We start from the raw sequence: 72,089 nt of genomic DNA, 5'->3' as shown, positions 1-72,089 counted from the left end.
TGGGAAAAAGCCTCTGACTATCCACAAGATCAATGCCTCTCATTATCTTGTACACTTCTATCAGCTCACCTCTCATCCTCCATCGCTCCAAGGAGAAAAAGCCAAGTTCACTCAGCCTATTCTCATAAGGCATGATCACCAATCCAGGCAACATCCTTGTAAATCTCCTCTGCACCCTTTCTATGGTTTCCACATCCTCCCTGCAGTGAGGCGACCAGAATTGAGCACAGTACTCCAAGTGGGGTCTGACCAGGGTCCTACATAGCTGCAACATTACCTCTCGACTCTTAAACTCAGTCCCATGATTGATGAAGACCAATGCACTGTTTGTCTTCTTAACCACAGAGTCAGCAGCTTTGAGTGCCCTATGGACTCAGACCCCAAGATCCCTCTGATCCTCCACACTGCCAAGAGTCTTGCCATTAATGCTATATTCTGACATCATATTTGACCTACCAAAATGAGGTAGGTCTCGGCCTGACTGTAACTCAACTGTACCTCTTCCTAGAGATGCTGCCTGGCCTGCTGCATTCACCAGCAACTTTTATGTGTGTCACCTCACACTTATCTGGGTTGAACTCCATCTGCCAGTTCTCAGAACAGTTTTGCATCCTATCAATGTCCCGCTGTAATCTCTGACAGCCCTCCACACTATCCACAACACCCCCAACCTTTGTGTTATCAGCAAATTTACTAACCCATCCCTCCACTTCCTCATTCAGGTCATTTATAAAAATCATAATGAGTAGGGGTCCTAGAACAGATCCCTGAGGCATACCACTGGTCACCAGCCTCCATGCAGAATATGACCTGTCTACAACCACTCTTTGCCTTCTGTGGGTAAGCCAGTTCTGGATCCACAAAGCAATGTCCTCTTGGATCCCATGCCTCCTCAGTTTCTCAAGAAGCCTTGCATGGGGTACCTTAACAAATGCCTTGCTAAAATCCATATACACTACATCTATGGCTCTACCTTCATCAATATGTTTAGTCACATCCTCAAAAATTCAATCAGGCTCGTAAGGCATGACCTGCCTTTGACAAAGCCATGCTGACTGTTCGTAATCATATTATGCCTCTCCAAATGTTCATAAATCCTGCCTCTCAGGATCTTCTCCATCAACTTACCAACCACTGAAGTAAGACTCACCGGTCTTTAATTTCCTGGGCTATCCCTACCCCCTTTCTTGAATAACGGAACAACATCTGCAACCCTCCAATCCTCTGGAACCCCTCCCATCCTCATTGATGATACAAAGACCATCGCCAGAGGCTCAGCAATCTTCTTCCTCGCTTCCCACGGTAACCTGGCGTACATCCTGTCGGGTCCTGGCATCCATCATTAAGGACCCCCATCACCCAGAACATGCCCTCTTCTCATTGCTACCATCAGGAAGGAGGTGCAGGAGCTTGAAGGCACACATGCAGTAATTCAGGACTAGCCTCTTCCTCTTTGTCATCAGATTTCTGAATCAAAATTGAACCTATGAATGCTACCACCCTACTTTATATTCTGTTTAGCATCACTTATTTAATTTAACCTTATAAACATACATATGGTATATACTTTTTGCTGTAATTTACTGTTTTTATTATTATGTATTGCAATGAACTGCAGCCGCATATCAATAAAATTCACAACATATGCCCGATTCTGATTCTAATTGATAGATGTGTGATATGTGTCTCTTGTAGGAAGCTGGCTTAATAGGGAAAAGCACCTGCTATTGTATAATAAGTGGGTGATATGTTCAATACACTGAATGGAAGGACTCATTTTCCCACTGTTGTTTATGGAGTGGGTATCTCTTTTTGATAAAAAAAATGTTATAATTTATACCTGAGATCCAACTTGTTTAAAGTCAGTTATAGTTCAAAGCCAAATATCATATGTGTCAAAGTTGAAGAGATAATTTCTTCAGTTTCCTCAAACATAAATCTTGATGCACAAACAGAGATTCTGGTTTTCCATCATCACCAATATTATCAGTTAAGGTCTTGGATGGGGACACAGTGGCCCTGATATGATTTAATGACATCCTCATTTATGTAGAAAAGCTTTAAAAGCTGTTCTGTTATCAAGTCTCTGGTACTTTGTTAGACAGAGAAGGTTTCTTTCTGATGGTACCAATGTTGCTGCCTCTGCAGCCACAGAATATTCCTTCATCATCAAAATAGAATCGTAAATTCCTGTCTTTACTGCACAAATTTTCGTCCATTCTTTTTATATACAGTCCTGTGCAAAAACCTTGGGCACTCTAGATTTTTTATCTGGTTTCGCATGGTATGGCATCCACAGAGCCCTGATCTCAACATCACTCAGGCTGAGTGGATTACCTGGAAAGACAGAAGCAAGTGAGACTGTCGAAGTCTGAAGAAGAATCATCAGTCGATTTTCTTATAAAACTGCATGACAGTGTAACTAAAAGAATTGATGCAGTTTTAACGGCAAAAGGTGGTCACAACAAATATTGATTTGATTTTGCTTTTTACTGTTTACTGCTCTTTATAGTACATTTTTTTGATATTTAGCAACATTTCATTATTTTGAAAGCATCTTCACTTTACAGAATTTCTTATACGTGTCTAAGACTTTTGCACAGTTCTGTATGTAGGCCCAGACTTTACTGAAGAAATCTGTGATTAACTTACATCGGAGACAGGATGATTACATAAGTTGACATTGTAAAGATAGACAAGGCCGTCATAAACACAGATTAATATTTAATATTGAAACAGATCAAAGACCTCACGATAATAAAAGTAAACCTAGAAAATAAGAACAAGAGATTAAATAGGTAAAAATATGCAGAGGAAAATTAAGTTTTAAGCAAAAAGCAAAGAAAATACAGAAACAATGCAAAACATAGAGAGGATAGTAATGGAAAGATAGCAATCTTCTAAATTTTTTGAGTATAGTCCAATTTTATATAATCTACCCTTATAATTTATCTTTTTAAATTTAGTATTATTCAAATAGAACTCTCCTCCAAACAACAAAGAAAGTAAACAGACCAAGAAGGAGAAGGAAGGAAATGGACAGTCAACATTTTGAGTCATCAGGACTGCAAGGGTCTGATAGGGGGTCTGAACTCAAAACATCTAACAGAGATCTGCTGATGTTCAAGCCACAGTAGACAATAATCAACTTTTCCCTGCCAGGTGGTTGCCAGGAAGGTATCTGAACTTGGTCAGTCTTTGAGTGCTGCATTTTGGAAAAACCTACAGGGGCACCAAATATCCGTGGCTGACTTGACTGTTCCTGTGGGTTAGTGAAAAAATAGGTAAAGCCTGATCTTGTGGAGTAAAAGATTTCATTGACACCACTCTCTCCACTCACCTCCTTTGTCCTCAATGCAGCAGTGAGCAGCAAATTGTGAAATATGCTTATGTTGTGAAATACACAAAGCTCCCAAGGCTACCAATGTTGACTTTGACTGTGAGGCCAGTGGGGCAGCTTGGCGTTTTCTGAACCATAGATTCTGCAGGCATTGTCCTCTAAGATGTGTAGATAAGTAGAAGCCAGAGTGAGTGGGCTTCCTTGTGAGTGAGTAAGTTGTTAGTGCTGAATCCATAAAACCTCCCATGAAATACCTGTGGTAATTGAGAGCCATCCTGTTCTACTCAGAAAAAAGAATATTAGATTTTGTACGTCAGTCTTGATGTCAACAAAGCGCTTGGAGGTGTGAGGGTGAGTTGTGTTTCAGTGTGTAGGGTGGTGAGCAGCAGGTTGGGTATGAGACGCTGGTTAAGTGCTATTAACTCTTTAAATAACATTTTCCACCATCCAGAGACCTGATAATTCTTCCTCATTAGACAGAAATTCACTCGCATTTCTTCCATTTAGTCACTGTACTTAGTGTTTGTAGCGCATGTCCCTTCTACATTGGAGAAACCAAATGAAGACTAGAGTGATTGCTTTATAGAGCACCTACATATATTCTGTCCACAAGGACAACTCTGAGCTCCCTATTACACGCTACATTAAATTGACAGCCCACCCCCATTCTGATCTGCCTGTCTATGGCCTCTCACAATGTTAGAAACAGGCCCTATGCAGACTTGAAGATGTGAGCCTCTTTTTTTTTGTCTGGGTACAGGGCCGCTTTCTGGCTTCAACAGGTAGTTCTTCAATTTATGTAATTCTTTCTTTCTCTGTATCAGAACTGGCTAATCCTGTCATAAATAATCTATCTGTGATACTTACTCAGTTTTTGTCTTTTCCATTAGTATCGCCCAAATTGCTCAGTATGTCCCAGAGCCCTGCTGTTAAAAAAACATTACCTTCCAATTGCCCTATTAATCCATTTGACCTGGTCTCACCTTTTCAGAGATATTCCCTTTGTCCTATCCATCCGTCCTCCCAGCTTCTCGACAACTTAAAAGTCCCATTTTTATCTCGCATTCTGCTTCCAATAAAGAGCCTCAGACTTCAGAGCTTTGCTTCCATTTCAACGCATGCTACCTAATCTACTGAGTCATAGTCATGGAAAGGTAAAGGCCCTTCTCCCCATCTAGTCCATGTCAAACCATTTAAAATGCCTACTCCCACCTGAACTGTAAGCAAAGCCCTCCATACCCCTACTATCAATGTACCTATCTAAACTTCTTTTAAGCATTGAAATCGAGCTTGCATGTACCATTTGCACTGGTAGCTCGATCCACACTCTCATAACCCTCTGATTGAGGAAGTATCCCCTCATGTTCCCCTCAATCTTTTCACCTTCCACTCTTAACCCATAACCTCTGGTTGAAGTCCCACCCAACTTCAGTGCAAAAAGTCTGCTTGCATTTACCCTACCTCTCCCCTTCATAATATTGTGTACCTCTATCAAATCACCTCTCAATCTTCCATGTTCCATGGAATAAAGTCCTAATCTATTCAGTATTTCCTTATAACTCAGTTAATCCAGTCCTGGCATCCTCCTTGTAACTTTTTTCTGTACTCTTTCAACCTTATTTACATTTGTACATCTTTCCTGACCAAAACTGCACACAATACTCCAAATCAGGCCTCACCAATGTCTTACATAACTTCAACATAGCATGCCATTTCTTGCACTCAGTACTTTGATTTATGAAGGCCAATGTGCCAAAAGCTTTCTTTATGACCCTATCTACCTGTGATGCCACTTTAAATGAGCTATGCACCTGTGTTCTCAGAGTTGCAGTAATTTCAGATTTTATTCTTAATACCACCTTTTATTTCCCTTGTATCTCCATATCACCATCCATTCCATCATCTAGTCTCACCTGTTTCTCATCCTATCCTTGGCCATCCGATTTATGCTTTTCTACCCATGCCCCAATCCTACCAACTATCCACCCCCTGACCTACACAGACACACACTTTTCTTGGCACCTTTCCAGTGCTTTCATTCTCATATATGCAGATTACAAAAGGGTTAAAAGACAAACTTCAGAATACATGATTTATTAAAATCTAATATATAATTGATTCAAGAGTCATGAATTTAGGTCATTAAGTTAATTCAATTTACGTATATCATAATTAAGATGATCTTAATTAATTAGAATGAAAGGGATAGGTTTAAAGATAAATTCTTCTGAATATCATAAAAATTACATATCCCATATTTAAATAATATAGAGAATGTGGGAAGTAATGCTAATAAATTAATAATTTCTAGTTCAGATTCAAAATCGTTTATTGTCATTGCAACCGTATACATGTATACCGCCAAACAAAACAGCGTTCTTGCAGGCCAAGGTGCACAAGACAGTATAAGTAACTCACGCACAACACGTAAAGTAGTATTTCCACAAACAAATTAACAAATAATATGGTGCATTTATGTCACAAGTTAAAAAGTAAACAGGATAATGCTACTGGTACTTCATATGTGGTGAGACCTAGGTGGTGGCAGGAAGTTCAGTAGATTCTCGGCGTGAGGGAAGATGTTGTTTCCTAGCCTAACGTACCTTGTATTCCTTGTCCTAATGCTACTGTACCTCATGCCCGATGGTTTGGGGGGGGGTTGGTCAAAGAGATTGTTGGACGGACGTGTATGCAAGTCTCCAGGTAAATATCTCAGATGGGTAGAAGGGAGACCCCGATGATCCTCTCAGAAGACCTCACAATCCCTTGTATGGTCTTGCAGTCAGATATCTTGCAGTTCCTGTACCAGATGGTGATGCAGCTGGCCAGGACACTCTCAACGGTGCCCCTGTAAAAATGAGTTATACTGAGTGTTAGGGGTGGTCCTTACTTGCCTCAATTTCCTCAGGAAGTGGAGACACTGCTGTGCTTTCTTGACTAAAGAGGTGGTGTTGAGGGACTAGGTGAGATTGTCCGTTCTGTGCACTCACAGCAACTGGGTGCTCCTAGCTCTCTCTACAGATGAGGAAATGGTCAACCTTCACTTTCCTGAGGTCTACAATCATCTCTTTAGTCTTGTCCACATTGAGACTTAAGTTGTTCTGCTCGTAACTAGATCTCAGCAAAAGGCTCCACCTTCTCTCTTCATGCTGTCTCGTCATGTTTATTGATGAGGCCAACCACTGCTGTGTCATCAGCGAACTTGATGATTCAGTTGGAACGGGATCTAGCAGTGCAGTCATGTGTCGACAGCAGGCTGTGCATGCAGCCTGGAGAGCCATCAGTAATCAGCATGATGTAGCTAGAGATGTTGCTGCCAACACGGACTGACTGTGGCCTTTCTGACAAGATCCAATTACAGAGGGAAATGTTGTGACTCCATGAGGGCAGTTCTTCCCCCTGCTTCTGATGGATGATCATATTAAACACCAAACTGAAGTCAATAAACTGCATCTTGGCGAATGAGGCACTCTCCAGGAAGCGGGAAGCGCAGAATCAAATATCGCTGTGATGATTGTACGTTCTAGTATCAATTGTTCGGCGACAATAAAGTATTTCCCAGGTGAGTCAGGCTGGAGTGGAGAGCAGAGGCTATGGTATCATCAGCGGACCAATTTGAGCAATAAGCAAACTGGAAAAGGTCAAACGCAGCAGGAAGATGGGAATGATTGTGAGCCATCATAAGGCACTCAAAGCACTCCATTGTTGTCAGAGCTCCTTCCTCTGGATGGCAGTCATTAAGGTAGATTACTCCAACTCTCTTGGGCACCAGGATGCTGGTGGCTGCCTTGAGGCCTGTGAGGACAGTGGACTGCTCCAGAGAGATATTAAAGATGTCTGTGAGAACCTCTGATTACTAGGCTGCACAGCCCCTTAGCACCCAACAAGGTATGTTATCAGCCTTATGTGAGTTGACCCCAGCTATGGTCTTCCTTACATCAGCTGTGGCCGGATAGAGTGCCCGCTCCTCAGGGGAGGGCACCCGTTCTCACTGGCACATCATTCTGTGCCTTAAACCCCGTGCAAAAGGCATTTGACCTATCAAGAAGAGAGGTGTCACTGTCGTTGACGTGCAGGGTGAAATTTTGTCCCTTATGTTCTGAATGCTCTGCGCCTCGTGTCTCTGGTGTCACAGATATGTCTGTATATTCTCAATGAATAATACCATTTTGCCTTCCTGGTGACGTGGAAAAGCACAGCTCTTGCTGACCTGAAAGTCACCTTAACCCCTGATCTGAAGGCAGCATCCCAATCTATCAGAAGTGTCCAGATCTCTGTTGTCAACCATGGTTTCTGATTTGCCCTTGCAGAGATGTGTTTAATAACGATAATATCCTCTATGCACTTCTCTATGCAGCCAGTTACAGATCCCACATATTTATCAATGTTAATGTGATATTCATAGGTAGGCACAACCCTGAACATGCTTTCTAAACAGTCCTGCAATGCTGAGGTTCCTTCTTCTGGCCAGGGTCTGATCTTCCTTTGAACAGATAAGTTGTCAGAGTATTTGAGGTGAGGGTGCGGAGCTGCTTTGTAAGTATATGGATGTTGGTATAAACCAGTGGTTCCCGAACTTTCTCTTGGCTTCCAGACCACATCCTCAGTGTCTCCCCCTTTTATTCCAACCATTATGTAAAAACTATAAGAATTTTGATTTACGAAGCACAGTGAAAGAAAGTAAGAACTGCAAATTGAAAGCCATACAAATAATTTTGCAAAAAAAATTCAAATCTATTTAAAGCAACAAATAATTTCTTTATTTAATTACAGTAAAACAATTTTCATCAACAATTTTAAAGTATACATTAGTAGTCCAACTTCATTGCTTTTTCACTTTTCTGGCTCTACCTGGAAATCTGTTGTTCCTCTGCACCTGGGTTCAATCGTTTGTCAGCTCACACCATGCCACTAGAAGGCCACGACGTAAATGGACCCAGCTTCAACAGCAGCTTGGACATCAGTTAGCTGGAGGCACGGGTGCCTTCTATTCTCAGTGCTTGTCTAGAGGCTATGTTCCAAGTTTCCCGAGGCTACCTTCTGAGTTCCACGTTCTGAGCTTCAAGGTTATCCAGGTTTCCTGGTTCTCCCATAGCCCTCCCGGTTTCTGAGGACTATTCCAGGCTTTCAGGGACTATTCTATGTTCCCAAGTTTGATTCTATCTTCCTGAGTTTTATTCTAAGTTTCTGAGTTATTTGCAATGTTCCTGAGATTACCAGCCCTGTCTCGAGAGCATCATGCTTGTCTCAAGTTTACCAACCCTGCCTCGAGAGCATCAGATTTGTCTTGAATTTACTAGCTCAGTCTCAAGAGCATCAGATCTGTCTCAAATTTACCAGCCCTGTCTCAAGTTCCCCAAGCTCCCTGGGCCGTCAGGTTCCAGCCTTAGGGGGGGAAGTACTGTCATGAACCCTACTGCCTGTGCGCCTGCATTTGTTCATTTTTGTCTCATCTAGAGACTCTAAGCCCTTGTGCTTTCTGTATAATCTTGCCATTTATTTTGACTGGCTCAAGTTGTTTGCATACTGTGATTATCTGAAGTGGACTCCCAATTAGCGTTTACAGTGCGGTCTTTGTGTTTCTAGTGTGATTCGCCTCACAATGTCACTCAGTTGAGCCATCGATGTTCCTTTGGAATTCTTATGAAGAAACTCCTGCTTCTGTCTCTACAAGGGAGTCTGTATTTTCTCTTCCCCTGGGTTCTGTCATTTGTTAGTGAACACCGTGACACGTGACTCTGCCTGAAGAAACACAAAGTGGGACAGCAATATCTTGGTAAGGTTGTGGGCCAAAGAAATGCAGTAAAAACCATTCAAAACAGCAGATTCCAAATGTTACCCCATTGAATACCATACCCTAATCCACAGAAAACGGTGTCACCGTGTGATTAGAATAGGGGAATCATACTAGCTAACACTGTACTACAGTAGTGAAAGGGAATGTTATGAGGGCCGGGCCTGGAAATAATACAATTTCTTCTATCCAGATTTTTCATGATATTCTCGTAAGTATCACATTGCTTTTCAACAGCTGTAACACGTTTCGAGCGAAGTCTAAGAGAACGGTGGGTTAACAAGAACTGAGCTGTTTACGTGATCATTGTAATTAGTTATTAGGCACTGTGTATCAAATACATACAACATGCAATCAGTTTCTTAAAGTAAGCCTGTAATCCCTCAGCTGCCCCCTTGCTACTAAATGCCCTCCCCCCACTGCCACTCCATCTCTATCACCATCAAAGTTTGAAAGCGGAATCCATGGGAGAGTTGTCCTGCCACGTTTCACCTTTAGTCTCCCACGGACACCGGCATGCTTCCCATGTTTCTGTTTCCATGTGCACCGCTTCTGGTGCCTTCTATCCTGGGTAGCTACAGCAGGCGACAGCACAGCACACAACGAACTGACACTACACAGCATCTTCACTATCAGCAACTTGTTGGTGAGGTAGACTTACAGTACTTGTGTTCTTAATATCCAGCTGCATCTTGGGTTCATAAGAAAGAATTAAAGGGTGAAGAATTAAACCATTAATTGGAACTTGGGTGGCCACAGCAACTAGTGGTGCTGCCATCTTGGAGAAAAATAAGGTCAACAAACTACAAATAAGTTAGAATTTAAGCTAAATGTGCCAGTTAAATAAAATCCAGATCTTAAGTTTTTGCTCAAAAACTGAAGCTAGTTAATTAATTGACTAACTAGGTACTAGGGGGTGGGGAGGGGCTGCACGGTAGTGTAGCAGTTTCCGTAACAAGATTACAGTGACAACGGCACAGGTTCATTTCTGCTGTAGACTGTGCATTCTCCCTGTGACTGCATGGGTTTCCTTTGTGTGCTCAGATTTCCTCACACATTCCAAAGACAAACTAGTTAGTAGGCTAATTGGTCACATGGGCATAATTGGATAGCGTGGGCTCATCGGCCAGCAAGGCCTGTTACAGTGCTGTATCTCCAAACAAAAATTTTTAAAAATATATTTACAAACTAGCCACTATTGTATGATTTGGAAGTCTGTGGACAAGAGTCTAGTTGCACTTTTTGGTAGTTATAGCTTTAATGCATTTGAATTTCAGTATGTTTTTCATATACCATTTATAAATTTGTAGAAGACCCTACTGTTGTTCTTTAATCTCAGATGACAATGAGGAGACATATAGGGGAGAGACAGATTGGCTGGTTGAGCAACAACCTCGCACTTAGCATCAGCAAGACCAAGGAATTGATCGCGGACTTCAGGAAGGAGAAGTCAGTAGGACACACAACAGTCCTCATTGAGAGGTTGGTGGTGGGGAGGGCGACTATCTTGAAGTTCTTTGATGCCAATGTCTCAAAGGATCTGTCCTTTGCCCAATATATGCACACGATCAAGAAGACACACCAGTAGCTGTACTTCACTCAGACATTAAGGTATCTCACAAAAGACTCCTGCAAATTTTCAGAAGTGTAACTACATCTTCAAGAAGCAGTGCCTCAAGAAGGCGGCATTCATCATTAAGATCCATCACCAACCAGGGTATGCCCTTGTCTCATTATTATTGTCAGGGAGGCGGTCCAGGAGCCTGAAGACCCACACTCAATGACTCAGAAACATTGCCTGCGTTTATGGGTTCAAGGACCATTCAGAAGTCCAATGACTAAGGAGCTATCACATTTCTGAATGGTCCATGAACTCACGAACAATACTGTGTTGATGTTTTAATGTACTGTTTATCTATTTTGTAATTTATAGTAACTTTACGCTTCTGCACTGTGCTGCTGTCACAAAACAACAAATTTCACATCATATAAAACAGTGATAATAAACCTGATTCTGACTTATGTCAAAATATAAGTTGAATGTATAAATCTTTGAAAATAAATGTGGAAGACTGGAGTAACTGAGTGATAGATGGTACAGATATTTCAAAAGAAGTCTATTAGATTAATAAGGCTATTCAATGTGAATAAAATACTGAGATTCCTCTTGAACTGATAGAATCTGAATAAAATTCTTTGGAACTGCAATTAGATTATACTTGGTGCATTTAAGGTACAAAAGAATTAGCATAATATCAGAACTAAAGGATTATACCTACCTGGAAGGATTGAAAAGGGTAGGACCTTATTTCCAGAAAAGATTGAAAGATGACATGACAGTGCTCTTTAAGATTATCAGACAGAGAAGACATTTGCATTGAGAGCAAAAATGTGCCTTGTCAGTTTGATATTCTACAAAGAATTCACGTTACACAACTTTACCCAGGGAGTAATAATGATTACTCGCTAGCACAAGAACTAAAGGTTGAGAAAATCGGTATAGGTGCATTTTCAGATCATTCACATGGTTCTATTTTAATATCAGAGAACGTATACAGTATGCAACCTGAAATTCTTACTCTTCAGAGACATCCACGAAAACAGAGAGAACCCAAAGCAGTGAATGACAGAAAAACATTAGAGTCTCAAAGCCCCCTCTCCCCCCTCCCACGCACAAGCAGCAGCAAAGCATCAACCTCCCCCGACCCCACACCCATTCAGCAGAAAATGTCAGTGCCCACCACCCACAAAGCAGGCACTAGCAAAGCCCCCAAAGAGAGACCAAGTTCAGCGTTCAACAAAAACTATAATTTAACAAACAGTTTGACACACCACAGGCTCTCTCTCTCACTAACAAGGGAGAGAAACGTATCATGCATTTCACAGCAACAGGGGAGAGTAAGGAACAGTAAGGGAATCACTAACCATCGATGGGGAGGAAGCAATAGAAGAATCCATTAATGCGGTCAGATGAAGAAGGATGAGAGTCTGGGATTCTGAAGAAAACCTGGCATGAACTACTGATTTGAAAGGACAGTCACAGTGCTGAAAGTACATGATGGTGAAACACTGCTTAGTAGAACTTACCATTGACTTCCACACCCGCACACAGAAGTGTGTGAAAAAGAAGCCCAGTATTGAAGCTGAAGTAATACTTTTTACATTCTGTTTTTCAACACCATTATGTTGCTCTACTCTAGTAAGTGTACTTATTACTATGTATACTGTTTAGACTGAAAGTTTCATCATGCGAGCTAAGAGTTTATTTGCACCCTAGTTTAAATGACAATGAACTAACCTGAATCTGAATCTGACTCTAATATTGGTCAGCAGTTTGTGCCCAGTACTTCAGCAGTGGCTTGAATGGGATCATCTAGCCTCAGTAAAATGGCTGAGTAATGTACTATCACAAAAAAACACGACAATGCCTCTATTTTCTTAGAGGTTTACGTAGGTTTGGCACATCACCTAAAACTTTGACAAACTTCTGTAGATGCACAGAAGAGAGTATCATAACTGGTTGCATCATGGCTTAGCATGGAAACACCAATGGCCAGGAGTGGAAACGTCTACACATAATGGTGTATACAGCCCAGACCATCACAGGAAAAACCCTCCTCTGTCATTGAGCACATTTACATGGAGCACTGCCACAAGAAATCAGCATCCATTTTCAAACCCCCCACCATCTACACGATGTTTTCTTCTTGCCACTACACTGGGGAGGAGGTCCCACTTCACCAGCATCAGGAACACTTATTATCCTATAACCAAAAGACTCCTGCACAAACGGGAGTAACTTCACTCACCTCAACTCTGAACTGATTCCACAAACTACAGACTAACATTCAAACACTCTCCAACTCATGTTCTCAGTATTATTTATATTTTATTTGTACTACTTGTTTTCGTTTGCACATTGGTTGCTTGTCAATCTTTGTATTTATCTTTTTCATAAATGTTATTCTATTTCTTTATTGTCTTGTAAATACCTGCAAGAAAATGAATCTCAATGAACGATCTAAGATTTGGCCAATTTAAGCGCTGGGCCAGACCGAAAAGGTCAAGGTTTGGGGGCCAGAAGTGAGGCACAGACCAGTGTTCAGCTCACTGCTCCATTAGGTTTACTCATTTCTGCGCTGAAGCTAGTTGTGCCTTGAAATTAACTGGCTCCTGGATCGGCTGTGACTGGATTCATGGCTGTGGACTCACTTTTGTGAACTCCAGTTTTTAATATTATTTGTTTACTATTTTTGTTTGCGCGATTTGGTTTTTTTCTGCACACTGGGTGTTTGATGGTCTTTTATTTTTAAAGTATTCTATTGGGTTTCTTTGTTTCGTGACTGCCTGTAAGAAGAAGAATCTCACGGTTGTATATAGTGTACATACTTTGATAATAAACGTACTTTGAACTTTATATGGTAACAATATACGTACTTTGATAACAAAATTACTTTGAGTGCAGGGGAGTACCATTTATATTTCTTTAATTCTTATTTTTACTTCATGTTAATGTTTAAGATTAATTTCGGGTATATAATTTTTTAAAGTTACTTTTATTCCTTCATTACAAAATGCTATTTGAATTATTTTAAAATGTTTTTGATTAGTAGAGACATTTAACAAAAGCTATTGACAGCAGCAGACTGTCTGAAGACTATTACAACAAGGCCTCAAGATTCCCCATCGCAGTCCATTCTGCATTATACATTCAAATCACGTTGGTGCATATTTAACCTGAATCAGGTTAGTGCAAGCACTATGATTGTGAGTCAGAGCTAAATCCAGTTCACGTATCAATGCAAGGAGCATTCGTAATAAGGTGGATGAATTGAAAGTGCAGATTGTTATTAATGATTATGATATAGTTGGGATCACAGAGACATGGCTCCAGGGTGACCAGGGATGGGAGCTCAACGTTCAGGGATATTCAATATTCAGGAGGGATAGACATGAAGGAAGGGGAGGTGGGGTGGCATTGCTGGTTAAAGAAGAGATTAACGCAGTAGAAAGGAAGGACATAAGCCGGGAAGATGTGGAATCGATATGGGTAGAGCTGCGTAACACTAAGGGGCAGAAGACGCCGGAGGGAGTTGTGTACAGGCCACCTAACAGTAGTAGTGAGGTCGCAGATGGTACTAAACAGGAAATTAGAAATGTGTGCAATAAAAGAACAGCAGTTATAATGGGTGACTTCAATCTACATGTAGATTGGGTGAACCAAATTGGTAAAGGTGCTGAGGAAGAGGATTTCTTGGAATGTATGCGGGATGGTTTTTTGAACCAACATGTCGAGGAACCAACTAGAGAGCAGGCTATTCTGGACTGGGTTTTGAGCAATGAGGAAGGGTTAATTAGCAATCTTGTCGTGAGAGGCCCCTTGGGTAAGAGTGACCATAATATGGTGGAATTCTTCATTAAGATGGAGAGTGACATAGTTAATTCAGAAACAAAGTTTCTGAACTTAAAGAGGGGTAACTTTGAAGGTATGAGACGTGAATTAGCTAAGATAGACTGGCAAATGACACTTAAAGGATTGACGGTGGATATGCAATGGCAAGCATTTAAAGATTGCATGGATGAACTACAATAATTGTTCAACCCAGTTTGGCAAAAGAATAAATCAAGGAAGGTAGTGCACCCGTGGCTGACAAGAGAAATTAGGGATAGTATCAATTCCAAAGAAGCAGCATACAAATTAGCCAGAGAAAGTGGCTCACCTGAGGACTGGGAGAAATTCAGAGTTCAGCAGAGGAGGACAAAGGGCTTAATTAGGAAGGGGAAAAAAGATTATGAGAGAAAACTGGCAGGGAACATAAAAACTGACTGTAAAAGCTTTTATAGATATGTAAAAAGGAAAAGACTGGTAAAGACAAATGTAGGTCCCCTGCGGACAGAAACAGGTGAATTGATTATGGGGAGCAAGGACATGGCAGACCAATTGAATAATTACTTTGGTTCTGTCTTCACTAAGGAGGACATAAATAATCTTCCAGAAATAGTAGGGGACAGAGGGTCCAGTGAGATGGAGGAACTGAGCGAAATACATGTTAGTAGGGAAGTGGCGTTAGGTAAATTGAAGGGATTGAAGGCAGATAAATCCCCAGGGCCAGATGGTCTGCATCCCAGAGTGCCTAAGGAAATAGCCCAAGAAATAGTGGATGCATTAGTGATAATTTTTCAAAACTCGTTAGATTCTGGACTAGTTCCTGAGGATTGGAGGGTGGCTAATGTAACTCCACTTTTTAAAAAAGGAGGGAGAGAGAAACCGGGGAATTATAGACCGGTTAGCCTAACGTCGGTGGTGGGGAAACTGCTGGAGTCAGTTATCAAGGATGTGATAACAGCACATTTGGAAAGCGGTGAAATGATCGGACAAAGTCAGCATGGATTTGTGAAAGGAAAATCATGTCTGACGAATCTCATAGAATTTTTTGAGGATGTAACTAGTAGAGTGGATAGGGGAAAACCAGTGGATGTGGTATATTTGGATTTTCAGAAGGCTTTTGACAAGGTCCCACACAGGAGATTAGTGTGCAAACTTAAAGCACACGGTATTGGGGGTAAGGTATTGGTGTGGATGGAGAGTTGGTTAGCAGACAGGAAGCAAAGAGTGGGAATAAACGGGACCTTTTCAGAATGGCAGGCAGTGACTAGTGGGGTACCTCAAGGCTCAGTGCTGGGACCCCAGTTGTTTACAATATATATTAATGACTTGGATGAGGGAATTAAATGCAGTATCTCCAAGTTTGCGGATGACACGAAGCTGGGTGGCAGTGTTAGCTGTGAGGAGGATGCTAAGGGGATGCAGGGTGACTTGGATAGGTTGGGTGAGTGGGCAAATTCATAGCAGATGCAATTTAATGTGGATAAATGTGAAGTTATCCACTTTGGTGGCAAAAATAGGAAAACAGATTATTATCTGAATGGTGACCGATTAGGAAAAGGGGAGGTGCAACGAGACCCAGGTGTCATTATACACCAGTCATTGAAAGTGGGCATGCAGGTACAGCAGGCGGTGAAAAGGCGAATGGTATGCTGGCATTTATAGCGAGAGGTTTCGAGTACAGGAGCAGGGAGGTACTACTGCAGTTGTACAAGGCCTTGGTGAGACCACACCTGGAGTATTGTGTGCAGTTTTGGTCCCCTAATCTGAGGAAAGACATCCTTGCCATAGAGGGAGTACAAAGAAGGTTCACCAGATTGATTCCTGGGATGGCAGGACTTTCATATGAAGAAAGACTGGATGAACTGGGCTTGTACTCGTTGGAATTTAGAAGATTGAGGGGGGATCTGATTGAAGCGTATAAGATCCTAAAGGGATTGGACAGGCTAGATGCAGGAAGATTGCTCCCGATGTTGGGGAAGTCCAGAACGAGGGGCCACAGTTTGAGGATAGAGGGTAAGCCTTTTAGGACCGAGATTAGGAAAAACTTCTTCACACACAGAGTGCTGAATCTGTGGAATTCTCTGCCACAGGAAACAGTTGAGGCCAGTTCATTGGCTATATTTAAGAGGGAGTTAGATATGGCCCTTGTGGCTACGGGGGTCAGGGGGTATGGAGGGAAGGCTGGGGCGGGGTTCTGAGTTGGATGATCAGCCATGATCATAATAAATGGCGGTGCAGGCTCGAAGGGCCGAATGGCCTACTCCTGCACCTATTTTCTATGTTTCTATGTTTCTATAAAATGAATGTTGCCTTGTAATAAATAAATAAAACTGAATGTATTAAAACAGGCAAGCTGGGAGAAAGATGTTCACATCTCACAAAGGCTTGAATTTACGTAACAGGGAGGGAGAAATGTTTTAATGAAATACAGTGGAGGTGGCTTAATACTCTCCAGTAGGCTAATCATGATGCTCATTAACGTCTTTGAGTAACAGCCATCAGGGATAATATGGAATACATGTTTTGCTTTGTTACGAGATTAACACAAAAAAAACTGTATCTTTGATCCAACCCAATTATACTAACCATTATCTGTCCCTATCCCTCCTGAGTTTCTCCAGCATTTATGTGCTGCTCCAGATTTCCAGTATCTGCAGAATCTCTTGTGGCTCCTCCAAGGTCAGTTTACCTTTCCTGATATCTGATGCTAAAATTGAATGCCATGATCCAAATACAGTTGAACCAGCTTTACCCCTAAATAATCCAAGTTCATGAGGTAAATAATATTCCATCTAAAGTCACAGAGGTGTAGCATAGGGAAACAGAGTAATTAGTTCTAACATGCACTGTAAGAGATGCCCTGCATTTAAATAGAAAACCGTCTACGCTTAGGAAAGTTCAATACTCTGTGAAGATTTCTTCACATCCATGTAGGAAATTTCTTGGTGTTACGTATGCCAACAAATATCCCAAACAAATTTAAGGAAGAACTGCTAGCTAATTTGGGCAAAATTATCTGAAATGTAAGATTGTACAAACTGGGAACACTAGAAGAAAATGATCCCTTTTTTTTCAATATCAATGTTGTTAATCTTAATCAACATGCCCTATTTCCCCACCCTCTCCAAAGACAGGACCTCAGCCCCCATGAAGGTGCCACAGTCCACTACCTCGTTACTGTTGCAGTCATGAAATAGCAGTCCACAATGGCCAGTGGAGTGCAGGTATTGTCGTATATGTGCCTCATGCTCCTCTCCGCCCAACAATACATACCAATCTGCTGTATTTAAAGGAGGCAGCAAAAGACCAGGCATTTATTCCCCTGGAATTGTATCTGAAGGAGTCATGGGTAGGAGAAGGTTTAACGAGTGAATTGATGTGCCATGGAGTGAGCAGACCCTTTGTAAAGTAGAAATGGGAGAAAAAAGGGAACGATTTTGATTTATTCCTTCATTACATACGTAATGCAATTTGAATTATTTTTAAATGTCTTTGATTAATCGAGACATTTTAAAAAAGCTATTGACAGCGGCAAATTGTCTGAAGACTATAACAACAAGGCCTCAAGATTCATCACCGCAGCCCATTCTGCATTATACATTCAAATCACGTTGGTGCAAATGGTACCTGAATCAGGTTAGTGCAAGCACTATGATTGGTGAGTCAGAGCTGAATCCAGTTCATAAAATGAATGTTGCCTTGTAATAAATAAATAAAACTGGATGTTTTAAGTACCTTAAATGGCAACAAAGTACCCTTTGAATATGAAAGCTGGTAGGATAGGTCGACCTCTGTCTGTTGAAGGGCAAAAGTGTCGAGCAGAATTGTAGCAGTTGTAAAATACGTGGTCACAAGACAAGCCTTCTTTATTTTTCCCCTAACCATTAAATTATTAGAGTGATAGAGAGTGGATACAGGTCCTTAAGTCCACTGAGTACCGGGCTGAGCACTGAGTAGCCCCATCATCCAGGACGTGCCTTCTTCTCATTGCTACCATCTGGAAGGAGATACAGAAGTCTGAAGGCACACACTTAGTGATTAAGGAACAGCTTCTTCCCCTCTGCCATCAGATTCCTGAATGGACAATAAACCCATACACACTATCTCAGTATTATTTTTAAAATTTTTGCGCTACTTATTTAATTTAACTCTTTAATATACATATACTGACAGTAATTTCATTTTTTCTCTATTATTATCTATTGCATTGTACTGCTACTGCAAAGACAAGTTTCATGACATGTGCCGGTGATATTAAACCTTTTCTGATTCAGATTCTGAGTCTGACTGCTCTGTCAGCACTCGTCGATACCGTTAGACAAAGGAGCAGAATTAGGCCATTCAGTCCAATAGTCTAATCTACCATTTGATCAAGTTATTTTCCTTTACACCCTCATTCTCCAGCTTTGCCCCATAACATTTGACATCTTTACTAATCAAGAACCTATCAAACTATGCTTTAAATATACCCAATCCCTTGGCCTCCACAACCATCAGTGCCAATGAAGTCCATAGATTTGCCATCCTATGGTTGAAGGAAATTCTCCTCATCTCTGTTCCAAAGGGACACCCTTTCATTCTAAGACTGTGCTCTCTGGTCCTAACCTCTTCCATGACTGGAATCATTCTCCCTTTATCCTCACTATCTAGACCATTCAAAATCTAGTAGCTTTCATTTGGTATCCCCTTTATTCTTCTAAACTCCAGTGAGTACAGTCCAGAGCCATCAAACTGTCCTCATAGCTTAGTCCTTTAATTCTTGGGATCATCATCATAACCTCCCTCTGGACCCTTTCCAACGACAGTGCATCCTTTCTTAGGTATGGGGCCTAGAACTGTTCACAATATTCCAAATATACAGACTTTACAGTACCAGTGATCCGGGTTCAATTCCCACCACTGTCTGTACATTCTCCCCGTGACCGCATAGGTCTCCTCAGAGTGTTCCTGTTTTCTCCCACATTCAAAAGATGCACAGTTTAGGATTAGTAAGTTGTGGCTCATCCTATGTTGGCACCAGATGCCTAGTGAGACTTGTGGGTTGTCCCCAGCTCATCTTTGTCTCTGTGTTGGTTGTTGATGCAAATGAAGTACGTTTTGATGTTTTGATGTGTGTGTGACAAGCAAAACTAATCTTTAATCTTATATTTAAAATGGGTTCTGACCAATACGTTATAACATGTTAGCATAACAATCTAGCTTTTATATTCTAGTCCTTTACTATTAACTCAATCTGCAAGTTAACCTTTAGGAAGCCCTGCACTAAGACTCCCAAGACCTTTTGTCCAATTTCAGAATTTGCTGCCCATTTAGAAATTGGTCTATGTTTTGATTCCTTCTGTCAAAGACCATACACTTCTTTACACTATATTCCATCTCCCATAATTTTGCCAATTCTCCTAATCTGTCTAAGTATTTCAGAAGGCTCCCTGCTTCCTCAACACTACCAGCCCTTCCATCTATCTTGGTATCATCCACAAATTTAGCCACAAAGCCATCAGTTGCATCATCCAGATTATTAATCCAACGTGAATAGTAGTGAACTGAACACTGACCCTTTAGGAACACCACTAGTCACTGGAAGCCACCAAGAATAGGCCCCCATTATTCCCACACTTGTCTTCTGCCAAATCTCTATCCATGCCAGAATTTTTCCTGTAGTATCATGGACTCTTATCTTCTTTAACAGCTTCTTGTGCGGCACCTTGATAAAGGCCTTCTGAAAATCCAAGTAAACAGCATCTACTGACTCTTCTTTATCTATCCTACCTGTTACTCCCTTAAAGAATCCCAACAGTTTCATCAAGCAAGATTTCCCTTAAGAAAACTTCATCATTAATGGACTTTTACAACTTGCCAATCACTGAATGCAGGCTAACGTACCATATAAATTCCCGTTTTTTTTCTCCTTCTGTGATGGTATTGGTTTCAGTCTCCGTGAAGCTCCAAACTCAAAACATTTTAGGCCCCATCTGATACAGGTATCTATGGGTACCTTCATGGTAGGGAGGTTATTCTATATTCATCTACTCTTCAACAATTAACTGTCTAATCTACAAAGGGAAGCTGCCAATACCCACTATTTGAGTGGAGGGTCCTCTGTCACTACCAAAGAGGATATGCTTCCAGCAAACAAAGTAGTTTAAACACAATTTATTTTATTTTTAATGATATAAGCTGAAGTTTAGACAAGTACTGTAGTTCTTAATACACATTTAAAACTCATAGAGAGCTTCTGATTTATAGAAGATTTCCAAATTTCAAAGGATTTATAAACTACTACAAGGGATTTTCAAACACTGGTATAGTTCTTGCAAACCAAAAGTACATACTAATGAGTTGCAGACGAACGGGTCATCCATTATAGATACTGAAGATTAAGAAATAAGTTTGTTTTCTCCTTTCTGTCACCACATCACTGTGTCAATTAAATTGTCATTCCTAACAATCCCCCTCCCCCTCCCCCTGCCACACGAAGTGCAACAAGAACATCAGGTCGCCAAATCCCCTTGCCTTGCACAAAAAACTAACAGAAACACAAGAACAGCAGTCTCCAAATCCCCCTCCCCCCACACAAAATACCACAAGAACATGGACCCTGCACCAATTATATGTATTACCAAGCACATTCCAAGTGCTTCCATCTCCCTCCTACTGCCTCCCCACTGTGTTCTGAAGTAGCCACTACTTTCATGGTTTTACAGATCTCTCTTCCAGTTACAGTCTCAGTTTCCACAACACTGTCCCATGCCATTCCAGGTGTAACACCTGCCAGTTTTATTTTAGACTTGGTTCACACAATACAAAGCTCTAATTGTTTTTTTTCATGTAAAACATGATGCACTTGTGTTTTGTTTAATTTTATATACATTTGCTACTCGTGACTCCTTCTGGCAACTCTTGACTAGAAGCAGCACACAAAATGCTAGAGGAACTCAGCAGGTCAGGCAGTATCTACAGAAATATATAAATCGCCAACGTTTCAGGCCGAGACCATTCTTCAGTACTGAAAAGGAAGTGGGAAGATAGCAGAATAAAGAAGTGGGGGGGAAGGAGAAGGAGGTTAGCTGGAAGATGTTAGGTGAAGTCGGGTGGGTGGGAAAGGTCAAGGGATGAAGAAGGAGGAACCTGATAGTAGAGGAGAAAGGGAAGGAGGAGGGGACCCAGGAAAAAGTATTGGGCAGGTGAAAGGAGGTAAAAGGTCAGAGTGGGGAATAGAAGAAGTGGGTGGGGGTAAATTTATTTACCAGAAGGGGAAATCAATTTTCATGTCACCCAGGCGCAATATAAAGTGTCTTGACTAGAAATGGGATTTCACCCTTTTTTGTTGCAGTGGCTCTCAATCAAGAGATGTACTTGGGGAAAACTTACTCTTAAAAATTCATTTGTGTGTGTTTCCACTTTGATGTTTGAAAACATAACCCTGTGCTTCCGGATGGCTGCATAGATCACAACAACCATGTCCGTGTTGCTAGAAGTCACAGAACCCAGGTGAACCTGAGTCATTATGAAGCACTATCGTAATCCTGACAGAAATCAGAGCAGTGTTCTTTGCAATGAAAAGCCAGTGCTGGGACTCAAACAGAGAAATGAACTCCTACATGCAAAGATTAGTGATCTGACAGAAGAAACAAAATGCTAATGGTCTAGTGGAGACTGCATCACTTATAACTTGGTACAAGCTTATTTTTTACGCTTTGACAGTGAGTGAAAAATGCAGGTCATAGGTTGCACAATTTGCATTGTTCTCACCCATTAACGAAGACTTGAGCATTATCACATTGATGGCATGTTATGTTGTGTGTACAAGTGTCAGCCACCCTGAGGTGAACAGTGCTCTGAGCTGCCCGATCCAGTTTCTTGATGGAGAGAACATCAACCTGACACTAGCAAAATCACATTAATGTATGCGCAAATGACTTTATATGTATTTAAAATATAAAATCGTAATTAATTATTTCAGTTCCAAGGTGGTTATATTCATTTTTGAGTGACCACTTTGCAGAAAACATCCACTGAGTCCACAAGTAAAAATATGATCTTCCAGTTGCTAATCATATAACTCTCAGTCCAAACTTCTATCCCACGATCTTCTGGATAGTTTCAATAAACTCAACATTGGCTAGAGGTAAAGCATACTAATGTGGGTATATTGTAATTATATAGACTTATAATTTCAGCATTTCAGATATTGATCATCCCTCACACTTCTCCTGACCTCCTGATCCATCTTTTGCTTCGTTCTAGAACCATTATGAACATCTTTTGTATTGATATTGTCCCCCTGATCATTTAATACCTTCTTCCCTTCACCCCAGTTCCTATTTCCAGTTTAAGATGGCAACTACTTAGTGACGGGAAACAAAACAAAGAAAACTATGAAATACTTTACTCAAACAACAGGAATTCTGCAGATGCTGGAAATTCAAGCAACACACATCAAAGTTGCTGGTGAACGCAGCAGGCCAGGCAGCATCTCTAGGAAGAGGTACAGTTGACATTTCAGGCCGAGACCCTTCATCAGGACTAACTGAAGAAAGAGTAGTAAGAGATTGAACATCGACTTCTCTAACTTCCACTAATGCCCCACCTCCCCCTCGTACCCCATCTGTTATTTATTTTTATACACATTCTTTCTCTCACTCTCCTTTTTCTCCCTCTGTCCCTCTGACTATACCCCTTGCCCATCCTCTGCGTTCCCCGCCCACCTTGTCTTTCTTCCCGGACCTCCTGTCCCATGATCCTCTTGTATCCCCTTTGCCTATCACCTGTCCAGCTCTTCGCTCCATCCCTCCCCCTCCTGTCTTCTCCTATCATTTTGGATCTCCCCCTCCCCCTCCCACTTTCAAATCTCTTAATAAATCTTCCTTCAGTTAGTCCTGATGAATGGTCTGGGCCTGAAACGCCGACTGTACCTCTTCCTAGAGATGCTGCCTGGCCTGCTGTGTTCACCAGCAACTTTGAAATACTTTACTCATAACACTTTATTTGTAACGATCACCGCTTACAACAAAGAGGCAGGCAAAGGAGTAGACTCGAAACTAGCAAATCTGAGGTAGAGTCAAGGTGGGGTTGAAGCAGAGTTGAGGCATCCCTGAGAAGGAGGAAAGACCTGATGTTTGATTAATGTATACGCTGGCCTAAATTGGAAAGGTCAGGGGTGGGCTGAATCATGGTGGTAGGGTCTAGACCCCAGAGCAGTCCAAGAGCGAGGAGCAACCCAACATTTGGACCATTTAAGTGCTGGGCCAGATTGAAAAGGTCAGAGGTCAGGACTGGAGGTGAGGGATGGGCCGGTTCTGCCCACTGCTTCATGACATTTACTTGGCTCTGTGCTGAACTGAGGCTGCGACCTTCTCTGGCTGCAGAGGTGCCTGGCTTCGTGTCTGTGGTCTTGCAATGTTTACTTGGCTCTACGCTGAGCTAAAGCCTGCTCCATCTACAGTGATGCCTGCCTTCATAAAACTTCAGTTCTGCATTCTATTTTCTTACTTTTATTGTTTGCACCATTTGTTTTTATTCCTCTCCGCACATTAGGTGTTTGACAGCTTCCTTTATTTTAATGGATTCATTTGGGTTTATTAAGACATCACTAAGAGGAAAAAGCTGATTGTGGACTTCAGGAAGGGTAAGACAAAGGAACACATATCAATCCTCATAGAGAGCTCAGAAGTGGAGACAGTGAGCAGTTTCAAGTTCCTGAGTGTCAAGATCTCTGAGGACCTAACCTATAAGGAAGGCATGACAGTTCATTGGGGGTTTGAAGAGATTTGGTATGTCAACAAATACACTCAAAAACTTCTATAGATGTACTGTGGAGAGCATTCTGACAGGCTGCATCACTGTCTGATATGGGAGGGCGGGGGAGGGTTTACTGCACAGAAAGAAACTGCATAAGGTTGTAAATCTAGTCAGCTCCACCTTGGACACTAGCCTACAAAGTACCCAGGACATCTTCAGGGAGCGGCGTCTCAGAAAGCCAGCATCTGTTATTAAGGACCTCCAGCACCCAGGGCATGCCCTTTTCTCACAGTTACCATCAGGTAGGAGGTACAGAAGCCTGAAGGCTCACACTCAGCGATTCAGTAACAGCTTCTTCCTCTCTGCCATCTGATTCCTGAATGGAGTTTGAACCCTTGGACACTACCTCACTTCTTTTTTAAAATATACAGTATTTCTGTTTTTTGCATGTTCTTAATCTATTCAATATATGTATACTGTAATTGATTTACTTATTTATTTATTATTTTTTTTATTTTCTCTCTCCCTGCTAGATTATGTGTTGCATTGAACTGCTGCTGCTAAGTTAACACATTTCACGTCACATGTCAGCGATAATAAACCTAATTCTGATTCGGGTAGTTGCTTTGTGGCTGGTTGTAAGGAGACAGATCTCAAGATTGTATAATGTATACATACTTTGGAAATAAATGTACTTTGAACTTTAAATAATCCAAAAATGAAATATTGTTGATGTTGACAATCTGAAACATAAAAGAGTTGCTGGAAATAATGAAGCAGCATCTGAGTGCAAGGCATAGTTTAAGTTTTAGCTCAATATCCTATAATAAACCTTCAATTTTATTCATTCCTCCTATCCTAACTTTTTTGCAGTCATATATTTAGCCCTTAACTTTTTCCATTTTGATTGAATTGAATCACTGAAATTCTCTTCACAGATGGTATCTGATTTCTGTGTATTTTCAGCTATTTGCTTTCCTATGTTGTAGTTTACTTTAATGATTCAATGCTCTGCTTTCCATCCTTTCACAGTATTATTTTTCTGTCTCATATCTTTCTTTGTCCATGGTAATTCCTGGTATTTTCTCCGTTACCTTCTTGAGGGCGGCATGGTAGCATAGTTGTCTACAGTGCCAGCTGTAAGATTGGTATTTGTTTCCTCTCACTGTCTATAGGGAGTCTGTACATTCTCCCTGAGACTGCACGGGACCCCGGTTTCCCCTCACATTCCAGACGTGCAGATTAGGTTTACTGTGATGTGGACATGCTATGTTGGCATTGGAAGGGTAACAACACTTGCAATTCCCACTGCTTTGATTTAATTTGATGCATGTTTCAATGTACATGTGACAAATGAAGCTAATCTTTAAAGAACATTTAATCTTTGAACTCAGTCATTCTTCCAACTGTCTGATCTCTCGCCTGGAGAAGCTACATCTGCCCTTGCAGGTAATGACTGCAATTTGTTCACATGTGCTCATCATTTTTTTCTGAATGTGACTTCTTAGAAAATGCTTACATTGCAGTTTTTTAGGTTTAATATGTGTGAGTGGGTGATAAATTTATCCACAGTCACTTGTGATAAGTACATATGGGACTATTAGCCACTGTTTGTATTCCAAAGCACATTCGACCAAAGTCAATGGAAGCAAATGTTGGTTAGCTCCAATAAATAAGCGACTATCCTCTTCAGTGACTAATACTGAGCTGGTCTATAAAATGACCAATCGTTTTCCACTTAACACATATCTTCATATTTTAAACTTAATCAGCATTGTGCTTGATCTTCATGTGTTTGTGAAGTAGAAGGTATTCTTTTTTCCCCTAACCTGTTCTGCATGTATTTGTTTGCAAAGTGTAGATTGAGGCTTAATTTGTTTTGAACTAATGCAATTTGAAGATCAAATGGCAGAGGGACATATAGCACCTCGGACAGGAAGGTTTTTGGCTGTTTCATGACGTGATTTATGGCTCTTCTATGATTGAACTGTTTACTTATGATATCACCTCATGTCAATAGGAGTTTGGTGACATCACAGTCTGGAACGGAGGAGTCAATGCATAAGATCAGAAAAAGCTCTATCATGGGAACTAGCCTCTTCACCATCGAGGACATTTTCAAAAGATGATGCCTCAAAAAGGCAGCATCCATCATGCAAGATATGCTCTCTTTTTATTACTACCATCAGTGAGAAGGTACAGGAGCCTGAAGATACACGCTAAACACTTTAGGAGCAGTTTCTTCCCCTCCACCATCAGATTTCAAAACAGATAATGAACCCCTGCTTGAAAACTACCATTATTTTTTCCTATCTTTTTGCACTACTTATTTATTGTTATATGCATACTCCTTATTATAATTTATAGTTTTAACATAATGCTGCTGAAAAACAACACATTTCAGAACTTTATTTATTTAGAGATATGTTGGGATTGAGTTTTATTTGAGCCAATAAAGACGTATAAGCAGAGTGGCCATTTTTGGAGTGGGGCTGTGTTAGATTGGTCCGGCTTTGGCTCAGGAGGCTTAGGCAAGAACAGGTTTAAGCAAGCATAAATGCAGACTCTAAGTAAGTTTCCAGTAAGTGTTTTTTCTCTCTGTTAGTACAGAGCTGGTGTGCTAAGAATGGGTCCGGAGTTAATGGTATGTTCCTTGTGTAAGATACAGGAACTTTAGGAGACCTGCAGTCTCCCTGATAACTACGACTGCCTGCTCCTTAGAAATTGTGTTAAGGAACTGGAGCTGCAGCTCAATGACCTTCAGCTCATATGGGAGAAGGAGGAAGTGATAGATAGAATCTACAGTCACCACTAAACTAACTGCAGGAGACTGGTACCTGTGTGACTGTCAGGATAGGGAAAGGGAATAGCCCGCCAGAGCAGAGTACCCCTGTGGCTGTTCCAATCAATAATAAGTATAGTGCTGGTGACAACAACGGTTTAACATGTGGCTAAGGGGTTGCTGCAGGAGAGAGGGCTTCAGACTTTTGGATCATTGGGCTCTTTTCCAGGGAAAGTAAGAACTGTACAGAAGGGATGATTTGCATCTGAACTGGAGGGGGACTAATAACCTAGTGGAAAGGTTTGGTAATGCTGCATGGGCAGTTAGGTTGGGCACCAGCACAAATAATGGTGTATGGTGCAGAAACGTAAGAGGATTCTCACTCTGAAATGTCTAAAGTTTAGATTAGATTAGATTATGAGGACACGCAGTCCTCTTTTATTGTCATTTAGTAATGCATGCATTAAGAAATGATGCAATGTTCCTCCAGAAAGATATCACAGAAACACACGACAAACCAAGACTAAAAAAACTGACAAAAAACACATTATTAAAAAATATAGTTACAACAGTGCAAAGCAATACCACAATTTGATAAGAACAGACCACGGGCACGGTAAAAAAAGTCTCAAAGTCTCTTGAAAGTCCCATCATCTCACACAGACGGTAGAAGGAAGAGAAACTCTCTTCCTGCCATGAGCTTCCAGCGCCGCAAACTTGCTGATGCAGCACCCTGGAAACACCCGACCACAGCTGACTCTTGAGTCCGTCCAAAAACTTCGAGCCTCCGACCAGCCGCCCGACACTGAGCACCGAGCACCACCTCTGCCGAGTGCTTCAACCCCGGCCCCGGCAACAGGCAATAGGCAAAGCCGAGGATTTGGGGCCTTCCCCTCCGGAGATTCTCGATCGCACAGTAACAGCGGCAGCAAAGCAGGCATTTCAGAAGTTTCTCCAGATATTCCTCTGTGCTTTTCATGTCCGTCTCCATCAAATCAGGATTGTGCACGCTACCTATTTAACAAATACAATATCATTTCAGAGTGGCCGCCCAGGCTGCGTCGCGCCGCCATCTTCTCCTCCCCTCCCAACATAATGTTCTGAGGTGCATATATTTTAATGCAAGGAGTATTCTAGGAAAGGTGGATGCGTTTAGGGCATGGAGCAGCACGTGGAAATATGACATTGTAGCCATTATGACTTAGTTGCAGGAGGGGCAGGACTGGCAGCTCAATGTTCCAGGGTTCCACACATGATCAAGCAGGAGGGATTAAAAGGGGAGGGATGATTACTAGTTAGGAAAAATGTCATGGCCGTGCTCAGTCAGGACGGACTGGAGAGCTTGTCTAGTGAAGCTTTATGGGTATAAATGAAGAACAAAAAAGGTACGATCATGTTAATGGAGTTATATTATAGATCACCCAACAGGCTGGGGAAGTTAGAGGAGCAAATTTGCAGAGAGATCACAGAGTGTTGAGGTAGTGGTGATTTTAACTTTCCGCATATTGACAAAAATTCTATTTAGAATCATCATGCTCAGAATAAGAAAAAAAATTAAATCAGAGATCAGTGAAGAACAGTGAGGCTTTGTCGAAGGCAAGAAAACATCAGACGCCACTAATATTCTCAGGAATATTATCGAAAGGTCAATAGAAGTAGAACAAGACGCATACTTCTGTTTCATTGACTACACAAAAGCCTTTGCCACAGTGAAACACCAAGTCATCATGAAAATGCTTAAAGATTTTAATATCGACGGAAAAGATCTAAGAATAATCAGGAATCTCTACTGGCAAAAAAGTGCAGCCATACGGATAGACAACAAGATTGGGTGAATATCAGTCAATAAAGTGAGGAGTCAGACAGGATTGTGTTCTATCACCAGACCTGTTCTCCCTGTACAGTGAAAACATCATTAAAACCATACAAGACCTACTTGGAATAAGTATAGGAGGATGCAATATCAACAATCTCCACTATGCGGATGATACAGTACCGATAGCAAACAGTGAAGTAAATTTACAGAAACTAGTATCTACCATCAACACAGAGAGCAAAAGACTTGGCTTAACCTAAAATAAAAAGAAAACTGAAGTAATGGTAATATCAATGAAACCTGATATCCCAAACTATAGGATCGTATTGGGAAATGAAATCCTGAAACAAGTTCACATCTTCAAGTACCTTGGATCATGGGTAACATCTGATGGCAAATACAAAACAGACATAAAAGCAAGAATAGCAATGGCAAGAACAGCATTTGCAGAAATAAGAAACATCCTAACTGAACAAGAAAATAGCAATTGACATCCGCGTTAGAACTCTCAGCAGCTACATTCTTCCTATATTGATGTATGGCTGCGAGTCATGGACCATCACAAATGCAATGGAAAAAAGAATCAATGCAGCAGAGGTGTGGTTTCTCAGAAGAATGCTATGCATACCGTATATAGACAGGATAACCATTGAAGAAGTTCTACAGAGGATGAAAACAAAACATACATTACTTTAAAAAATCAGAAAGCAGCAATCAAATTCTTTGGGCACATCATGTGAAAAGAGACATTAGAACATTTAGTTACAACTGGAAGGCTGGAAGGAAAAAGAAGCAGAGGCAGACAGAGAATGAAAATGACAGATGGAATAACATCATGGTTAGAAACAGGGGAGGCAACAACTACAATTCAAAGGGTCAGGGACTGTGATAGATGGAGAGACATGATCGCCCACGCCGAACAGCAAGGCACCTGAATGAATGAATGACGTATTGACTGAGACTCAATACTGTAAAAGGGCTGGATGGGAGAGTTTGCCAAACATGTTCAGGGAAGTTTCCTTACTCAGTACATTGAAATCCCAATGAGAGAGAATGCAATACTAGATCTCCAATTTGCAAATGAAACAAGACAGGTGACAGAAGTTTGTGTAGAGGAACACTTTATATCCAGTGATCACAATACCATTAGTTTCAATGTAATTATGGAAAAGGGACAGGTCTGGTTCATGGGGTGAGATTCTAAATTGGAGAAAGGTCAACTTTGATGGTATTAGAAAAGTTCTGGCAGGTGTGAAATTTTGAGAGTACATAGTTTGTATGTTCCTGTCAACATAAAAGGCAAGAAAAACATATTTATAGAACTTCCTTATTTTTTGTGTGCTAGAAGAGGGGATGTGGGGGTCGATGTGCCTGTTCTGTGTTCATTCATTTTTTTTTGTGCAGAGCGAAGGGATTGGAGGTTGATGATAGTGCTGCCGTTCTTTTCTTTCTTGGTTCTATGGCTACCTGGAAAAGAAGAATTTCGAGTTGTATACTTTGATAATAAATGAACCTTTGAACACTTGATACATCAACGATATTAAACCTGATTCTGACTTGGAGACAAATTAAAATAATTAAACATCTTAAGTGAAAGTTAGCCGGGGATTGAAGCAAGATCTCAGACCAGTTTCTATAAAAGAAAGCAAAGAATAATTTAAAATACAAATAACTAAAAACACCATACAACACTAGAACATCAGTAACCTGCGGGGCCAGATTTATAGGAGATGAATTTGCAGTGTGATTGCTTGATTTCTTTTCCTGTACCTTTCAGCTGAAAGCTAATCTGCTCAATTTCTTGCTTGGAGTGCAAACTAATCATGATAAAGTGAGAGCTACCCAGCATCGGGGACATTGGTGAATGATGGGTCCAATATTGCATCTGCTTAACCTCAAAGACTGAGGGGCTGACAAATAAACTCTGCCATGGCTGAGAAAAAGGTAAACCAGGGAGTAAATTCAGTATCAGGTGAAACACAATGATAATGATTAGATTAAGATGCCAAAAAATGTAGCAATTAAATGCAAACAAAAGCAGAGTTTGACATTTTTTTAAATCCCCAATACCAGTTTTCCTAAAGGATGGGCCTCCACTTTCTACTACTCTCCAGGGAGAGGAACTGATTAATGGTCATTGATAATTTGCATAACAGTAAAATTTTTCATATTTGAACTGTTGTAAGTTCCTTTCCATGCTGTAATGGGGATATAAATAGGGTAGATGAAAGTGTGTCTGAGGAGATGGAACAGAAGGGAGAGATTTGATTTCCTGGACTATTGGGAACTCTTCTGGGGCAAAAGGGACCTGGACATGAAGGACAAGTTGCATCTGATTTGGAGGGAGACCAATACAGGTTTAGGGAAAAGGTGGGGGGGGGGTAGTTAAACTAGTCAAGGGGGTTTAAACTAGTGTGGCAAGGGACGAGGCCCAAAGTAAGCACGTGGCACATGAGAAAGTTAAAGCAAATCTAAAACCAAAAGGCACAGCCTCAGAATAGAAGGAATATCTCATTAGAACAGATGTTCCCAACCTGCAATCCACAGACCTCTTGGTTAATGGTCAGGGTCCATGGCATAAAAAAAAGGTTGGGAACCTCTACTTTAGAAAGAGATGAGGAGGAACTTCTTTAGTAAGAGGTTGTAAACCTGAGGAGTTCATTGCCAGACAGCTATGGTGGCAAGTTATTGGGTATACTTAAAGCAGAAGTTGATAGCTTATGAAAGGTTACAGGAAGAAGGCTGAAGTACGAGGTTGAGAGAGATAATTTATCAGCCATGATGGAAAGGAGGAGTAGACTAAATGGGCTCAATGGACAAATTCTGCTCCTATGTCTTAATGCTTTAGGGTCAAATAAAGAAATTAAAGTGAGCAAGTTCAGTAGTCAGGACCAGGCAGGGTCAGGACAGGGAGCAAGGAAGGGTTGATAGGCTAACCTGCATTTACTTTAAAGTAAGAAGTCTGACAGGTGAGGCAGGTGAGGGTAGGGCACAACGATGCATGTGATTTTGATATCATAACTATTATGGAAACATGTGGAAGGATGAGTAAGACTGGCAGCTCAGGTTTCTGGAGTACATTTTGATTAGGGAGAACAGCACAGTAGTAGTCAGAGAAAATATTCCTGGGAGAAATGGCTGGTGAGGTCATACAAGTTGTGTTGTGACTGTGATCTAAGTCACCAGAGGGATATGAACCTGGTGATATTGAAGTCTAATTCATCATGACAACCAATGTTCTTCTGGAGACATTCTCTGTAGAGTCTATAAAGTCTCTCAAACACAAATTGTATCACATTTTTATACCCTTAAGATCAAAGGTAACAGTAGGTGAAACAATACACTTTCGATAGTTACAATGATGCAGGGGAAATGGATGAAGTAACTGTAGGGAAACACCTTGGGACATAAACTCCATTATTTTTAGAATAGTTACAGAAAAATAAGGACAAGTCGACAAGCTGGAGTCCTAACTTGAGGCAAAGATAATTTTGATGGTGATAGGAATATGCACATGTTAATTAGAGGAATCTATTAGCAGTTAAAGGGATGCCCGATGAGTGGGAGATAGGGGAAGTTTGGTGCTAACATGTTCCTATTACAGTGAAGGGGAAGACTTCCAGGATGAGAGAACCCTTGGCTAACAAAGGATTTTGAGGCTCTTGTCAAGAAAAAGAAACAGGCATATGTAAGGACAGCTGGGAACTAGCAAAAGGGCAACTGGAGAGAGAATAGGACCTCTTTAAGAATCAGAGTGGATATTTATGTGTTGAGCAAAAGGAAGTGGCTTTAAATGAGTATGTCTCAACTGTATTTACTGTGGAGAATGTCAAGCAAGGTAGGGAAGAGAAAAATAAAGCCCTGAAACATACAATATCAATATTATAACAGAAGAGGTGCTGGCACTGTTGAGGCACTTAAAGGTGGACAAATCCTAGACAGGTTCATAGGTAGCAAGGATTCAGAGGGGTATGGGCTCAGTGCATTCAAATGGGATTAGCTCAGGATGGGATTATCTTGGGTGGCATAGATTAGTTAGCTGATGAGTCTGTTCCATGCATAAAAGTATAATCACTGATCCATTACTTTTTTTCACAGCAAATACATTTTAATCCTCTCGAATTGTAGAAAATACCATGGTAATATCCAACATATTGCCGGAACGTCAACTCGAGCTCAAATTGTCACTTCGTATACTTCTTGACTACTTTGAAAAGGACAAAAATAACGCACTTGACATAATCACACATGAAACATCTACAAGGCCCATTGTGCTTCATTGATTCAGAGACACTAAACTGATTGCCCAAGTGGGTTCACAAAGAGGTTTGACAATGCTTTCAAATGGTTGGTATTATACAGCATGTTCGTACATTGTAGGCAGACTGACATACTTATCTGATGTTCTGATAAAGGTGACATCATTAGAAATGCAAGTAAATAGGTAAAAGTATTTCCTGAAAAATTACTACATTAAATAAAGATGATTCCAAGCATCTTTTTTACATTTAAGGCCAACTTAATTTATAAGCATTCAACTTTCACCACTAGAGTACTCAATTATGCTCTGAGTTAGAAATATTAGGTATGTAGAGATTTTACATCGGACATTAAACATTAGGAGTTTCCAGATTTAGTTTACATATTTATGATTAAATTGCATCTTTGTTTTATACTATTGTGCATAATATATTTCAATTAAAAATTGCATAGTGATTTAAATAATCATATTTTGCATTTCCAGTAGACAACAGAAATGTTAATCAAATGCAACATTAATTAAGTTATTTCAGTCTAAATATTAATGTAGTTACGGGAAAAAAGAAAAATATGTTTTATTTATTTTGCCTCTTCAAGTTATGATTATAGGGCTGAGTATTCCTTTGAACTGCTGTCATTTTCAATTTCCAGAGACAAAGGTGAGGAACTAGGAAATTAAGTCTAGGTGGTGGGATGGGCTGTTTATAATGTAATCCAATCTGAAAAAGTGTCCATTACTGTTCTGCTCTCTGATGTAGCCACTTAGAATTAATATGTGCCTTAAATTCATCCTTCTAGAGGTGATTGTTGGATGGATAGATCTGATCACCTGTTTCTCCTCAAAATGTCTTGTGTCATGAGGCAATGACAGTGAAGTGACAAGGCAGTGAACACATTGTGGAATATTCAAGATTCAAATTTACTTATCACTTGTGCATTGAAACATACTGTGAGATGCACTAATGCCCAACATACCTGAGGGTATTCTGGGGGCAGACCACAAGTGCCATTACACATTCCTGCACCAACATAGTGTGCCCACAATGCTCGGCAAATTCATTTCTCTGAAGAGAAGACAAATGCCTTCATTAATCAGTTTTAATACTAGTGGGGGTATTCGGCAAAACAGCATAGAATACAACAAAACAGAACACAAAATAACAACAGCAAAACAAGCCTAGTTCCTCCCACACACCCATCCGTGCACGTGCTGTTACACAGTTCTTCATCTCCAGGGTACGCCATCTTTGATCTCCAGCCTCCAGTGGATTCAAACTCAGACTCACAGACATTGGCCTTCAACATGAATTCAGACTCAGACTCACAGACTTTGGACTTCGGCTTTCCAAAAGACTTACACAGATTTGCAGATTAAGGGCTCTGGTTAATGTACTTTTGATTGACCCTCGGGCCTCAATCCTTGGCATCAATATACACCTTGTTTTCTGCATCAAAGAACTAATTGTCAATGTGTGCCTTAAATCCAATAAAATATTTCACCTGGCATCAAAACAGATTGATGAAGGCATTTGTCTTCTTGACAATGAAATGGATTTCTCAGTGGGAACTTTCACTTCCTGATTTATATAAAAGACAGGAGAAGAAAGAGAGTAATAAGTCAGTAAGATTTCAATGCTCACTCCATGGCATTTATAAAAAATTAGGGCTTTACCATAAAGTAATGAATTACAAAACCATAATATAGAAATTATTGTAGACTTGAGTTTGGTGCTGCCTAACAGCCTCTTGCTTGCTGCTGGTGGAGGAAGATATCTGTGTGTGACAATCTCTCTCTCCATCTCTCTCCCTGCTCTCAAAGGATGGTTCCAGCATTTGAATGGTCTCTCTCTCTCCTAATGCTGAAGTTCTGGGTCTGCGGTTTGCGGGTTGGACTCTGTGGGAGAGGTTCTGGGTCTGCGGTTTGCGGGTTGGACTCTGTGGGAGAGGTTCTGAGTCTGCGGTTTGTGGGTTGGACTCTGTAGTTCCCACTATGTTTTCTGGTCACTCCTTTTTTTTGTTGCTATTTTGGGGGATTTTGAATCGGGGCGGCCTACAGATAATGAACATTGAGCTGAACTCAATATGCCAGGACACTTTTTATTTAATGTTTTACGTTCTGTATTTTTCACTCGTTTCTCTTTTGTTGTCACTTGCACAATTTGTTTTTTTTCCATGTGGCAGGGGGTTGATGTTTTACTTTGACTGAGGCTGTGCATGTGGTGTTTCTTTGCTTCGTGGCTGTCTGTGAAGAAGACAAATCTCAGGGAAGTATACTACACACACACCTCGGTAATAAATTTACTTTGAATCCAGAATCTTTTCTCTGTGTTTAATGATTAGGTACCCACTTTAATGAGGTAACCATTGGGATAAGAATTGTTTTGCCCAAGGCTCTTTTTCATGCATTATGATAACCTAGCATGGAAATTAGTGCAAAACTTTACAGCGTTAACTGTAAGATCGGATTCAATCCTGTCTATCAGGAGTTCAATCGGTCAGCCCATGACTGTGTGGGTTTCCTCTGGGTGCTCTGGTTTCCTCCCGTATTCCAAAGACACGTGGGTTAGGGTTAGTGAATAGTGTGCTTGCTATAATGGCACCGGAAGTATGGCTCATCTCTACGTTAGACCGAGGCTGTGACCTACAGCTGGTGGACTTCTGGATCAGCTGCAGTGACTGGCTTTGAACTTCAGCTCTGAATGCTGTTTGCTTGCTTTTAGTATTTGCATGACTTGTTCTTTTCTCTGGGTGTTTTGACGTTCTTCTTTTGTTTTGAACGGGCTTCCTTGGGATTACTTTGTTTCGTACCTGCCTGTAAGGAGACAAATCCCAAGGCCGTATAAAGTATACATACTTTGATAGTAAATATATTTTAAACTTTGAACACTTGTCCAACACAATCTTTGCTGCGTTCACCAGCAACTTTGATGTGTGTTGCTACAATCTTTGCTGATTTGCTTTGACACAAGATGATATATTTCACTGTATGTTTTGATGTATATATGACAAATAAAGCTAATTCCTTTTATCTTTAAAATCCAGTCACTAAATACATTTAGCTGCTCTGCTTGTATTTCCAGGCACGTACAGTGATATTAATCTGCACATGTTACATTAATGTAATTTATAACTTCTTAAAGGTTCTGATACAAGTTGTATTGATACTAAGTACCAGACCACTTCTTATCTGGAGAGTCAAATCCAGACCTGCACAAGTTCAATGGCTAATGTCAAATGGGCTACTGGCATGGACTTTCTCTGCAGCTGAGTTGATCTTCAAGATTTATTCACATCCAGCGAACAGTGAAATGGCTCTGGTGCACTGCAATACATAACAGGGGGATAAGCATGTTGGAGATCTCCTCAGAGTTGGTACAGAGCTGGAAAATCCCAAGCAACACACACAAAACACTGGAGGAACTCAGCATCTAAGAAAAAGAATGAACAGTCAACATTTCAAGCTGAGGCCATTTTTATTCTGGCATCTTCCCCCTTCCTTCACAGTCCTTAAGTGTCTGGACCAAAATATTGATTGTTTACTCTTTTCCATAGGTGCTGCCTGACCTGCAGAGTTCCCCTAGCATTTTGCAGGTACTGCTTTATAGTAAATACATTCCTGTTTACCAGCCCAATGGCAATCCCATAAACTCCAGGTGGAAGCTTGCCATTGTACATTTAAGATCAAGAAAGAACTGCTCACAGCTCACGTAAGCACATGAGGGGTGGAAGTAAGACAGTTCATGTGGCACATAGATGCTGAAGCTTGAGCTTGCAAAGGGCTCACCTCACTCTACGTACACACTGCATGCAGGGTAGACTGAGTGCGACGTTGAGGAGGAGTGAATAAGAAATAGTATAAAAATAAAGGATATTTGGATCTGGGAGCATTCATTCCAGTCTGATTGACCCCCCTCTTGACGTCAGCTTGTAATACAGGGAATACTTCCTCTGAGTGTAAACCCTGGACTCTTTCCATGAACAAATGTGTTCAACTTTCACCCACAGTATTAGTAAAAACAGATAACCATGCGTTCTCTGAGGATTTAATTAGCAAAGTCTTTTGTTCTGAGGTACAAGGAAATTAAATTGCTAATGCTTCAATATTCACATTCACCAACCGCACATCCCCCCATGTATTCAAAAGGTCACTGAAACATCAGATGAGTCTCCCAGTTCATAGCTTTTCGATGAAGCCTACCAGCCCCAACAAGGAGGAGGTTGGAAAGATATTGTACAAGAATAGACTGCCCAGGGAGTGACAACCCTCACTCAATGGACCAAAGTTAAACAAGATGCTGCAAATATCTGCAAGAAAGTATATGGTGACATATAATAAATTTAATATTTGATAATCAACTTACTTTCATTTTAAACTTGCATGTCCTCACGAGATACGTTTGAACTCCATGCTCATTTCAGATCTGTTGAATGTAGATCCCAACAGGAAATGCTTTTCCTTGAGTATTTTGGTGAGATGCTATTCCTCAGTACAGAGAGATATACAGTTGAAGTAATTCTATTTGCTAATTGGGATCAGAATTACAGTATTTCACATGCCAGTGCAGTTTAATGTGTGATCTGGGCTTTCGTACACAGCTTACTACAGCTCTGTGTTGATGGTCATGATAGGAAAGTACAGAATGTTATGGCTTGCAATACAGTGCATAGTTTTTACAGGCCCATTTGCTAAGCCTTCTTCTGTTGGGAAGTTTCTTGCAGCCTGTGTTGATACTGGCTCAAAAAGCTCTCCTCTTTAAAATCTCCATCCCCTCTAAGATCCTCACACTGAGGCAATCCCAGTTAACAGTTAAGAAGCCGAAATCCCCTCCTACTCAATCCCATTGTTCTCACTGCTTTCTGTGTTCTGTCCATGCCCTAGTATGGTTTGGAGTTCTGGTGCATGACAGACGGCAACCTTGCCAAGCTATTGTCATTTCACAGCACTAGCCTCCAGAAGATCCTCTGTATTTCTGGGCAAGAAAGATCTCTAACCAGACCCTACTCCTTCAATGTGATCAAGAGGACATGGCCACAATCATCATGAGGAAGCGCTGGAGATGGATTGGGCACGTGATGAGAAGACAGGGCAATTCCATCATCAAGAGTGCATTTCATTGGACCCCTGAAGGTGGAAAAATTGTGCAAGTCCAATGACAAATTGGGGCCATACTGCAGAGGCAGAAACAAAGATCCTGAACCAAACGTGGGGCACAATAGAGAAGATGGCCAAGGACAGACAGAAATGGAGGACTTTCACTGCTACACTAAATGTCAGAGGTGTAACAGGTTGTAAGTAAGTTTCTGTGAATTGCCTCCTAGTCCATTCTTCTATCTCCCAGTAAAAGTTTGGAGCTTTATAGTGTACTCCAGTAATGTGATCATCCTCCTCTTGTGCTCCTAAACTCACTCATATATCCTCTTTTGACTTACCACTTACTTATTTACAGCCCCTTTCTCCACTGGCATTTAGAGCAGCGCTGAAGATCCTCCATCTCTGATTGTCCATGCAGTCACACACAGATACAGAAGGTTACTTCATTGCTGGTTCCAAATCGATTTTTTTTTTGACCAGTCAGGGTTGTCAGCTGAACCTCCGAACCTAGAGGACCAGTAGACAACTCTTAGTCTAGCCTCTACCCTTTGACCTGTTAGGCATGGGTGACCCTACCAAGAGCTAAAGCACAGGGTTCTGATTCCAGCCAGCATAGGCCTCTGGGTCTTTTCACCCAATGACCAGTAATTTCATGTCCTTTTGAGTAAATGTAAGCCAACATTCCCTCCCACCATTAGTGTTCATCTCCACCATGACACCAATAATCTGTGTATGGACTGCCTGAAGCTAATTCACAACAGGCTTCACTGTAGTGTTGCTCTCCTTAATCAATTTTGCAAAGTCACCTCCTCTTTTGTTTCTTCTATCTGCCTCCAACACACCATACCTGAAGATTCGAAGTCCTTTCCTTCTTTCCACCAAGTTTCCATAATAACAATAAAATACTCCAGTTTGATCATCAACTCTATCAGTTCATCTTTATTACCAGTAAAGCTTCTGGTATTAAAATAAATGTCATTTACCCTGTGTTTTCCCATGAGCTTTTAAGCCCTGTGTGTGCACTGTTCCTATCTAACTTAGTCTTCCTTCTGAGTTTGACTACATTGTCCCCCTCCACCACCAAGCCCACACATCAACTTCATGACTATTCTGTGTCCCACTCCAATGGCTAATTAGTTCAAATCCCATCCAACAGCATAAGCAAACTTTCCTGTAAGAATGCAGTGTTTCTACACAAAACGTCAACCATTCCTTTCTCCACCACAAACTCTGCTTGACCCATTGATTTCGCCCAGCAGATTGTTGCTCCCAGCTTCAGCATCTGCGGCCTCTCACATCTCCCTGCAAGGATGATGAATCAGTTATGATTTAAGTACAATCTATCCAGTTCATGTAGTTTCCAGATACTACAGAAATCATGGCAGTGATCTAGAAATATAAAGACCTGCCACCTGCTCCAACGCTTTAGCCACAGATTTTGACAGAGTTGTGTAATGGTAAGGTAACACCATAACAGTGCTAAATGTAAGGTCAAGGTTCAATTCCCACTAATGCCTGTTAGGAGCGTGTATGTTCTCCCTGTGACTGCATTGGTTTCCTCCGGATGATCCAGTCTCCTCCCACATTTAAAGACTTGTGTTTAGGTTTAGTAAGTTATTGGTGCTGGAAATGTGGCACCACTTGCTGGATTCCCAGCACAGTGATGCATTTCATTGTATGTTTTGATGTGCATGTGACAAATAAAGGTATTTTTTATTTATATTTATACATTTATTTTACCTACCCTTCAATTCCCATATTTATTAGCATGCAGCACCAGAAGTAATTCAGGGGTTATAACAAAAGAGGTAATTTTCTTTTTATTTATATTGTACTGTGATTCACAGCCTCTGACAGTTAATCCTCTCCTGTAGAATGTCTTTCAATAGTTCTGTGCATTATTTGACCCCAGCATGAGGAAGGGAACATCTATGGCTACAGAGATAGCTGCCTATTACCTTCACTATTGTCTGTTAACTAAGATTCCCTCACCTCAATTCTCCACCCCCAGCACCCCCTGACTTTCAATCTCGCTATCCATACAGTTCAGCCACCCAGCATGCAGTGATCTCTGCTCTTCAGTGCTCAAGATCTAAAACAGGCTAAATTGGAAGCAGCTTCTGTAGATGTTGTCACCTCAACCATAAAAACGTGTCTCAGAATCTCTGTATGTTGCAAGAGGTACAAACCAGAAATGAACTCCTCTCCTGTTTTTTTTCCCATTTAAAAAGCAATAAGGTGCCTAGATTAATGCTTTAAGGCTCCAACACAATATGGCTGATGTTAACTTGTATCATCAATGAGTAGTGTAATCACATAAGAGAATCCATAGAATGCAACTTAAGTTCCGCCACAAAGACACAAACTTACAATTAAACTGTACAAAATACTGGTCAGGCCATGCACAGAGCATGCACCAGATTCCAGTCAACGTTCTTTAAGCAGGGTGTGAATGACTTGGTGAGGGTGACATGGAGAAGATATTTCCTGTATGGAGGAGTCTCAGACCGAAGGATTCAGCCTCAGATTACAAGGAGGCACCATTAGAACCAGAGATGAGATGGAATTTCATTAGCCAGTGGGTGGTGTATCTGTAGAGTTCATGCTGACTTGCCCAAGTATTTGGGTAAACCTAAAGCAGAGGCTAATAGGTTCTTAATTAGTAATAGTATCAAAGTTTGTGGGGAGAAGGCAGGAGATTGGGGTTAAGAGGGATAATAAACAAGCCATGATGGAATGGCAGAGCAGACTCGATGTGTTGAATGGGATAACTCGGTTCTTATGTTCATGGTCTTATGGTGCAGAAAAATCTCACAAAACTCTCCCTAAAACTCACTCCTCCGACACCTAAGGATGGTCTTGATGACAGCTCCAACAATTTAATCTGCCCGTCTCAGACCCACAATTGAAAAGTATCTACCTAGAAGAGTTAAAAATGATTTCCAAAGCGCCAATAAGTGTTTGCCATATTTTCACAGCAGCAGATATTGCCTGATTGCAGTCAAGAAGCAAGGTAATTAACTAACATGTTAAAAGATTGATAGGATTAAGGATTAGATTTATCTGTCACATATACATTGAAACATACAGTGAAATGGATCATTTGTGCCAATGACGAACAAACACAGTCCAAGGATTGTACTGGGGTTGTCCACTAGTGTCACCATAGTTCTGACACCAATATAGCATGCCCAGAACTCAATACCCCTACCATACAAAACCCACATGGTCACATGGAGAATGTACAAACTCCTTACAGACAGTGGCGGGATTTGAACGCCAATCGGTGATTGCCAACACTGTGAAGCATTGTGCTAACTGCAGCGCTACCATGCTTCCCGAAAAAAAAAAATGTCCCCTGCCTGGGAACAGGCATGCAGCAATAATCTGAGTGTTTTCCTGTTGTGTGCACAAAGCTACCTGTTTTCCAGAAGTCACAAAACATGGCAATGAAGAAGAGGTGGTTGCTGCCAGGAGGTTTTTTCAAACATTGTTGATAACTTACCTCTTCTCAATCTGGCATACTTCTATTCCCCAGCCCTCCCAAAAGATATCTTCTCCCTAGTGTTATCAGTCCTGCCTGTCTTGTTCATTGGCATCCTGTCATCTCCAACCGTGGGTCCTCTCCAATTTCCTAATTGCTAGGAATTGCCCTAAAAGTTCCAGATTGCAGTCATCTGCTATGCCGCCCACAATCAGTCTGCTCATTTGGCAGTGTGCTGGCTTAGAAACAGAGCTAAATGAGATTATCATATCAGATAGTCAACTTCAAACGTGTTGACTTACTTAGCTGTAAAAAGAACACTTCAGCTGTCTCAGTCATCTTCACAGTCATCATTTCATGGCTCATTATTGGCATTAGGATTCAGGAAGAAATAATGCTTTTCATGCCAGTCATACTAAATACACTTAATATTAGCATGTTGCTGCATCACTTGTTCCAGATTGGTCAAACTTGCTGAAGTCTTCCTGTTTGCTTTATTGCAGGAAGTGCAGAGATCTTGGCTTCAGTTATGGCCAAAGGCCAGGTTCCAGAGCACTAGAGTGTGGCCAATGTCAGAATCAGGTTTGTTATTACTGGAACGTGATATACCATTGTTTAAAAAAAATAGTAGCAAATAAAAGCCAGGAAACTACAATCCTGTGAGTCTGACATCAGTTTTGGGCGAATTGTTGCAGTGGATACCGAGGGATAGGATCTACCAGCATTCAGAAAGACAGGATCTGATTTGGGACAGTCAGATTGGCTTTGTACATGCGAAGCTGTGCCTGACCATTTCCTTGGAGCTCCATGATGACATAACTATGAGGGTAGGTGAGGATAGGGCAGTGGATGCTGTCTGTTTGGAGTTTAGCAAGGCTTTTTATAAGATCCCCTATGGCAGGCTAGGATTGAATAGGATCCAGGGGAAATGGCAGAACGGATTCATAATTGCCTCAGGTGTAGGTGATAGTTGATAGTTCTTTCTCAGACAGGAGGACTGTCTGATGGGGTGTTATTGGGATTGGTGCTGGCACCTACTCTTTAAAAGAAAACAGAGCAACATGCTAGTGTAGTGGTTAGCACAATGCTTTACAGCAGCAGGTTCGATTCCCACTGCCGTCTGCAAGGAGTTTGTACATTCTCTCTGTGACCAGGTGGACTTCCTCCAGGTGCTCCCTCTACTTCCCTCTTTTCAAACACATATGCTTTGGGTTACATTTATTGAGTTGTGGGTACGCTACCTTGCTGCCAGAACAGTGGCAACACTTAAAGGCTGCTCAGCATAATCCTCACTGATTTGATTTGATGCAAAAACGACGCATTTCACTGTATGTTTTGATGTACTTGTGACAAATAAAGCTAATCTTTATCTACCTTTATCTTTTCCCATTTATATAAACAATTTGATTGCGAATGTGCAAGGCATGATTAATATGTTTATGGATGATACTAAAATAGGCAGTGCTGTACATAGTGTAGAAGGCTGTAAAATTGTGATTAGCTAGGCATGTGGGCTGAGGATTGTTGAATGGCTTTCAATTCTGATAACACTAAAGTATTACACTTTGTGAGATCTGTTATAGCACAAATATCATTAAACTAAAAATAGTGCAGAAAAAGTTTATTAGGATGTTTACCTTCTGGTAAAAATGTTTTCCCGTTCTCTCCCCCTTTCTTCTATTCCCACTCTAGCCTCTTACCTCATCTCACCTGCCTATCACATCCCTCTGAGTCCCCTCTTTTCCTTTCTCCTATGGTCCACTCTCCTTTCCTAGCAGATCCCTTCCTCTCCACCCACCCGGCTTCACCTATCACTTTTTAGCTATTCTTCTTCCCCTACCCCCACCTTTTTATTCTGGCAGCTTCCCGTTTCCTTTCCAGTCCTGAAGAAGGGTCTTGGCCCAAAACATCAACTGTTCATTCATTTCCAGGGACGGTACCTAACCTGCTGAGTTCCTCCAGCATTTTATAGGTGTTGCTTTGGATTTCCAGCATCTGCAGACGTCCTTGAGTTCATTATCAGGTTGTTGCCTGGACTTGGGGGCTTGTGTTACAAGGAGAGGCTGAGCAAACTGGTACTTCATTCTTTGGAACGTACGGGTATTGAGGGAGATGACTTGATTGAGATATACAAGACCTTGAACAGCACTTTCAGAGTGAGCATAGATTTATTTTTTTTTAACCTGGGTGGGGGGTATAAACAAGAGGACTGTGGTTTAAGGTCATAGGCAAGAGGTTTAAAAGGGACAATCATGGGCAGCTACTTCATGGAAATCATAGTCCATATTTGGAACAAGCTATCAGAGATAATGGTTGGGGTGGGCACTTAAGCAACATTTGAACACTGTCATGAAAAGTACAAGAGGTTCAGAGAGCTATATTTCAAAAATTGAGTAATGGGACTTGCTTATTAGGCTATTAAGGTATATTCCAGAGATATGCAATCTCGCAAGTATTAATTTCAATAGCAGCTAGTCTTCAGATCTGAATACAGATTATAGTTTCAATTTAAGATGCAGCTCAGTAAAATGGTCTTCCTGAAGCTGCATTTTAGAGTAAATTGCAGACCAGGAAACACCCAATTGACCTGAGATGTCTGCATATGCATGAATGCAATCAACACCCTATTGACCTAAGATGTCTGCATACGACTCAGAGACAACAGTAATTAACATTCATTTGAGGTGTATTGGTGGGAAGACTGAAGTATTTGAAAAATTACATGCAAATGGCGTGTGCCCAAGTGGTAAGGTGTTTGTCTAATGATTTGAAGGTCGCCAGTTCGAGCCTTGGCTGAGTGGTTAAATGAGCACACATTGCTCTGCGACGACACTGGTGCCAAGCTGTATGGGTCCTAATGCCCTTCCCTTGGACAACATCGGTGGGGAGGGGAGACTGCTAGTCTTCCATACAACCTTGCCCAGACCTGCGCCCTGGAAACCTTCCAAGGCACAAATCCATGGTCTCACAAGACTAACAGATGCCTATATACATGCTCAAAAGAAGCATAGTGAAGCATTGTAACTATTGAAGTTGTCCTGTTACCTTTGTTCTATAAACACGCAAAAATGTGCTGTAATTTTGGGTCGGGGAGCCTCTCTCTCTCTTGCTCTCTCTCACTCACTTTCTCACACCCTTGAGTGATTCCAGAGGCTGCCAGCTTGTGGGTATCCTGACTAAGGACTTTTCTATCTTCCAGCTGCATCTCTCCTGTGCCTTCATTCACAGTTACAACATGTACAAGCTGGACCAAAGGGCCTCTTTCCATGTTGTATGGTTCTATGACTGGAAGATTTCCACAATGGGTCAGTTAAGTTAAATACAATAGGGTGAATTTAAGTCAACTGAATTATTCTGACTAAAGGTATGCTGAATGACAAATTCTGCACAATCTATGACAAATAATACATTCAGTATCATGCACAATATTAATCAGTCTGTGAGAATATGATAAGCATACTGAAGAACTAATAGTGGAGAGTAGCAGAACCCTGTCATATCTCAGGAAATTAATTACTGTCCATGGCTTGTCACACTTTCCAGGTAGGTAACAACAAAACTAAGTCAGCTGATTGCATCCAATCTGGAGGTCTCTTTAGTGGCTCAAATTGCTCTGCCAATGGGTCTGAAGGTGTAAAATTGACTATGACAATCAATTTCCTAACTATCAGGTTATTTCAGCCACCGGGTTATTTTGCTGGCATTCATCGGTGTACCAAGCCTATTTGTATTCAGCAATTGACTGATGTACTGTTCAACAATTCTGACAGATTCATCCTTTTTAGGAGGAATTCTGAGAGACAACTGAGTAGAGAGTAGAAGTTATACTTTTTGTTGCTCCTATTGGTTTCTCTAGACAGAAGTGTAGCAGTAGGTGCAACACAATTACAGCTCAGGGCATTGGAGCTCAGTGTTCAATCCCAGCATCCTCTGTAAGAAGTCTCTGTACGCCCTCTTTGTGAAGTGTGTTGCTTTTTTCTGGGTTCTCAAGTATTCTCCCACAGTCCAAAGGACTGCGTAGGTTAATTGGTCAACGTAAATTGTCCCATGATTAGGTTAGGTTAAATTGAGGTTGCTGGGGGTTGCTGGGTGACGCGGCTCAAACAACAGGAAGAACATATTCCACGCTTGTATATCTAAATAATGTAAGTTGTCAGGTCGCTGGATCAGGGATCCAATTGCACACCCAGTACTGTGCACACAGTGATATTAATTGAGTAACAAATTCCGAGGTGCAAACAAAGCCGGCGTCAAAGTTCAGGCAGAGATCAAAACATCCAGAGAAATTCAAAAGCCAGAATTGGGAATCAGGCAGAGTCAATATTCAGATAGAGCACAGATACAAATGTTGGAAAGGCTCACGAAAACTCACTGGCACAACCTGGCAAGAAACAGGTGAAAACACAGGACTGAAATACACTGAGCAATAAACAGAGAGGCAAATGAGAGATGGAGTACTTTTACAGAGGCTGGAGTAGGGCAGGAGTGAGGACAGGAGCACATGGCAATACAAAACCACTGACTCACAGCTAGAGGGAAACACATGAAAAGACAGAGTTCAATTGGGAGTACTGACAGTAAATAAATAAAGCAAGGAAAACTATCTTTCCTCAGATGTCAATATCAATTGAAAATTCATTGGAAGACACAGACCAGAGCAACACACACAAAATGCTGGAGGAACTCAGCAGGTCAGGCAGCATCTATGGAAATGAGTAAACAGTCAATGTTTCAGGCAGAGACCATTCTTCAGGACTGAAATGGAAGGTGGAAGACACTGGAATAAAAAGGTGGAGGAGGGGAAGGATGCTAGCTAGAAAGTGACAGGTGAAGCCAAATGGGTGGGAAGGTGAAGGGCTGGAGAAGAAGGAATCTGATAGGGGAGGAGAGTGGACCATAGGAGAAAGGGAAGGAGATGGGGATGCAGAGAAGTTTTAGGCAGGAGAGAAGAGGTAAAAGGCCAGAGTGGGGAAAGAGAGGGGAGAGGGAGTGGGGGAGATTTTTTTTTAAACCAAAGGAGAAATTTATATTCATGCCATCAAGTTGGAGGCTACACAGACAGAATACAAGATTTGGCTACTCCACCCTGAGTGTGGCCTCATCTTGGCATAAGAAAAGGCCATGGACCAACATGTCAGAATGGGAATGAGTATGGGAATTAAAATGTTTGGGCACCGGGAAGTTCAGCTTTAGGCAGATGGAGCAGAGCTGCTTCACTTGGTCACTTTACCTTCACAGACACCCGTGGCAACGACTTCTACAGATTCAGAACCCTCTGATTAAAGAGATTCTTTCTCATCTCTGTTCTAAAGGATTGTCCTTCTATTCTGAAGCTGCACCCTCACATTGATGACATGGTGAGATGGTGGGAGGCCATTTCTAGTGGCTGGAGAGGCTGCAAATAGGGGTATAATCCCAGAATAAGGCCAAGCACATTTCCAACTAAAATGGAACATTTATTTATTCCGAGGGTTCTGATATCCCTGAATTAAAATTATGATTGCTCAGACTGGAAAAGAGGAAAGGATCAAGTTTATTCAGCATGTACAGTACAATTATATATGTATTGTTCAGTTGCTGTGGTGTGTTACATTAATAAGCAACAAGAAACATTAACATTCAACACTATATCAAATAAAGTATCATAAAAAAATAAAGTTATACATATGAATATGGAATAAAATGTACGTATATACACAAATACCAGCATGTACTTTCAAGGTAAACAGCATTATAAAAAGTAGTTTGAAGTATTTACAGGACAGTGCAGTGACTGAGGCAATAGATAGAGAGGAGAAGGGAGATAACTAGAATAGTTAATCTGATTGATTGCGTGGTGGAAGAAACTTTTAAGATGGTGTGAAGTTTTTTTTGTCTGAATAGTCCTCTACTGATTTCCAAGGAAGGAGCTTTTGGGAAAGGCAGTATGCTGGGCGGGTAGTGTCAGTTATAATTTTATCTGCCTACTTCTTTGTTCTGAACTCAAAGTGAAGGGTGAATAAAATAGCGTGTTAAAAAAAGAGCAGCTGGCACAAATTAGTAGGCCTGAACATTGGTTTATTTACCACTCTTGGGCCTCAATGCTTTAAACCAGCCTGAAGTCTGCCCCAGTGCTCACTCTTCACTAAACCATCATTAGTAGTATCAGTAACTAGAAACTGAAATTTGTAGACATTAACATTTTAAGTGGAATTTACCAGAAAAATCACAAAGAAAGAATTCACTTTTTATTCACTTCATTGAGAATTTCATAAGCAAAGCTGTTGGCTTAGGTGTCACCCTTTATAAATCAACTGATTTACTAAACTGTGAATGTCGTGATACTTTGTTCCAAAATCTATTCTCAATTGAAAAAAAAATCAAAGAATAACAACAGACTCAGGAAATCTGCAATTAAAAAAAAAACAGAATGTTCTGGAAAAACTATCAAACAGCATCAGAAAGAGAAGCAGATTCAATGTTTCAGATTTCAGACCCTTCATCAGAAGTGGAAGAAGGGAAGACAAAAGTTAACTTTCAGTAGCAAAGCAAGCGGAGTAGGGACAAGGAAATTAATCATTTCCCTAATAGGGTGAGACCAAATGTACTATTGCGGCAGGTAGAATCAGATTTTGCTGCTTTGTCTGTGTGGTCTGTTGCTGACAACAAGCCTGTGGGACATAACCAGCAGGCCAGACAATACTAATAGAAAGAGAAAATAAAAAGAGCAAAAACCACACATGGATGATTGGCAGAAATGGCTGGTTTTGATATAAGCAGAACAAAAGAAAGATTGAGTCTGGTATGCTGCAATGTGCCAAGATGGAAGATGAATTGCTCTTCCTCAGACTTCCTTTGAATTTCACTCAAAGCTCACAGAAAGATGGATCAGAATGGGAGGGGAATGGGAAAATAAAATGATAGGCAATCAGAAGCACAAGGTCACTTCTGAACAGAGTTGCTTTTCCAAGTCTTCACCAAAATGTTTGCTTCCTTCGCAGCACAGGCCATATTGTGAAACGTAAAGAGTACAGTGGGCTGAAAGAAGTGCAACTGAATTGTGGCCTCACCTAGAAGGACTGTTTGGATTCTAGAAAGGGAGGAGGTGCAAGGAAAGGTGCTGAGTCTCTTACATCTTCTCTCCATTTGTGACATTCGGCCACATCTGTTTGACCCATTATAGGAAGGATGTAAGAGAAAACAAGGCAGACTACTCATACTGATACTGATCCTGGCTCCCTCCAGTGAAAACACAAAATCATCCAAATATTTGGAACAGGAATGTTATTCATGCCCAGGATGGCTGTATGCTGTTTAATAGAGCAGAGACAGAATAAGACAGCTGCTCAAAGTTCCATCTCCCTAAGGTGCTATTAAGTCACCATGCAAGATGTTGCTCTATCTATGTCAGGAAATGTAGAGGAAGCTTGAATTGAAAGTATAGCTGAGGAAATGAATTAGCAGTAAATGATATTTTACTAATAAACTGCAAAATAATGCTACAAGGACCCACCAAACAGAAGGGAACAGACATTTAAAGGACAAGGCAACAAGGTAAATGAAGGCTAGATGCAATTGCTTGAGGCCAGCTGGTTCAATGAATGAATGAAGAACATTGGACAAAGTTTAAAAAGGCTGCAAGTGATGAGTTAGAAAATGAGCAGCAGGTGACTCCTGTTTGCTGGGTGGAGACTGGGAGGTGACTGTCTTTGCAGGCCTAACAGGACCCCTCATCCAGCAGCCAGCAGAACGAGCTGGATAGGTCCGGTAGAACTCCTTGATAAGCGTTGAATCCAAGCCAAAACAGGATGGCACCTGAGACCTCACCCCCAGGCCGTGACCTACCCAGTCATCCAGGTACTGCACACCCCATCCACAATGATGTATCCATCAACTGGCGGACCATGTACACTGGACCATCTTCATTGGTTCTGAAAGATGCAAGCCTAGGTAGGTTGACAGGTCCATGGACAATGGGCTTGATGCAGGACATGTAGGTGTGATCCTGAGAGATGGTCGCAGCTGGAGATGCTAGGTAACAAGGTTGATGCAATGGGTAGTTTTAAAGGGACCAATGAACTGAGGCAAGAGCTTGTGGGAGTCAATGCGACGGGACAGATCTCAGGTGGACAGCCAGATGAGTACCCAGGAAGGAGTATTCTGCCAAAGTGGCAATGGCAGTAGGCCTAGCAGCAGTAGGCATGACTGGTAGCTATGATGGCTCTCCATCGTCAAGACTGGCGTTGGCAATGTCGGAACCCAGGTGGAGAAGAAAGACAGACTCCGATGTAGAGATACCAACCAGAGTTTATCCAACAGAACATAGGAGGCTCAGCTGAGCGGCACAGTGAGGCTTATCATTCTCAAAACTAGGATCCCATGACTAGCACCAATTGGGTGTCTGCTTATATAACACAACTAACAAGGAATCCTCAAGGAACTCCAAATGCTTCCAGTTTAAGATTACACTGGTTATGCCCAGCAACTACTTATTGGCAGCAAAAAAAAATAAAGCAAAGAAAGCTACTGAATACACTTTATTAATAATGACCATTGCTAACAACAGAGAGGAGAGTGGTGGCAGTTGTGGAGGTGCAGGGAAGGCCTGCTCACGGTAAGTGAAGGTGGAGACAGGATTGAAGCAGAGCTAAGGCAGAGTTGTGGCATCCGCAAGAGTGAGGTAAGTCCTAACATCGATTTAAGTGCAAGTCCGAAGTGGAAAGTTCAGGTATGAGTAACAGAGGTCCAAGAGACAAGAACAATCTGATTTTGGGATAATTTAAGCAGATTGAAAAGGTCAGGGTGTTGGGATGGGTGGTGAGGCGAGGACTGGTTCTGCCCAGTTCTGTTCGCTGCTCCACAATGTTTTTCTCAACTCCGTGCTGAACTGAGGCTGTGTCCCACTACAACTGCAGTGATGTCTGGCATTGCATTTGTGGTCTCACAATGTTCATTTGGCTCTATGATGAACTGAGGCTGTGCTCACTACAACTGCAGTGATGCCTGGCTTTGTGTCTTTCTAAACTTCAGTTCTGAAGCTGTTTGCTTATTTTTTTTGTTTACATGATTTGTTATTTTTCTCTCTCTCTCTGCATATTTGGGTGTTTGGCAGTCTTTTCTAATGGGTTTGTTTGAGGTTTCTTTGTTCTGTGGCTGCCTGTAAGGAAACAAATCTCAAGGTTGTATACTGTATACGTACTTTTAACTTTGAATTTTGAACTTTGAAATGATTAATGGCTCTCATTAAACAACAATTAACCAATTAATGTGCTCTGAAAACCTTGGAGCCCAATGCTCTTTCACCTCCACACAACCCCAAAGAGGTCATTACACTAACCCCTCCCCATGGTTGGCATCTGACAGCCAGGGAGACCAGAAAACTCAAGAGAAACATGGGAGCTTGAGAAAGAATGGGGAACTTGAGAGAGAATGGGGAACTCAGAGACACCTGGGAACTCAAGAGAGAACAGGGAACTCCGCGAGACTTGGAAATCCGAGAAAGAACGGGGAACTGTAGAAAGACCTGGAAATCTTGACAGGTACTTGGAAAACCTCAAGAAGGATTTGGGAACCTCAAGAAAGACTTGATAACCTCAAGACAGGGAGAACATAACAAAAACCTTGAAAAATTTGAAGAAGCCTTGGAAACACTGAATAAACATCAGAAGCATTGAAAAACCTCAGAAACTTTGAATAGTCCTCAGAACCCTAGAAGGCCATGGAAAAACCTAGAGAACCTAATTGACCTTGAAAACCCTGGTGAACTTGGAGGACAAACAAGAGAAAATCTGCAGATGCAGGAAATCAAAGCAACATACACAAAATATAGTCCTGCCAAAGGGTCTTGTCCCGAAATGTCGACTGTACTCTTTTCCATCAATGCTGCCTGGCCTGCTGAGTTCCTCCAGCATGTTATGTGTGTTGCTTGAACTTTGAGTACCTTGAGAACTGGGGATGTCTAGACCTTATACTTTATTGTCGCCAAACAATTGATACTAGAGCGTACAATCATCACGGTGATATTTGGTTCTGCACTTCGCGCTCCCTGGAGTACAAGTCGATAATAAAAATTTAAATTATAAACCATAGATAGAAAAGGGAAAGTAAGGTAGTGCAAAAAGAAAAGAGGCAGGTCCAGATATTTGGAGGGTATGGCCCTGATCCAGGTCAGGATCCGTTCAGCAGTCTTAGCACAGATGGAAAGAAGCTGTTCCCAAATCTGGCCGTACGAGTCTTCAAGCTCCTGAGCCTTCTCCCAGAGGGAAGAGGGACAATAAGTGTGTTGGCTGGGTGGGTCGTGTCCTTGATTATCCTGGCAGCACTGCTCCGATAGCGTGCGGTGTAAAGTGAGTCCAAGGATGGAAGATTGGTTTGTGTGATATGCTGGGCTGTGTTCACAATCTTCTGCAGCTTCTTCCGGTCTTGGACAGGACAACTTCCATACCAGGTTGTGATGCACCCTAGAAGAATGCTTTCTATGGTGCATCTATAAAAATTAGTGAAGGTTTTAGGGGACAGGCCATATTTCTTTAGCTTTCTCAGGAAGTAAAGGCACTGGTGGGCCTTCTTGGCAGTGGACTCTGCTTGGTTGGACGAAGTCAAGTCATTTGTGATATTGACCCCAAGGAACTTAAAGCTTTTGACCTGTTCCACTTGCACACCACCGATATAAATGGGGTCATGTGGTCTGCTACTCTTTCTGAAGTCAACAACCAATTCCTTCATCTTGCTGACGTTGAGGGATAGGTTATTGTCTTCGCACCGTGCCATCAGGTTCTTAATTTCCTCTCTTTACTCAAACTCATCATTACCCGAGATAAGGCCTGCAATTGTGGTGTCATCAGCAAACTTATATATTGAGTTTGCTAGGAACTTGGCTACACAATCATAGGTGTACATTGAGTACAGCAGAGGGCTGAGTTCACAGCCTTGTGGGGCACCGGTGCTCAGAGTGATTGTAGAGGAGAGCTTGTCCCCTATTTTTACAGCCTGGGTCCTGTCTGTGAGGAAGTTGAAGATCCAGCTGCAGACCTGAGTGCTAACGCTTAGGTTCTGGAGCTTAGGAATCAGTTTATTTGGAATGATGGTATTAAAGGCAGAGCTGTAGTCAGTGAAAAGGAGCCTTACATATGCGTCTTTATTCTCCAGTTGTTCTAAGGAGGAATGTAGGGCCAGAGAGATGGCATCCGCCGTTGACCTGTTGCTCTGGTAGGCGAATTGCCGTGTCGAGGTTGACCTTGAAATATCCTTAAAAATAGGCTAGAGAACATTGGAATCTGGACTTGAGAAACTCAGAACGTTGCAAAGAAAATTTCAGAAAGTGGACTTGGAAGGTGGACTTGAGAAATGTGGAACGTATACTAGAACCACGCAGAATGTAGACTACAAACATTATGAATGTAAACTTGTGAATCTCGAAATGTGGACTTGAGAATCAATGGCATTCTCACCTATAGATAACTGATGTCAAATCACCACTGTTCAACCTTTGATGTCTTGGTGGAATCACTCTGTCACGGTGCGTGCTGGCAAATGTCAGAACCCAAGTGCAGAGGAAAGACAGGCTCCAAAGTAGAAACAGCAGCCAGAGTTTATATAGTCAACGTCGAACAGAATTCCAACAGGTGGCTCAGCCAAGCAACACTATGAGACGTAATAGTGGGGACAGGGATGGGCGAATGAAGCCTTGTTGTAGTACTTTGACAATGTCGTCACTCATGGCTTGGGGCTCAGGAGAGGAGAGGGAGAACAAAGGACCTTAGGAGCAGTGGTACCCAGGAAGACGTGGATTACACAGTTGTGTGGTCTGTCAGGTGGCAGGGCACTGGCTTTCTTTTTACTGAAGGCAATGGCTAAGTCGTGGTATTCTTGTGGGAGTTTGGTGAGATCGAGAGTTCCTCTGTCTCCATGGATTAATGAGGTGATGACAGATGAGGTTGTAGGCAGGTGGTCCAGCAGGAGGGTCCCCAGCTCAGCAATGAAGCAGATAAACAGGCAAAGTGATGGCTGACAGTGGTGATCCAGGGGCAACCCAAAATGAGAAGAGTGTTGGGTGAGTCGTTAAGGGGGAATTGGATGGATTCGCCATTCTCTGCAATGCTCTGTGCATAGGCCTTGTGCGTGCTCTAACCAAGCCAGACCCCAAGGGACGCCTGTCGATGGCCGTGGTGCGGAAAGGGTGAGAGATAGACTCAGAAGGGAATGCAGGCTGCACATACAGATTCCGGGCCAGAAAGTTGCCTGCTACGCTGCAAACCACCAGAGCTTCCTGTGCACGCAGGACAGGGAGAGTGAGCTGGGCTATGGTGCTGGCATGAGAGGCTGCGGGTAGCTTACCAGATAGAAGGCCCCTCGCCTCTACCTAGAGGTGCCATTTTCCCGGATGCAGTGGGCATTTGATGTGTGGGTGCATCAGCGGCTCTGCAGTAAGCACACAAGTTCTTCCTCAAACAAAACTCACACTCTTGGGGAGTAGAGGGAGTTCTCCATAACGGCATGGGTTCTGGAGTGTTGATAATGAGGGTCCTACAGCCTGAAATAGTTCTGTGAATGAACCTGGGGTTCTGGATGATGACCAGGAGTGTTGTTGCATATCAATTCAGAAGGCCAGAGAGATGAGGTTTTCAAGTCCAGTGGGCACCTCAAAAGTTGACGGCTCACCTTTCAAGTGTTCCAGGAGTCTGTGACGATAATGGGCCAGCAAGACTTCCACATTCCAGCCATAGTCCACTGCGAGGGTCCTGAATCCACAGAGAAATCCAGCTCCGAGCGTGAGCCCTAATGCAGGCCAAGTATCTGTTCCACTGCCTCCCTTCCTCTTCCCAACGCACCTCAGCAAAGAATTCTTCATATTTACCGCAAATGATGGTTTTGTTATCCCATTTAGCGGCAGACCAGGTCAGAGCTCGCTCAGTCAGGAGAGAGATGACAAAGGCAATTCTGGCAGAGTCCGTAACATACAGAGATGGCTGGAGACTCGGAGTGTGAGACGCACTGGGAGAGGGAGTTGTAACATCGGGTTGGGAATCCATTGAAGCTTTCAGGCACTGGAATCTAGGGCTCTGGGGAAGGAGGTTGACTGGTGTGAGGTTGCGATACTGAGACAGAAAGTTGGTGGACAGAGATGAGCAGATGGTCAATGGTTTCCTGTTGCTTCGGGATTGTGTGCTCCTGTGGATGGACAACTTCCCTCAGGCAAGCATACTCTGCTGGGTCAATCACTGGTTTGCTCATCCTGTCAGAAGATGTAGAGGAGCTTTGAACCAAAAGCAGAGCAGTGGAGTCCATAAGACCATAAGATATAGGGCAGAATTAGGCCATTTGGCTCACTGCATCTCTTCTGCAGATGATTGAGCAGTCAACAATAACTTTAATAATAGACTGCAAAATGACAGGCCATGAGGGGTGACAAAACAAGAGAGAACAGGTAGTTAAAAGGCAATAAGGTAACTGAAGGCTACAAGAAGCTCGCTGAGGTTGGCTGTTTTGATGGTGGACAAAGGATTGTGGATGAGAGCTGGGTTCAAGGTTCAAGAGGATTTGATGAATACACTACGGTTGTTACAGACTTCATAAAAACATTTGCAGATGAGTGTGTCTGCAGAAAATCATTTAGACTCTTCACCAAACAGAAGCGTTCAGGTCTGGCAACCAAATGAAATGCAGGAGATCTAGGTATGAACACCAGAAAGCCATCTCATGTGCAAAGTGGCAATTCCAGACCACACATGAATCACTGAAGGCTGGCTGCCCGCTGTGAGAGGGCTAGAATGTTATCACCTCCCACAAAGTGAAACCAAGCAACACAGGTAACAACAAGGCTTTCGCACCCGGATGAGCTCAATGCATTTTATGCTCACTTTGGCCGTCAAAAGTCAGAGGCACCTTCACAAACTCCCACAGCCCCCAATAATCCTGTGATTTCAGTCTCTGAGACCAACATGGGAGCATCCCACAGTGGGGAGAATCCATGGAAAGCATCCAATCCAGACAGGGCACTTGTCCGAGTACTAAAGACCTGTGCTGATCAATTAGCTGGAGTGTTCACCGATATTTTTAACCTCCCGCTTCAGCAGTTTGAGGTACCCACCTGCTTCAAGCAGGCTTCAATTATGCCAGTACCTAAGAAGAACGTGGTAATCTGCCTCAATGACGATCATCCAACCGCTCTGCGATGAAATGATTTTTGAGCCTAGTGATGAAACATATGAACTCCTGCCTGAGAAGCGACTTGAATCTGCTGCAATTTGCCTACCATCACAACAGGTCAAGTTTAAGTTCGAGGTTAATTGTCTTCCAACCATACATGAATACCCATGAATACAGCCAAATGAAACAGCGTTAATCTGGGGCCAAGGTGCAAAAACACAGTACCAATAGTCATGCACAGCAGAAAGCATATATAGCACATATAAATGTAACCAGGTGACTGTTGAATATTATTCTTTATTGTTAAAAATTCACTTATATATTCACCCTAGTAATGCTAAAATAGCTGCCTGTACCTTTAAGAGGAAACAGTGAGGTCATTATGCATGTGTAGAGTAGAAAATAAGAGAGACAATGTTCTAGAAAGCATATGGAATGCTGAGAGCTGCTTTTCCCAGGTGTGCTGATCGTATGGTCAGTAAAGGTGAATAATATTCAATAATATTCATGTAGATTCGATTATACTTGCATGTAAACCAAGAATATTGATAATTTGACATGTGGATGATTTAAGTTTTCACGAGCAAGGTGTTGGCGTTGGATAGCGTGGTTGTGCACGTTCCTAATCAGCCTAGTTGGTTAGTCTTTCTAGTAATTTAACTACAAGGCAATATATTGTAAACGTTTTACGAAGGTTTATTTTTGTCTTACTTTATTATTTCATGACTGAATGTGAGTGTAACGGAGTAATGTGAATGTGTTAATCTCTGTGCACATAATGTGAGCGAGGAATACTCATCTCAGGGTCTAGTCTATACGAGTTTGGAAGTTAAGCACGTGTGTGCCGACATGAGTATATCTCTTAGTAAAGATGAGATGTTTTTATTCATATTTGGGATGTTGTGTACAAGGTACAGGTTTGGGGGATTCTAATGTTGTTTGTATTGTTCTATTTGGAATTGCCACTACTGTATTGGTTTAGTACATTTTGCTTTATTTATTTTCATACTGCATATGTAACTAGTTGATACACAAGTGCGTGGGCCAAATTTAAGCTGAGATTGTAACAGCAGGAACTGCTTTTGTTTAACTCATTTTGTTGTTTTTATTTTGATGCCCTCTTTCTGCATTAAAACATCTAAAAACAGATAAAGGAATTAAAGACCCGAAAAAGCATTTGTTGCCCTGAGTGTTTTTTTTTTCCCCGGGCTACAAAATGAGACATCAAGCACATATAAAACAGGACTAAAATACAGTCACACAAAAAATAGTCCAATTACAAGTCCATGAATGTTGCAGCAGTCTGCAGTTGAACATAATACAGCTTGTCTTCTGCCAAGCGACCACTGGGGGCAGCAATGACTCCAGTATGGACGCCATAATACACCACGTCCAGCACTCCAGTGGAGCACCGAACTCCAAAGTCTCCTCCGGGTGGCTGCAAACAGGCGCCACCATGGCTTGACGCCTCGAGACATCCAAGGTCATGCAGCTTCCCCGGGCACTCACCAATAAACCAATGAATTGGACCTGCAGCATTCTGCACCACTAATGCCTTGCATTCACAAGTAAAGCAACTAAGATAATCAGTCACCATTAGACTGCACACTGTATTTGTGCATCAACAGCTCTCTGACGTAGGCAACAGCACGATCTGCACCAGATCCAGTTCATTCAGGTTCTTCGCCAATGCGCTACTCGCTGATGGGGTTAACCTGCAGTACTTAATGACAAGCAAGGTTGTGCAATTGTAAAAACATATGGTAGAAATGACAATAACACCTTTGATTGATCCCCTGTAGGAGTCAGTGAAATTTAACACACCCCCATCTTATCAGAAGTCAAGAGCAGATTCCATTTCATTGGCTCTTCACTCAACCCTGGAACATCTGCACAGTGAAGGTGCAAACATCAGGAGACTCTTCATTAACTACAGCTCGGCATTGAATACTATCATCCCCTCAAAACTAATCAATAAGCTTCAAGACCTCCTTGAGCAACTGGATCCTCAATTTCCTCACTTGAAGATCCCAGTCAGTTCAGATTGGCAGCAACATCTCCTCCACAATCTCCATCAGCACAGGTGCAAGGCCGTTGCTTACCCCACTGCTCTGCTCACTTTACACATGACTGTGTGGCTAAACCCAGCTCCAATGCCATATTTAAGTTTGCTGAGGAAACCCACTGGCAGTGGCCGAATCAAATGTGGTGGGGTATCGGTATGTAAGAGGGAAACTGAAAATCTAGCTGAGTGGTGTCACAACAACCACCTCTCATTCAATGTCAGCAAGACCAAGGAGCTGATTATTGACTTCAAGAGGGGAAAACCGGAAGTCCATGAACCAGTCCTCATCAGGGGATCAGAGGTGGAGAGGGTCAGCAACTTTCAATTCCTCACTGTTATCATTTCAGAGGACCTGTTCCAGCAAGTAAGTGCCATTTTGAAGAAAGCACAGCAGTGCCTCTACATTCTTAGAAGTTTGCGAATATTCAGCATGTCATCTAAATCTTTTGACAAACTTCTGTTGACCAACACACACAAAATGCTGGAGGAACAGCAAGCTGAGCAGCATCCATGGAAAAAAGCGCAATCAACGTTTTGGATTTCCAGCATCTTCAGATCTTCTCTTGTCTTGTTTGTCAAACTTCTGTTGATGTGTGCTGGAGAGTATACCTCTGGTTGCATCGTGACCTGGTATGGAAACACCACTGCCCTTGAATGGAAAATCCTACAAAAAGTAGTGGATACAGCCCAGTACATCAGGGGTAGAGCACATCTATATGAAGTGCTGTTGCAGGAAAGCAGCATTCATCATCACGGGCCCTCAAGATCCAGGCCATGCTCTCTCCTCACAGTTGCCATCAGGAAGAATGTACAGGAGACTCAGGATCTACACTACCAGGTTCAGGAACAGTTATTACCCCTCAACAATCAGGCTCTTGAACTAGACAGGATAATTTCACTCAATTTCACTTGCCCCATCGCTGAACAGTTCCCATAACCTATGGACTCACTTTCAAGGACTCTTCATCACATGTTCTCCATAGTAATTAGTTGACCATCAATGTTGCATTCTAACTGGCTAGGTATGCAAGCCTGGGAAGTACAATATGGAGAGCAAGCTGTTGCCCACGTAGCAAGCTCCCCCTCTTCATGCATCTGATGAAGCCAAAGGAATGGCAAAGACTGACACAGTTTGGCACCAGCAGCAGTTTTCAGTCAGTGTTGAACCCAGGTTAGGACAGCTTTGGGGACTCCAGCTCTGGAGTTTTCCCTTGTGATTTACCCCCAAAGACTTCCCCATGAGTTGGTTTAGCCACAAGTTAGCAGAGGTTTGAGATCAGAGTTTTCCTTCTCCTAGATTAGCTGAGTTGTATATCGAACTGGGGAAGAAATGTGATCTAAGTGACTTTAACCGTGAAATGATTGTTGATGGCAGATGGAATGGTTTTAGTATCTCAAGGCTGATTTATACTTGTGTGTTAAATGTACACCGTAGGTACAGCGTAGCTGCAAACCCTACACTGTATCTATGCTGAACCCTACGCCATAGCCTAATGCCTACCTCTCCCAAAATGTAACTACGAGTCGCGGCATCGCAGACCGCCAACAGCTGTGATTGGTCCGCTTGGTAGCATCACATTTCCTCCTACACTGCAATAGCTTGTCATTGGGTGACTGAAGGGCAGGGAAGGAACTCTGGCTGCAATGCTTTCCATAAAGCTTTACAGACCTCCGAAATTATGGAGGACCCTGTGCTTGATGCCAGTTCGTAGCTAGCTGCTACAGCCTGTTGATTTCCACCAACTCAAATGGTGATTGCCAGTCTCTGAGTATACCGTGCGTACACTGATGCAAAATAAATGGTTGGAGACGATGAACCAAATCGTCAAATCTACCTGCCAACATCCGAAAATATTTGAAATACATTTCCTCGTCCACATTTCTCAGTTGCCAGACAAGCACAGAAAATTCACCCTCCTTCAATTTCAGTCGCCATTGTTTGAAGTTTGAGTTTCTTTGTGTTGAGTTTCAACATGAAGAAACTCAACACAGTGGCATAGAAACCCCGCCAACTAGCGTTTTGGCGGTGAATTGCAGAGTGATGCAGACACACCAACACACAAGTATAAATGCTCACAATGGCGTAGCCCACTTGCGAAGGCTACGGTGTAAGCCAGTACGCCCAAGTATAAATCAGCCTTCAGAAACAGCTCATCTACTGTGATTGTCATGCAAAGCAGTCTCTAGAGTTTACAGAGAATGGTACAAAAAGTAAAAACAGTGAGCAGCAGTTTCGTGGGTGAGAAATTGGGTTGCTAATGAGAGAGGATGGGAGAAAAGCCAGATTAGTGGAAATTGACAGAAACTAACTGAAATAACCACATATTACAATAATGGTGTGCAGATGAACATCTCTGAAAGCACAACATGTTGAACCTTGAAGTGGATGGGTACAGCAGCAGAAGACCATGAACATCCACTTAGTGGTCATTTTATTAGGTACAGGAGGTACTAAACAAATTGGCCACTAAGTGTATATTTCATTTTCAATAACGAGCTCTATAAAATAGTCTGTTCATTATCACTCCTTTACATTGCAACCATATTCTTTGCCTGACTATTAACAATATATTATTGGCATCAGAGGTAGTATATTTCATTGAAGTCTGACCGGTGAGGCTCTGCTCAGTGCTCAGGATGAAACAAATGTATGCTGCAAAGCAGCAGAATTTCAAATGTCACACTTGCATGCCACATTCTCATTGTTACATCTGCAGATGTATCAAGCAAAAGATTTCAAAATCTACCACACTGACATTTGGCACACTTGGCTCTATTTCCCCGAAATCCAAATTGAATTTTATCAACTCTGGATTGTGGGAGAGTAAGGTGTCAGCAGCGTTCACTGACACCTGGTTATCAAAGTAGAGAGCTGGTTATGTTGTCTCAAGGGAAGTGTGAATGCCTTGCAGCAGGAGAGTGCTTGGAATCTATAACGGTGTAGATAAAAGTGAAAGCAAACACTCTGTCTATCATGATGCTGACTCAGTGAAGTAAGGTCTCATTGAAACTGAATGCTGCCATTAATCTGGTAAATGTAGACTGCATGATAATCCCAACCTTCAAAAAGAAATCTTTCCTGACTGACAAACCCAATTCCCTGTTTCAATTTCTCCCGACTAGCTCCCAAAAAAGCTCAGCGACCTGACTCAATGTCAAATAAATCTGTATTGAAAGATGGCCGCAACACAGGTTCTCTGCTGCCGGATTCCAACGGATTTTAACTGAAGCTAGCTTATAAGTAAGGCTGTGTACTGGTTATGTGATATAGCCTAGCGGTTAGTGTAACATTATTAGTTTTCTTGACACAGGTTCAATCCCTACCGCTGTCTGTACGTTCTCACCATTATTGCATTGATTTCCTCCAGGTGTTCCGGTTTCCTCCCAGATGCCAAAGACGTGCGGGTTGGTAGGTTAATTGAACACACAGTGTTAATGGATGTCACGGGCTCATTGGCTCAGAAGGGCCTGTTAGTTGCTGCATCTCTAAATAAATAAACAAACAAAAAAATAAAGGTAGCTCAGGTTCCATTGTGGGTCATGGTGTTAAGTTGAACCTTGACAAAATACTAGTTAGGCCAAAAATGGAACCCTCTGCCAAATTCTGGTCCCCGCTCTGTCACCAGATGTGAAGGCCAAGGCAAGAGCGCAGAAAAGACTGACTAGTGTGTTTGTAGGGATGAATGCAACGCTGTTTACTATTGTAAAGAGTTACTAAGATAGCTTTCATTAGGGGAGAGAGGGCTGAGAGAAGATGTAATAGAAGAAATGAAATGTCCAAGATAGAATAGATGGAGAGAAGGTGTGCCTGTTGGTGGGGGGATTGTAAATGAGATTATTACAGAAGAAACAGACAAAAGGATGGAAATCACAGTGAATAAGTGATTTCCTATGGTTAATTCAGATACTTTACAGGTAGACCATAAGACCATAAGACATAGGAGCAGAATTAGGCCATCTGCCCATTGAGTCTGCTCCGCCATTCCATCATGGCTGATCTTTCTTTCTATCTCCTCCTCAACCCTAGTTCCCAGCCTTCTCCCGGTAACCTTTGATGTAATGTAAACAAGAACATATCAATCTCTGCCTTAGATACACCCAATGACTTGGCCTCCACTGCTGCATGTGGCAACAAATTCCACAAGTTCACCACCCTTTGGCTAAAGAGTAGTTTGCCTTGACGTAACCACATAGATCCCACAGCCAAAAAAGCTCTTCTTCCCCAGGAGTCTACAGAAATTTACAGGTCTCCTTTGACCCTTATTGTTTTTTATTGACACACCAGAGAAACTGTCCTACCTGGATACATCATGGTTTGGTATGGCAACTGCTCTGCCCATGAACACAAGTAACTGCAGAGAATTGTGGACATAGCTCAGCATATCACAGAAACGAGTCTCCCCTCCACAAGCTGTCTCTAATTCTTGCTGCCTAGGTGAAGCAGCCAGCATAAACAAAGAACTCACGCATCCCAGATATTCTCTCTTCTACCTCCTCCCATTGGGCACAAATAATGGGTGTGTGGAGATGAAAGTACTTGGTAGGCATCTCACCTTCTTGTCCTGTACCTAATTTTAAGGTTAAATCTGGTTTCTACAAATATACAGGTACATTACAGGCTGGTCAATGAAGTTATAGTTTACATCCTATATTTTGGGTCAGTCTTCACTATGGAAGACACTGGCAGCATTTTTAGAAAAATGGGGCAGAAATGAATTTAATTGCTATAAGAAAGGAGAAGATGCTTTGGAAGGTGAAAGGTCTCAAGGTGGATAAGTCACCTGGACCAGATGGACTACACCCCAAGTTTCTGCTAGAGGTAGCTGAAGAGATTGTGGAGTCATTACTAATAATCTTCCAAGAATCACTAAGATTCTTGAACGGTTCCAGTAGGATAGAAAATTGTAAATGTCACTCCACCCTTTAAGAACAGAGAGGGGCAAAAGACAGGAAATTATATATCAGTTAACCTGACCTTGGTGGTTAACAAGATGTTAGCGTCCACTATTAAGGATGATGTTTTAAGGTATTTGATGGCACATGATAAAATAGGCAAAAGTCAGCATGGTTTCCTTGAGGGGAAATCTTGCCTGACAAATCTGTAAGAATTTTTGAGGAAATAATAGACAAGATAGTCAAATGAGAGTAAGTGGATGCCATTTACCTGGATTTTCAGAAGGTCTTTACAAAGAGCCACACATGAGGTTGATAAACAAGAGCCCATGGCATTAAAGGAAAAGTACCAGCATGGACAGAAGATTGCCTGATTGGCAGAAGACAAAGAAAGGGAATAAACAAGCCTTTTATGGCTGGCTGCCGGAGACTAGTGATGTTCTACAGGGGTCGGTATTGGATTCACTACTTTTCATGTTATATATTAATGATTTGGATGATGGAATTAATGGCTTTGTGGTCAAGTCTGCAGATGATACAAAGTAGGGCGATTGATTATTGACTACAAGTCCACCTTCAATACTATAATTCCAAGCAAACTCATCTCCAAACTCCTAGACCTAGGGCTCGACACCCCTGTTTGCAACTGTATCCTTGATGTCCTGACCAACAAACCATAGTAAGTAAGGATAGGCAGCAACATCTCCACCACAATTATTGTCATCACTGCTACTCCATGAGGCTACATCCTCAACTTCTTATTCTAATCTCTATATACCCAGAATAGTGGGCCAAATTGTGCTCTGACTCCATAAACAAGTTTGCAGATGACACCACTGTAGTGGGCAAATCTCAGATAACAATGAGTTGCAGTCCTGCAAGGAAAGTTGAGTGAAATAGCATCATGGCAACAACCTTTTCCTCAATTTCAACAAAACATAAAAGCTGGTCATTGACTTCAGGAAGGGGTGAGGTAGTGCGCATGCTCCTACTTACATCAACAGAGATGAGGGAGAGTGGGTTGAGAGCTTCAAGTTCCCAGTTCCCAGAACATCACCAATGGCCTGTCCTGGTCCAATCACATTGATACCACAGCCAAGAAAACTCACCAGTAACTCAACTTCCTCTGACGGCTGAAGTAATTAAGCAAGTTCCTGTCATGGTCCCTTCTGGCAATCCCCCACCTTGCCATTTGCCTCAAGATTTGGGCCTCCATCACCTCATTTAGATTCCAATCATTCCCAGCTACCACTAACTACACGCACCTGCTTACCATCAAACTGTAGGATAAAAACCCTGTGACCACAGCAAAAAGCTGCCAGACAGACAGACAAAAGGCTGCCAGTTCGTTGGTCGACTCTTGTGAGAATAAACCTTGTTTTCTATTCCTGAGATCTGTTAGTTCTAAACTTTGCATTGTCTCCTGGATATCGGCTCCCCGTTCGCAGTGGTGGTACGCCTAACGACTCTGCCTCAACATTTGTGTCCTACACTTGGGTTCATCCGTAGCCACGTCCTTGCAACAGAACGAACTGGCCAAGCATGAGCCCAGCGGACACAGACTCCGTGCAACAGGCCCTGGTCAGCCAGGGCTACCTATTGGGCGCCCACGACCGACTACTTCGGGAAATCACAGTAAACCTTCGGAAACTGTCCACGAATGTACAGAATTTCAGTGAACAAGCAGACTAGCTCTCTGCTTCTGTTCCTTCCAAGAACGCTGGCTACCCAAACTGCACCGCTTGGGATGGCTTCACCCCTGGAATCAGCAACGCCAGCCCCTCGCGAGCTGTATGTTCCCGAGCCCGAACCCTACACCAGGGACCTAGGTAGGTGCCGGGCTTTCCTGTTACAACGCTCCCTAGTTTTTAAGCTGCAGCTACGAACCTACACTTCTGATAAATCAAAGATTGCATACATCGTGGGGCTGCCACGAGGGGATGCCTTGGCTTGGGCAACCGCGATATGGGACAACTGACCAGAGATTTGTTCCTCCTACTCCTCATTTATTGCTGAAATGAGGAAAGTATTCGAGCAATCCAGTCGGGGTAAGGACGTCGCGAAACGGTTACTTTTCGTCAAGCTTCACGAAGTGTGCCCAGTATGCCATTGAGTTCCAGACCTTGGCTGCAGACTCCGGGTGGAATGACGAGGCCCTACGGGAGGTGTTCCAACAGGGCCTGTCGGACAAGATAAAGGATGAGCTGGCCGCGAGGGACGACACAGACGGTCTGAACTCGTTAGTATCGCTAGCCATTCGATTAGATTATCGACTTCAGGAGCGTGTGAGAGAAAAGCCCCGTCGCCTCGCTCCTCGTGTCAGCCAACGTCCCACTTTACCATCTTCTATCAGCACTAACCTCTCTTCCCCCTGTTCCTCGCAGAGATCCGGCTCCTGTGCTGGTGAATCTAACGACCCTCCCCTTCAGCAACCCAGACTCGGATGCAGATCCCGGCAACCGTGAATTACCAACAACTGTCCCTGTCCCTGTCCGCTTTGGTGGATTCCGGTGCTGAGGGCAATCTGCTGGACGAAGAGATAGCACTCAGGCCGGAATACCTCGTAAGCCGCTAACCACCCCCCTGGAGGCCTGGGCCTTGGACGGAAAGCTGCTGGCTCGGTTGACCCACCGTACGCTGCCCCTGACCTTAATCCAATCCGGCATCCATCGGGAGGAGGTAAGATTCAACCTCATTCATTCACCTCAAGCCCCGATAGTTCTAGGGTATCCATGGCTGACCCAACACAATCCCCCATATCGACTGGTCTATCGGGAGGACAGCAAAATGGAGTTGATCTTGCCATGCCAACCATTTGCGGTCGGCCCCATCCTTCAGAGAGGCTACCGCGACCCCGCCTGTGTTGGAACTCCTCGACTTGTCCCGCGTCCCCACAGAGTACCATGACTTGGGACAGGTGTTCAGTAAACAACGGGCCCTTTCCCTGCCTCCATATCGCCCATATGATTGTGCCATCGACCTTCTCCCCGGGACCCCGCTACCCACCAGTCGCCTTTTTAACCTATCCCGACCGGAGAGGGAAGCAATGGAGAAATACATTAGCGAGTCGCTCCCGGCGGGCATTATCAGGTCTTCATCCTTCCCGGTTTCTTTTTCGTAGAAAAGAAGGACGGGACGCTTCACCCTTGTATCGACTACCGAGGCTTAAATAACATAACAGTTAAGAACGAGTACCCTCTACCACTGACGAAGGGTCTCGGCCTGAAACGTCGACTGCACCTCTTCCTAGAGATGCTGCCTGGCCTGCTGCGTTCACCAGCAACTTTTATGTGTGTTACCCTCTACCACTCATTAGTTCGGCTTTTGAGCCACTGCATGAAGCCACTATCTTTTCAAAGTTGGACGTTCGCTACACCTACCATTTAGTCAGGATAAGAGAGGGGGACGAATGGAAGACAGCCTTCAATACACCTCAGGGTCACTTTAAATATTTGGTCATGGCGTTTGGCCTCACTAATGCTCCCGCGATTTTCCCAAACCCTGATCAATGATGTACTGAGGGACTTTATCAATCGATTCGTACTTGTTTACCTTGACGACGTCCGAATATTTTCTAGCAGACCCCAAGAACACGTCCGTCAGGTCCTCCAGAGACTATGGGGAAAAACAGTTATTTGCTAAGGCGGAGAAATGCGAGTTCCACGTTCCTTCGGTCAGCTTCCTAGGCTATATCACTGAAAGCGGGCAGGTAAAAGCAGACCCCGACAAGATCCGGGCAGTGGAAGAATGGCCTCGACCCACGACACGTAAACAACTTCAACGGTTCCTGGGGATGTTAAACTCCTATCGTAGATTCATCAGAGACTACAGTCAAGTGACGGCCTCCCTTACCCGGCTTACCTCGCACCGTTTTGCTGGGACTCCGAAGCGGACTCGGCATTCACCGACCTGAAGAGGCGTTTCACCACCACTCCCATCCTGGTCCATCTGGACCCATCACGTCAATTCATTGTTGAGGTGGATGCCTCTGACTCCGGGGTAGGAGCGGACCTATTCCAACGGTCAAGGTCGGACGGAAAGCTTCACCCCTGCGCCTTCTACTCTCGCCGACTGTCCCCCGCAGAGCGGAATTAGGACGTGGGGAATCGGGAACTGCTGGCGGTCAAACTAGCACTGGAAGAATGGAGGCACTGGTTGAAGGGGGCAGAACACGCGTTTGTGGTATGGACTTATCATAAGAACCTGGGGTATATTCAGACCGCCAAACGATTGAACTCCCGCCAGGCACGTTGGGCATTGTTTTTTGGTCGGTTCGAGTTTACCCTCACGTACCGTCCAGGATCCAAGAACGGGAAGCCGGACGCGCTGTCCCGCCAGCAGGACTCCAAGGATAACACCTCCAGTCCCGAGACTATCCTCCCAGCTTCCTGCGTGGTTGCCACCCTCACTTGGGAGATCGAGGCTAAAGTAAAGGAAGCCCAGCGGGACAACCGACCCGGCCAATGGACCCGGCGATCGCCTGTACGTGCCCGCCTCCGTCAGGTCCCAGGTTCTCCAATGGAGACACATCCCGGTTCGCCTGCCACCCCGGAAGTGATCGGACCCTGGCTCTCATGAGGAAGCACTTTTGGTGGCCGTCCATGGAGGGGGACACCCGTTTTATGTCTCAGCTTGATCCATCTGCCCGAGGAAAGGTCTCATGGACCACCTGCGGGACTACTTCGTCCTCTACCTGTCCCTGGTCGTCCCTGGTCACACATCGCCTTAGACTTCGTCACCGGTCTATCCCCTTCCCGCGGAAACACTACAGTCCTCACCGTGGTAGACCGATTCGATTCTCTAAGGCGGTGCACTTTGTGGCCCTCCCTAAACCTCCTTCCTCTCAGGAAACCACAGATCTTCTCGTCCGCCACGTCTTCCGCCTCCACGGAATCCCCGCGGACATCGTCTCCGATCGAGGTCCCCAGTTTGTCTCCCAAGTATGGAAGGCCTTCTGCCTAGCCTTGGGCGCATCGGTCAGCCTGTCTTCCGGCTTCCACCCCCAGACGAACGGGCAAACCAAGACCTGGAGGCGACGCTTCGTTGTGTAACGGCAAACAACCCATCGACCTGGACCGACCACCTCCCGTGGGTTCAGTACGCCCACAACTCTCTGGTGAGCTCTGCCATTGGGAGGTCTCCGTTCGAGTGCTCCCTTGGGTATCAACCCTCGCTGTTTCCCGCGCAAGAAGAGATTGCAGTACCGTCGGTTGTTGACCATATTAATCGGTGCCTTAAGATTTGGAAGGAGACGCGTACGGCCCTACTGAAATCAACAAATGGAAATAAGAAGACAGCCGACCGACACCGCATCCCGGCGCAGGAGTACCAACCTGGGCAGATGGTGTGGCTGGCCTCCAAGGACATCCCGCTCAAGAACAAACATAGAAAACTCGCCCCTCGCTTCCTGGGACCATTCAAGTTGGAAAGGGTAATCAATCCCACAGTGGTCTGCCTGAAGCTGCCTAGATCCATGCGCATCCACCCAACCTTTCATGTCTCAGTTAAAACCAGTTTCCATCAGCCCACTGTGTCCCCCTGCCGAGACTCCCCCACCTGCCCGTATCATTGACAACCATCCGGCATACACCGTCCGACTACTACTAGATGTGCGCCGTCGGGGCAGGGGTCTCCAATATCTGGTAGACTGGGAAGGGTATGATCGAGAAGAGCGTTCCTGGGTCCCCCATTCCTTCATCCTGGACCCTTCCCTCATCCAGGATTTTCATCGGGACCATCCAGACAGGCCAGGAAGATCGCCTGGAGACTCCCATTGAGGGGAGGTACTGTCATGGTCCCTTCTGGCAGTCCCCCACCTTGCCATTTGCCTCAAGATTTGGGCCTTGATCACCTCATTTAGATTCCAACCATTCCCAGGTACCACTAACTACATGCACCTGCTTCCCATCAAACAGCAGGATTAAAAACCCTTTGACCACAGCAAGAAGCTGCCAGTTCATTGGTCAACTCTTGTGAGAGTAAACCTTGTTTCCTATTCCTGAGGACTGTTAGTTCTAAGCTTTGCATTGTTTCCTGGATATCGGCTCCCTGTTCGCGGTGGTGCTGCGCCTAACTACTCTGCCTCAGCATCTGTGTCCTGCACTTGGGTTTGTCCCCAGCCACATCCTTGTAACAGTTTGTTTTGTCCCTCACCAGTCTTTTATCAATACGCAATGGAATGCATCTTGTCTGGAGGTGTCACAGCTCGGCATTGCAACTGCTCCAGAGTTGTGGGCACAGCTCAGCACATCATGGAAATTAGTGCCACCTCCATAAATGCTATCTACATTTCTCATAGCCTCAGTAAAACAGCCAGCATTATCAAATTTTCTCCAGATGCTGGGCTTCCTTGTGCCGTGCCTCTCCCCTCCCCTTGGGCAGAAAGTACACAGGCTCAAAGACAGCTTCTATTGTGCTGTTGTAAAACTATTAAATTATTCCCTAGGATGATAATGTGGGTATTTAATCTAACAATCTACCTTGCATCTTACTGTCTACCTTCACTGCACTTTCTCTGTAACTGTAACACTTTAATCTCTGTTGCTGTTTCAGTTTGTACAACCTCAATGCATTGTTGCAACAAATTGGTCTGTATAAGCATTATCCCTGACAGTTGTTCACTGTACTTGTGACCATAGTATACCAGTTTACCAGCTCATACGATGAAAAACTTATCTGCACATTTAAGATAAAGTAGAAAACTATGGTTATATTGGAGTTTTTCAAGGCCTTTGGGATTTGAAAATGTAGAAAGGATTATTGTAAATTCAGGCCTACATATAAGAAAGAGATTTATTGGATTCAAACTGTACAATGGAACTGTTCTGGAATTGACCTTGGTGTACTTGTTCTCAAGTCACCTGATTTCAAAGTTTAAAATAATTACCATTCTTTATCTTGTCGGGATGATTCAGTTTGAAACCAGCTAATTTTTCTGGAATCATCTTGATCTTGAAAAGATACAATTAATTCAAAAGCAATCAATAAGGTATCTAAACTTTTATAGTAGAGGAAATAAATTCATTTCATTAAGTATTAGCCAGGGACTCCATTTACTCAGTGGGCATTTTATCAGGTACACCTCTAACCCAGCTCATTAATGCAAATATCTAGTCAGCTGATCATGTGGTAGCAACTCAATGCATAAAAGCATACAGAGATGGTCAAGACATTCAGTCATTGTTCAAACCAAACATCAGCAGGTGGAAGAAATGTGATCTAAGTGATATTGACCCTGGAGGGATTGTTGGTGCCAGATGAGGTGGTTTGAATTATCTCAGAAACTCAATCTTTTGGGATTTTCATACATGGTTCTGTGGGCAAAATGCCTTTTTAATGAGAGAGATCAGAGAAGAATGGCCAGACTCATTCAAACTGATATGAAGGTGACAGTAGCTCAAATAACCATGTGTTACAACAGTGGTGTGTGGAAGAGCATTTCTGAACACAGCATGTCAAAGCTTGAAGTGGATTTGGCATATCAGCAAATACACTCAAAAGCTTTTAAAATTGTACTGTGGAGAGCAGTCTGACAGGCTGTATCACTGTCTGGTATGGAGAGGCTACTGCACAGGACCGAAAGAAGCTGCAGAAGGTTGTAAATCTAGTCAGCTCCATCTTGGGCACTAGCCTGCTAAGTACCCAGGACATCTTTAGAGAGCAGTGTCTCAGAAAGGCAACACCCATTATTAAGGACCTCCAGCACCCAGGGCATACCCTTTACTCACTGTTGCCATCAGGTAGGAGGTACAGAAGTCTGAAGGCACACACTCAGCAATTCAGGAACAGCTTCTTCCTCTCTGCCATCCGATTCCTAAATGGACATTGAAGCTTTGGACACTACCTCATTTTTTTGAATATACAGTATTTCTGTTTTTGCACATTTTAAAAGTATTTAATATACATAATTGATTTACTTGTTTATTATGTTTTATTTTATTTATTATTTTTTTCTCCCTCTGCTAGATTATGTATTGCATTGAACTGCTGCTGCTAAGTTAACAAATTTCACGTCACATGCCAGTGATAATAAACCTGATTCTGATTTCTGAACAGTTTAATGCTCTTCTGAGTAACATAATTGACCTGAGCACCAATGCATTGATCTTCAAACGGAATCACTATTGAATCAACATGCTGTCTATTAAAAGTATGAAATTTGTTTTTTACAATGATAAATAGTAGTCCCAAAGAAGTGTCTTGGCCCAAAATTTTGACTGTTCATTCTTTCCCATAGATGCTGCCTGACCTGCTGAGTTTCTCCATCATTTTGCGTGTGTTGCCTTTGGATTTCTAGCATCTGCAGACTTTCTCATGTTGAAAATAACAGGGAAGTCTGGAAGTTGCCATTGCCTTCACTAAATATAAAACATTTCAAATTGGCCAACATGGCAATCTGAACACACACCACCATTACAACATACAGTAGAACTATACAACACAGGAACAGGCCCTTTGGTCCATGATGCTGTGCCGAGCCAATTAAATTGGAAATCAAATTCTCAACTAAATTTATCTCTTCTACCTACACAATGCCCATATCCTTCCATTTTCCTCCTGTTCATGTGCCTTTCTAAATGTCTCTGAAAAGTCTCTTATGTTTCTGGCTCTGTCACCACATCAGACAGTGCATTCCAGGCACCTGCCACTTTTAGTGTAAAACAATTTTCTCCTTTGAAATTATACCCTCTCACCTGTAATGCATGCCCTCTGGTATTAGGCATTTCAACACCAGGGAAAGGTTACTGTCTGTCAACTCAACCTATTCCTCCCATAATTTTATAAACCTTGATCAGATCTCTCCTCAGCCTCCGCTGCTCCAGAGAAAACAGCCCAAAATTGTTCAAGCTCTCATGATAGCACATTGTTTAGACTAAAGACTAGAAGTGTGACTCATTCCACATGAGTCACAGTATGTTTTCATGATCCCCTGTGAGAGGAGCAGAAGCATGAACTAACAGAAAACAGAATGCATGCTGATGAGGTAATATGTCTAGGAAAAGGTTCACGTGGCTCAAAAAACTGAAAGCATTTTTTGTCAGTTCAAAACTTTCTTTTTTCCAGTAAAATTGATGAAGCAACCAGGATTGGATTAAATCATTGACGTTAGAAAAATTTAATCAAAATCTACCAACTTAAATGTGTTCCCCACAAAAGTAAAATTATTCACATGGTGGCTAAAGTTATAGGGAATACCAAAGCAACTTTCACCCATGCATGAAAATTTTGCTGTGTGTATTTCCTATGCAAAATAGAAGAGATATTCTCATATTTTAACAGAAAAAAGGTAGAGATTTTTACAACAGG

At 42.5% G+C, this 72,089-nt stretch overlaps 1 protein-coding gene across 1 annotated transcript; it reads right to left on the bottom strand.

Moving 5' to 3' along the window:
* Positions 1-26,703: 26,703 nt before the first annotated feature.
* Positions 26,704-67,386, bottom strand: LOC140191760 (uncharacterized). Its single transcript, XM_072249517.1, has 4 exons — positions 67,370-67,386; positions 67,077-67,277; positions 35,768-35,934; positions 26,704-28,060 (listed from the first exon to the last, which is right to left on the bottom strand). Exons 1-4 carry the CDS (start codon positions 67,384-67,386, stop codon positions 27,702-27,704), a joined length of 744 nt encoding a protein of 247 aa, XP_072105618.1. The 3' UTR covers positions 26,704-27,701.
* Positions 67,387-72,089: the final 4,703 nt, after the last annotated feature.

Source organism: Mobula birostris, chromosome 1, assembly GCF_030028105.1.
Source record: "Mobula birostris isolate sMobBir1 chromosome 1, sMobBir1.hap1, whole genome shotgun sequence".
Lineage (NCBI taxonomy): Eukaryota > Metazoa > Chordata > Chondrichthyes > Myliobatiformes > Myliobatidae > Mobula > Mobula birostris.
Note: the sequence above shows the minus strand (reverse complement) of the source record. Positions and strands in the feature narration are given on the sequence as shown.

Bases quoted from the DNA above. Each gene is read 5' to 3' on its own strand.
- LOC140191760 (XM_072249517.1), bottom strand. The intron at 35,935-67,076 runs GTACGTGAGGGT...GTCTCCTTACAG, and splicing joins CCGTTCTTGGATCCTGGACG to GCAGGTACGAAACAAAGTAA. The intron at 28,061-35,767 runs GTAGGTCACAGC...TTTGTTAAATAG, and splicing joins GATCCAGAAGTCCACCAGCT to GTAGCGTGCACAATCCTGAT.